At 43.9% G+C, this 72,089-nt stretch overlaps 2 protein-coding genes across 2 annotated transcripts in view; one reads left to right on the forward strand and one right to left on the reverse strand.

Annotated features, from left to right (window-relative positions):
* Positions 1 to 1,012: 1,012 nt before the first annotated feature.
* Positions 1,013 to 59,435, forward strand: LOC107140776 (WD repeat-containing protein on Y chromosome-like). Its single transcript, XM_048801002.1, has 20 exons — positions 1,013 to 1,126; positions 3,046 to 3,115; positions 13,148 to 13,391; positions 15,233 to 15,338; positions 24,167 to 24,318; positions 27,343 to 27,445; positions 32,952 to 33,058; positions 33,140 to 33,219; positions 33,980 to 34,034; positions 36,909 to 36,954; positions 38,226 to 38,285; positions 41,419 to 41,584; positions 46,489 to 46,584; positions 47,539 to 47,597; positions 47,840 to 47,981; positions 50,072 to 50,111; positions 50,667 to 50,755; positions 51,736 to 51,929; positions 53,845 to 53,942; positions 59,198 to 59,435. Exons 1-20 carry the CDS (start codon positions 1,022 to 1,024, stop codon positions 59,433 to 59,435), a joined length of 2,250 nt encoding a protein of 749 aa, XP_048656959.1. The 5' UTR covers positions 1,013 to 1,021.
* A 12,265-nt stretch (positions 59,436 to 71,700) lies between these two features.
* The window catches only part of Hsph1 (heat shock protein family H (Hsp110) member 1), a 22,960-nt gene continuing 22,571 nt past the window's right edge, over positions 71,701 to 72,089 (reverse strand). Inside the window, exon 19 of the mRNA XM_015483960.2 lies at positions 71,701 to 72,089. This exon is cut by the window's right edge and continues 498 nt beyond it. The gene's annotated coding sequence lies outside the window, so the exon portion shown is untranslated.

The following is a 72,089-nucleotide window of genomic DNA, read 5'->3' on the forward strand; positions in this document are numbered from 1 at the left end:
GTTACTATAGCTTTGTGGTATAATTTAAGGTCTGGTATTGTGATGCCTCCTGCTTCACTTTTCTTTCTTTCACTTTTGGCTATTTTGGGTTTCATATTTTTCCAAATGAATTTCATGATGGCTTTTTCTATTTTTATGAAGAATCTCATCAGAAACTTAATAGGAATTGCATTAAATTGGTGTAGTACTTTTGGTAGTACAGCCATTTTGACGATATTAATTCTGCCTATCCAAAAACATGGGAGATCGTCCCATCTTCTAAAGTCTTCTTCAGTTTCTTTCTTGAGTTTTCTGTATTTTTCATGGTAGAGGTCTTTCACCTCTTTTGTTAGATTGAATTCCATATTTTATTCTCTTTGAGGCTATTGTGAATGGAATACTTTTCCTAATTTCTCTTTCAGTTGATTCATCGCTGTTGTATAGGAATGCAACTGTTTTATGGATGTTAATTTTATATCCTGCTATTTGGCTGAATTAATTTATGAGTTCTAGAAATTTTCTGGTGGAGTTTTTTTTTTTTAATTCTTCTAAATATAGAATCATGTTATTGGAAAATAGGGATCGTTTGAGCTCTTCTTTTCATATTTATATAGCTCTTTAATTTCTTCTTTCTGTCTAATTGTTCAGGCTCTGCCAGGAGTTTCTGAGTCCTGGCTCCCTTCTGGGACTCGTGGGGCTTTAAAAGAAGCACCGATGCCTTCAGATGTACATGTCTCATGAAAAAAATAAATAAATAAAAGCAGCACACACCAACTTGATGATCACACACTCAACTTTTCGGGAATCCAGGAAAGGGAGAACTCAAATGGTCTGGCATATTCAGAGGGGTCCCCATGGATGAGACAGAGAGGCCCTGGAGAGGGGCAGATGGATATGAGAGAAGAGATGAGGGAGTGGGGGATGCCTGACCCCAGAGGTAACCCAAGAAAAGGCTCCTGGTTGGAAGAACAGGTCGTAGGAGGGTCGGCCATTCTCCTCTTTTTGATGGTTTAATGTTTTTCTCCTTAGAATTTGGAAGAAGATGCCCAAAGTGGATAACATGCCAAACATCACCATTCAGAATGTGATAACCTCTCCACATGTAAACTACATCCGCTGGAAAGTACATGGAGACTGGGTTACTCAGGTAAGATAGATAAATAAACTAGAGTTTGCTAGCCTGCCCTCTCCCTCTGCAGGTGCGTCACTCAAATCGCCAAACAGTGTACATTTTATCATAAGTCGTCACTGGTCCTGAGACAACTTCAGAAACCCAGCCGAAAACAAAAATAACAGTTACACGAAATATGTAGGTTAGTCCTAAGAATGACAAACACTTGGTTTCTAGTGGAATTAATCAGTTTGAACTTCCTGGTGGGATCAGTTTGGGGGACCTTGTCCCAGGTATCCTTTGGGTCAGAAGATAGTGCATGGGTTGTCCTTCCTCTTGTTGGAGTAAAAGCCAACTCAAGTGACCAGAGTGTCTTAGGACCATTGGTGGATTATGGACATGACATTGAGTCCCTGAGCCTTCCTCTGAGGAGCTGAACTGGGGTTTATCCAGTGTATAACAAAGCAAGGCATTGTCAATTATGTTAAGAGAGCCCAGAGACCAAATGGCAGAGTGGACACACCAGCCCAAGGGACAGGCGGGGAGCAGGAGTCCTCAGGGTCAGTATGACGAGTCCATTGGAGGAAGGAACACAAGCTTGTGTCAGCAGCTGTTTCCTCCTCTGAAAACACCAGGCTTCAACCAGGTAGAGAAGCTTCCAAATTAACAAGACTTATGTGAGAAAGAACAGTAAGAAATCCTACTGAGTGATAGTGAGGGGCACCACCAAACGTGTTTGAACGTGAAAAGGAAAATTAGAGGGGAAGGAAACTTGGACCACGAAAACCACATTTGTTTAAAAGACAAATACCAACAAGATTTCAAACACAAATTGGAGAAGACCAAATACCAATCCTGCTGCAGAACAGAAATGTGAGTTAAGAAAGCTAAAAGCAAAAAGAAAACAATAATTTGACCAAATAAGCAGATGAAATACCATGATGTTTCTCAAAAGTGATTGAAATAAAATTATTTGTATTTCCTTCTTCTTTATTGGTTACAATTTATATATCATAAGTTCATCCTACATGTACAACTCATTGAGAGTAACTTTACTGAGTTGTAACATAATCACCAGGATCCGGTTTTAGAATGTTTTGGTCACTGGGTGACATCCCTCCAGCCCATTCCCACGCTCAGCAGCAGGTCTCCACCAATCGACTTTCTGTCCCCGTTGGTTTGCCTTTGGAAGCCCAGCTCACAAAAATGGCATCATACTAAGCCTGGTCCTGATGCCTGGCTTCCTCCACGTAGCTTAACGGAGCCACACTTCTTGTTGACCTTGACCTCTTGTGGGGGTCTGGGTTGGGGACACAGAGTTCACACCATGCTTCCAATACTAGTGTGACTGTATCCACTCTGTATGTTCAGATTCTGAATTAGGACTTCTTCCGTGGAAGGTGGCCTGAGAGGAGAACTCAAATCCCTCCAAATCTCATTCCTTGTACCTAAGATTGACCTTTTGGGTCCTACCCCAAAACCCTGGTTACCCAATCCCCACACACCTATCTCAGGACCCCGTTCTTAGTTCTCAAAGACAGGGGAAGAGCCGATGCCTCCCAGGATCTATTCAGTATTGCTTCCAATTTAAAGATGATTTCTAGGGAAACATAAATTGTTTTCTCTGTAAAACCCCCTGTAGCTCTGCAGGCAGCATTCAGCTTTTCTCGGAAAAGTCTAAAATAGGCAATAGGAGCTGCAGCAGACAGGGTGCTCAGGAATTGCTTGTTCTGGTGTTAGCCTCGAGCAGTTTGGAGGGAAGGGACCACCGTACACACTGCACTACCCCAGGAACACACATGGGTGCTTGAATTTTTTTTTCCTATCCTCCGCACAGTGGTTCCTTCATGAAATATGTTTTGGAAGAATGCTTTAAACATTATTAGAAACTCTTACTGACCTGGTGCGTGATCTTTGTATTAATTAGTGTTTTCTCACTTTTTTTTTCCTTTTAGCTGAACTACTGTGATTCTCTGAAAGCTGTCATTTCCAGCTCCAACCACGAGCCCACAGCTCTGGTAATAGGTACTACGGACGCTCCTATCATGATTGCAGTTGTTCTCTCTCTGGGTGGTGCATCTCTGGAGGCCTCCCACCTTTTCTTTTCTGTATTGCTGTGGGCATCCGGCACTCTGCTAGTAACTCCTGATGCCATTCAAACATTAGGCCTCCCCCACAGCTGAGTGTGTTTTTAATTTCATGAGCCTCATGCCCTGGGGCTGCTGGAGAGGCAGTGAGGGACAGCATGCCTGGCACTGAATTTGCATACACCAAGAGCTCCGTCAATATGTGTTGAAATAAGCAAAATCCACTCTAAGCCATGCCAGGCTCTACTGTGTGAGCACCTCTAATGTGCTACATGGTATTGAATATATAATGATATCCGTATGAAACTGTTGAAATGGGGCATTTGTAGGATTAGGGACTTTTAAGGAATTCTAAAGATGGGAAGATCCAGCATGGGTAGTTTCTAGAAGCTGGACATAGACCAAGTGAAATCCAAGAAAGGCCAAGGGAATACCCATCTCCCAATACATCTCTCAATCTTAGGGGATGACCCCAGTATCTTAGTCATTTGCTGTTGTAACTGAACACCACAGACTAGAGTAACTTATAAAGAAAAGAGTTTTATCTGGGTTATGATTCTGGGGGCTGGGCAGTCCAAGGACATGGTATCAGCATCTGAAGATGGCTCTCACACAGCATGATCTCACGATGGAAATGTGAACAGACAAGTGAGCACATTTGGAAGTGTTCAATTTTGTAACAATCATTCCCATGAAAACTAACCCATACCTATGGGTGGAGCCCTCATGACCTAAACACCTCCCTTTAGGCCCCACCTCCCAATACTGCTGCCCAGTGAAGTAAGTTTCTAACACATGAACTTTGGGGAAACACATTCAAACCATAGTCCCTAATAAACAGCAAGTCTGGGCATGAACTTGACCAAGCTGATCTTGGGTTTATGGTGTAGGGGTGTCTGTGCTATTTATGGGGGAGTTATTTTGTGTGGACTAGACTGAAGACATACATCCAGCATTGGATGGACTTGGAGAGGTCTGGCTGACCCAAAATTTTTTTTGGGGGGCGGGCATACTGGGGATTTATTCAGGGGCACTCAACCACTGAGCCACATCCCAGCCCTATTTTGTATTTTAATCTAGAGACAGTGTCTCAATGAGTTGCTTAGTGCTTTGCTTTTGCTGAGGCTGGCTTTGAACTTGGGATCCTCCTGCCTCAGCCTCCTAAGTCACTGGGATTACAGGCATGTGCTACCACACCTGGCTGACTGACCCAAATATGAATCAGGAATCCACTCCCTTTATGATGGACGAGTCCCAGGGTATCAGCTCATGGTCTGCAGTAGATGCAGTCTTCTGCCTGCCCTGGAGCTTCCCAACTGGAACACTTCCCTAAGGTCAGGCTCTGCCTTAAGTGCCTTACATGTATGGCCCTGTTTAACCACCGTCACAACCTATGGTTTACACCTCGCTGCTTGCCCCATCTTAGAGATGAGTGGGCTAAAGCACAGAATAACCAGGCGATTGGTCAGAGGTCTTTTTAACTGCACTTAAAGAAGTTCAACTCAAACTGATGGAAGCAGAAAGCAGAATCCTGGGGGTGGCTCAGGTAACACAGGAAGAGCAGGAAAACAAAGCAGCTCCTCATTGGGAAATCCTGGGAACAGAGACTCAAATGCTTCTCCATCTCAGAAAGTCTCATCTGTACACCAGACCCCTTGGAGGGTAGTGAGCCCATGTCTCACATAGCTTTGCCACCAACAGAGACTGGGGACTGACTGACACTCTTGGTCCCCAGTCCAGCCAACCTGGGAAGTGTCTTATTAAAATAGATTGGCCCATTGTTGGGACAATCATGATCCAGCCAACCCAGGAAGAGCAGGGGCCATCAGAACCTGGCAGTACTCATTAAAATGATAGCATCAGAGTGAGGGAGGACCTGATTTCCAAGCAGGAACTGGAAGGGGAGGTTTACTAATGGCCAAAAAAGTAGAGAATGACTACTACCCTGTGTCACACAACTCAGAATGGAGCCAAGGCTGGAATCCAGGCTGTGCCCAAAGCCTTTCCTTCTAACCCTCAGACCCATAGCCAGGGAATTGCTTAGGAGTGTGTTGGAAATTCAGAGTCTTAGGCTTCTTCCCAGAACAACTGAATCAGAGTCTGCATTAAAAAGGACTGTGGTGAATTGTGTGCCCCTCAAAGCCCAAGAAACATTCTTTCCCCACAACGACTTACTAACATTTGTTAATAACCCACCCCTTGAAGATCTTCTTAACTCTTCATACTTACTTCATTAAACTTCATAATTATTCTGTGAAGGCCTCGAGGTTATATTGGAAAGCCCCTTCCAATTATTCAACATCACCATCATCATATTTAATGTTCAAGTTGATACAGATGATGATAACTTACATGTGTTTGGCACTTACTCATTTACACTAATTTTCATATTGGATATTTGCCAGTGGTTCTCAGTTTGGGGTACCCATTGGAATCACCTGGGAGACTTTGTAAAATCTGCTTACCTTGGGTTTTACCCTCGGAGATTCTGATTTAATTGGTGTGAGATGAAGCCTAGGCATTGCAGCTTTTAAAAATTTCTGCAGGTGATTCCAATATGCAGCTAAAAGTAAAAACCTCTTTTTCAAAGAGAGACTGCCCAGGCATCTGCATTTTTAGATGTGACTTTATTTTGCAGCAAAGATCACGAGCCAATCACAGGCATGACACTATTTGATCTTCACAGTGGTCAGGGAAGGTGTGAATTCTATGTAAACATATTTTATAGATGAGGACACATAAGCTTAGGTAAGCTTGCTCACCAGGTCACTTAGGTACAAGAGTCCCAAAGGGACTGGGCTCTGATTTTTCTGACTCCAAAGCCAATGTACCACTGCCATTCCCTACAGTTGGGTTTGTAAAGCCCTTCACATCCTGGGACCTGTTCTGGGACAGCTTCTCACCTTGGCTGTAACCTGAGGGGGGGGGGAAATAATGGAATCGTTTATTCCCAGGGCATCGAGAAGTTTATTGCCAATAGAATATGCCCAGGATCTCTGCATGGATTCCCTACGTACCTTAAGCAGCAGCAGCTTAAGAAAGGAATCCATGAATACCCAAATACCCTGAATCAGAGTCAGAGACAGCAGACTCTCCTGTCTGCTGCTCTGACAGGCCCACCTGATGGGGCAGAGGGATAATCAAGAAGTGTCAGAGTTGTAGGCGGCCATGTGCCACAGTACAAGATTCTAGTCGAGAACAGGCTGCATACACAATAGTGGTCTTTGAAGATTATAATAGAGCTCAAAAATTCCTGTTGCCTAGTGACATGATAGCTGCCATGATGTCATAGTGCAATACAGTACTCAGGCGGCAATACCAGTGTAAACAAAACCTACTTCACGGCCAGCTGTATAAAAAAGGCAGAACATGCAATTGTGCCCAGTACAGAATATTTGATAATGATAGTAAATGCTGTGTTACATTTCATGTATGTACACTATACTCTGTCTTGTTATTTTAGAAGTTACTCCTTGCACTTATAAGAAAAATTGACTGTGAACGGTATGCTGGGTTCTCTTGGGAACAGGCTTATGCATCTGTGTTTGCCTATCATTTCTTGATCATATAAGAAGTCCTGTGAGTGACCTACACACTCTATGGTGTTCACCCAGTAATGAAATGCCTGAGGAAGCATCTCTTAGAACTTATCCCTGCTGTTAAGTGACACATGCTAACTAATATCTCTCCCTCCTCCCATGCTCCACCCTCAGTCCCACCTCTGGACTTTAATTAAGAGCTGGTTGGAGCTCACCAGCGGTGCATCGGGGATGCATAAAACATTTAATACACTTTACAGCAACTCAGAAGTCAGCCACCCACGGAACAATGTAAGCTTCTCCTTTTTTTGATGTCTTCTAGCCTCACTGTGCCTGAACATTTCTGAGCCTTTGGGAAGACTGAAATTCTAGTTTCCCCCTTCTTTTATCCTTGAAAAATCTAATTCCACTTGCCATTGAACATCATGGAAAATCAATAAAGACTTGTGCCAAGGTCTCAGCCTAGTATGAAATACCAGCTTGCTTCTTTCTTGCTAGGAATCTTCCCCGAGGCCCTTTCATAGCCCAAGAGCTCACATTATCTTTCAAGGAAAGTTTCCTTTATAAATTTCTGATACACTGACATTTAAATCACCAAAGTATTAGGAAAAACGAGGTACAGTGCTTCAGTTTCTTGGGAACTTCCATTAGACTTTCTCGGAACTAGGAAATTTGGCTTTCTAGAACAATAATGAATATGAATTCTAAGAAACCGAAATAGCCTTTGGAGATTGAAATAGCTCAAAATTCAGTATTTGAGCAGATCAAAAGCAATGACTCTAGAACAAGGAACAGGGAGTTTTAACTGTGGCTCGGCTACTAACAAAACTGTGATGTGGAACCTCCATTTCCCCTCCAGTTCAATATGTGCTAAGGTTTGGATATTATTTGAATTTATGCCCCAAAAGTTCACATGGGAGAGGCTTGGCCCCAATGTCACAGTACTAAGAGATCACGGAACTTTTGAGGTGTGGCCTGGTGAAACTGGTTAGGCTATTGAGGGCACTAATCCTTGCAAGGAAATAATGTAGCTCTTGTGAAACCCTGGTTAGTTCCGAGAGAGTAGATTCTTATAAAAAGAGCAAGCTTGGCCCTTCCCTATTCTCTGGCTTCCTGTCTCTCCATGCAATCTCTCTCACATGGGCTCCCTCCATGATGTTACCTGCTATGTTGTAATGCAGCCCAACAGATCCTTCATCAGAGGTTGTGCAGACGGATACCCAATCTTGGGTTTTCAGCCTCCAATACTGTAAACTAAATAAACCTCTTTACTTGCTAAGTACCCAGCTTCAGGTGTTTTGTTATACCAATAGAAAACAGACTAATACAACAAGAAAGTTGGATACAAGTTCTATAGATCCTTCCAGCTCAGATTCAGAGGCCTCATTATGCTAAGAGTCCTGTCCATCCTTCCTCACATCACAGAAAAGGAAGCCACTAGAATTGCTTATAGCTCTAAACTACTATGATTTCACCAATTAAATCTCTCTTAATAGCTAGATATCCATATAATCAAAGGATCAGCCCCCACATCTATATCAATCTAATGATTTTTATTTGGTATTTATAATGTGCCAACCATAACAGTAAGATGAGAATGTGAAAGTTCAGAGAGCCTCTGGAGTGAAACTTCTGAGAAAAGTTACCTGTACTTGCTTTTCCAATTCTTACCCTCCCATTCTCACTAAGAACCCTCCAACCTGGCCTTGGTCCCCAAGACCAAGCACCTAAACCACTTGTATAAGGGGCCACAATGCCTGTCATGTTGCCGATTCCACTGACCAATATTCATCTCATTTTCTCTTTCTGCATTTGAAGCAACTGACCACTCTGGCTTCCTGAATGAACTTCTCTCACTTGGCTTCAAGATCCCAATCCTTTCTCTCTTGCTTGTTCCTCCACATCTGTCTGATTTAATGTTGGAGCCCCAAGAGTTTAGTTCTTGGTCATCTCCTCCACGTCTGCGTCATTCCCTTGGTGATCCCTTCCAATTCCACTGTATGCTGTCCACTCCCAAATTTTTATTTCTATCCCAGTTCTTTCTGGCATTTCCAACTGCCCTGGCTCACTAATGGACATCTTCACTAGGATAGATAATGGAGATCAAAATTAAGTCCAAACCTGAATCCAGATCTTTTCTGCACACCTGTTCCACCATCTTCCCGATCTCAGTTGATACTAAGTCCATCTTTCCAGTTGCTCAGGACAAAACCATGACTCCTCTCAAAACCCACCTCCAACCTACTGGCTCTGTGTTCATAGTACACCTCACATGGGGCCACTTCTCACCAGCCCCACTTCTACCACTCAGTAAGAATCACTGTCTTTTCTTCCCTGCATTACCGAGAGAGTCTCCTAGATGGTCTCCTGGATTCCATCTATTTTCTGCACATCAGCAAGAGAGACCTCATAAAATTAGGAGTCAGACCTCTGCAGATCCTGCTGTAGGCCCCTATCTCACTCAGTAAAAGCCAAAGTCTCCTGGTCCCCAGCCCTTTCTTTACCCCACACCTTATCACTGTGGCCTCATCCTCTTTCCCATCCCCTCCCCCTCTAGTCCCACCGACCTTCATGAATGCTCCCCTCTACCTGGAAGGTTCTCCACAAATGTCCACATATCTCACTCCTACACCTTTTCCAAGTCTTTTCTCAAGCACCCCTCCTTCTTGAAGCTTACCCTGCCTGATTTATTATATTCTGGAAAAGTCCACCCCTTGTTCCTGGCATACCCCATCTTCCTTGCCTTGTTCTGCCCTGATTTAAATCCGTACATCTAATCAGACTCTGTAATTCAGACAGCCTCTATAATTCACCCACTGTGTTTGGTTTTCATGGCCTGTCTTCCCCTAGAGGCAGGGATTCGTGAGTGCTGTGTTCACTGTTGTGCCACAAGGGCTTAGAATAGTGCGTGGCACCTACTAGGTGCTCGATAAATATTTATTGAATGAATGTATTTGTGAAGTTCAGAATTCAGACTCACACTGACCTCTCTCCCAAGAGTGCTCTGTAGTGTCCGTTCCAGGAGAACCAGAGGACGATACAGTAGGACGGTAGGAACAAGTGTGTTCGATGTTTTCCTCCTGTGCCTTTCTCCTGATAGCTCCCCACTCCCCTACCTCCAGCATGTCTCCTCGGTTCCCCATGACCACATGACTGCTGTGGTCAGGGTGTGTGTCCACTGTGGGCCCTAGCACCAATCCTCACCCCAAAGTGGCTTCCAGAGAATCATTACTTAGGAAACAAGGAGGGAATTTCCCCTATTCCTGAGACTCCCCTTGAATAGTTCTCATCTCCACTTTGGGCAAGAGCTCCTCACAACACCTTGGAGATCCACCATGACATACTTCTGGACTTCAAAACTTGACTCACAGTCAGCCACTTATTCCCAAGAAGACTTACCTTGGCCAAGGAGGAAAACCATCATACAAAGACCAACAATTGCCTCAAGAGCTCTGCAGTTAGGAAGTGCTTGATTTTGCCTTTCTTTAAGAGAGAAATCTCTGGTTTCATTTTTGCTATTAATGAATATGCAAAGAGGATGCATCTTGGTCAAGGCCACAGAAACCCCAGCTGGACCTTGAGTGTCTTGCCTCCTGCAAATAAGAAACTGGTTCAATTTTGTGACTCCAAATCCATGAGCTCTTGCCATACTGAGAAATTGGTAGAGAAAAGCATCAGGTAAAGGTGGGCAAGCCTGGCCACAGAATCCAGGTTGAATCAGGAAGAGTGAAATCCTGAGCTTCAGGGCACCCACACACACCCAGCTGCCAACTCTGGGGAATGCTCTGAGCCCACAGCTGTGGAGGTGGCCTCTGGACCACCTCTGATGGCAAAAGCCATAGTGGATAGTCTGAATTAAACTTCCACCACGACCTCAGTGCCTGAAGACTTACCTGCCAGTTAGTGTGCTGGGATCTGAACCCGCCTGGAATCCGCTCCAGGTTTCCATGGAGATTACTTAAACTTTTCATCATCCTTCTTTCAGTCCTTGGAGAAGAGCTATGCACTCTGGTTTCCATGACAACCACTTAAAAACGTGTATCTCTGTCTGGCTCTGTTGGAAAAGAACTGCTAGCGATCATGCAAATGAACCGGCTGCTCTCCCCTTTACTTGAAAAAAAAAAACTAAAATAAAAATAAAGTGACACACCTGCTTAGAAGTTTCAGATCTCTGTTCACAACACAAAGGATGAATGTGTCAAACTGCTGTTTGAGGCAGGTTTGCTGCATCTCTTTGACCTTAAAAGTGCTCACCCAGATTCTTCAGCTCATTCTATCATCTCCTATAAATATCTACACTCACCAAATACCATCTCTCCCCTCCACCTGGTGGCTGAAGAGTTGCCAGTTCAAGGCCATCTACCTTCCTACTGCATGTTCAAGGAGGGGGCGGGGGAAGGACAGAGCCAGAGTGACAAGCCAGCCTCTCTACACCACTATGGAAAGACACATGCAGAGCAGGGTTGTCACCTCAATTCACTGTCCACGGATTGTCCAGAAGTGGCCCAGAACTCAGATTACAGCTTCAAATAATGAGGAAATTATATATCTCGTCATTGGGAAAATGATCCCATGTTCTCTAGTGGTACTCCTTCAATGGAGGGCAGCCACTCTCAACATCAGGGCTTTGGGCCCCTCAAAAGGAGAGAGCTCAGGAGACGTCAAAAGATGATGAGTGCCCCTCCCGCTTCCTGGACGTGTCTCTGAACTCCACTGCAGGACGTGCCCCTAAAACAAGGGGTCCCCAGAGGCAGCAGTGGTGTTGTAGTCAGCTTTTTTTGCTGCTGTGACGTAAAAATCTGACAAGAACAATTAGAGGAGGATCAGTTTATTTGGGGGCTCACTGTTTCAGCTGTTTATGGCTGTCCATAAACAGCCAGCTGCATTCCTCAGGTGAGGCAGAACAACAGGGCGGAAGAGTGTGGCAGAAGGAAGCAGCTCACATGATGAACAGGAAGCAGAGAGAGACTCCATTGGCCAGATATGAAATATATTCCCCAGAGGCACTCACCCAGGGACCCAGCTCCTCCAGCCACACCCTACCCGCCTTCAGCTACCACTCAGTTAATCCCTATCAGCAAACTAATGCACTGATTGGGACTCTCATAACCCAATCATTTCTCCTCGAAACCTTCTTGCATTGTCTCACACTTGAGCTTGGGGAAAACCTCACGCCCAAATCATAACAAGTGGGCTAAAGGAGCCACCAACAAGCAGACTATTTAAAACATGTTTGGAAACTGATACTGACATTCTAAATCCTGGAAATTTCCAAGTAAAATGAAGATTTCCCACTTCTCTTGAAAGGTTATAAGGTCTTTTTGTTGTTAATTTGTGTGTATGTGTGTGTGTGTGTATGTGTGGTTTGTGTATGTGGTCCTGAGGCTCAAACCCAGAGCCCTGCACGTGCTACATTCACAGCCCCCCAAAATTATAAGGCCCATGTTAGAGTTCTACAGGACAAAGGTCTAGTGAATAGAGCACCACATGATCTTGCAGATAAAGCATGCACTTGCCTTAGTGGAACTTATTTGAATTGCAAATTCCTCTCTCTAATTCTGGGAAAATAGTTAGACTCATAACTTGGGGTAACAGGCAGAGATCTCAAACAAAACTATCCTTCAACTCATAGATGAGGTCATGAGCAACAAAAGAAAGTTCTTACTTGGAGGATAGGAAGTGGAAGCTGAAGACGATTCTTTGTCCTTCCTCCAAGGGCCCTTGGACATGGTTGAGGTTGGTGATCAGGGTAAGCCAGGCGGTAGGGATGGGAGAGGCTCTGGTGAATGTATTGAGGATTTCTTTCATTGATTTTCTGGTGAAACCCATGTCTGAAACCTATGAGAGGACCACTAATCGCTTCTAAATGATGTGACCATTATGATTCTATTGTTCAGTAGATTCATAAACCGATGAATATTTGGCTGAAAATATCTGTCAATTGTAGGACAAAATTTTCTGGTTGATTATGGAACTGATAAGTCAACTGGATGAGTCCCAATGTCCGAGTCAGTGCTGAATTTGATGCTTGCTCCATTCCCTCCATGACAAGTCTCTTAACTTCTCCATATACGTTTTCTCACCCCTAAGACGGAGGTAAATGTGTTTGAATCAGTGAGTCTGTGTTCAGATCAAATAAGATCCTTGTTGGTGCTGGGTTTCCTCCAAATAGGATGGCCCTCATGCTACCTCTGTTCCCAGGTGACTCTTCTTGTCTCTCTTTAGGAAAGGAGGGGGGAAATCTTACTTTTCTCACACACACCGCTTTTCTTCTTCAGACTATCTGTAGTTAACACCTGGAGGTGGAGGAAGAAGAAAATACCCGTTGTTGTTGAAAATGAATCAGGGACCTTTAGTGATCAGCAACCCTGTCGGGAAATTGACTGATCTTATTAAGAAACTGTGTTTTGCTTTTCTGTGAATATTTCCAGGGTGCACAGTGGGAACAACAAATGTCAAGCAAAAGATGAAAGAGATAAGGAACGTTAGGAAAGATGTCAAGACAAGAAAAGGCCACGCATCCCTTGCTCTGCCCCCGAGGCGAGCAGAATATGATCAAACAGTTTTTCGTATCCATAAAGGAGTGAAGGCATTCTTCTTCTGCAGGAGAAAGAACTTATTGCTGACAGGTGGCCTGGATCAAATAATTCGAGTCTGGAATCCTCATCTGCCTGGGTAAGTTGTCTTTCTCCCATCAAGAGGGCCATCAGTGTAGGAAGATAATTGGAAGCAGGACTGGGGATTCCCTATTAGAATGACTTAAGAACCTCTGACCAAAATTAATACCCCTTACACACCGTCTGGGAAACTTCTTTCTGTAGCCTGTAAAGGGATTATTTTGGGGGGCTGGGGGAGTTCATTTCAAGTCATTTAAAAATGTAAATACCTTACAAGGACAGAGAGACTGTGTGGAGCTACCGTTCACCTGCATCTCAGCGGGTCCCTTTAATCACATTGCTGCCTGCCCTACCATGAACCCAGCGATTGAGCATGTGGGCTCAGCTGGTGCCTCACTTCCTGACCTCTTGGTCACAGAGAGCTATTAGGGATTTTGATGTGTAATGGATGTTTTTAGTGCACCTTACTCAGCCCCCAAGTGTACACTCAGTTCTCCACAGAGGTTGTTTAGCCCTGTCAGATTTAATGGCTCTACAGAATTAATGGTAGCACCCCTCAGGCACAGCGGAATTGACATGAAAGGCAAGTATAATTGACATAAGAAATGAGAATTGTTCTGGGAAGCCTGGAATTTAGGTAGTGAACAGTGTGACCATTGAAGGTACCTTCCCCTCTCCCCCTCAGTGATGATCACTACACCCTAGAATCAGATACATACCTTTCATGGTAGACCCTATGGAGCACTTTCTTGATAACAACAAAAAAGACCATTTTATTAAACACCTACTCTGTACTGGGTACCATACAGCACATACAGCCTCTCTGATCCTCACATCAAGCCCATTTACAAATGAAGAAACTGGAGCCCAGAGAAATTAAATGACTTCTTGCAAGTAATGGCAGAGTAAAGGGTCAAAGGCAGGTTTGTCATTCCCACTGAGAGGAGTTGAAGATGGAGACTGGGAGATGGGGAGCTGGTTCTCCTGTGCTGGGCAGTGGAGATTCAGGGATGAGCACAAGTCACGTGGGACATGCCAGGATTCCTGGCCTAGCCAATCTCCCAGGCATCTTCAGGGATCCGCAGGTGACCCTGTGCCCTTCAGTCATGCAGAGACACCCAAGTTGGTGCCAAGCAGCGATTGAGCATGTGGGCTCAGCTGGTGCCTCACTTCCTGGCCAAGCAATGCTGACCAAGAGCTACAGCTGCCATTTCCTCCTCTACAGTGGTGATCACTAAAGGACCCACCTCCTAGAACAATAATGAAAATCAAAAAAAAAAAATTAGATGATCCACATAAAACCCTCAGCACAATGTCAGAGACATAACAAGAAAGAAAAATCATTGTCCATCTACTTCTGTTACCTTAGGTTCCCATTTGTCTGGCAATTGAGAACAGTTTGCTTCCTGACTTGGTTATGTTATGCTCTCCCTCCTGAACCCCAGTCCTTCCTCTCTTCTCCCCACCTCCTCACCCTCTCATGGGACCCAGCCCTGAGATCCTCCAAGGACACTGTGATCCCTCCTATTACAAAGCCCTTCCACCCAGGTTTTAATGCTGTTCTCTCCAGCCTACAGAAAGCCACCACCTACCACGGAATCCGTTCCATCCCCACCTTGGACAGTTCCTCGCGTGTTCCTTTTATAGTGTTATTGTTAACAGAGGGAGAAATGAGGCCCAGGGCTTCATCTCACCGCGAGTCCTGTCACTATCACTGGGTATTATTTGCTTCAGTCCTTTTATCTCACAAGATATGTACTTGTGCAATTTCAGAGGGAAACATAACCCTCTTCCAGGCTGAATAGAACTGCCAGATCTGGGCCAAGTTTAGTTTTGCATTTTTATTTAGAAATAGCAGACAGAACTGCTTTGTGTTCATCTGTTCTGTTTTCATTCTAGAAAACCAACAGGTCTGCTGAGAAGCCACACGGCTCCGGTGATCTATATCCACTTACCTTCGGAGGATAACAAAATATTCTCCATGTCCACGGACAACACAGTCAAGGTCTTTCCTTTCTGTGTTTTGTTGCATGTGTCCTCTAAGCCAGGTTCAGCAGAGAGGTGATTTTTTTTTTTTCATGGTTACCTTGCCCTCCTTGACAGCATGAGGGGCCTCTGCCTGGGTAAACGCTCACATGGTGCTTATGTGTGTGAGTCTGCCCTGGCAAGGGAGGTTATGCCAGCAATTGAAGGCTCAGGGAGGCCTGGTGTTCAGTGTTGGGGTGAGTAGACCTTCCAGAATTTAGGCCCCTGCTTGCACACTTCAAATATTCTGTGTCCCGAGTATTCCCTGAGTGTTTAGAGGACAGACAAGGGGAGCTGGGAATGGAACAGGAACCTTAGGGATACAGCAGCCCTTTGCCACCAGTGGTTGTCTCTTATTTTTTAATACACACAGGACAAGTGGACCCATTCCAAAAAGTCACCTCTAGGCCTTAGAATGGTAACATTGCTGCTTCATTTTGCTTGCCTGCACATCTCTCTTTATTCCAAAGGTCCTGTTGACCTCTAAAGTTTGGTTATTGTATAGCTTTTGCAAAGTACTCTTTTTTTATATATACAAAAGAAGTCTCACAGATTTTCTCTGCCCATCATTTCCCTTGCTCATTAAGTGAATAGGACAAGTTCTCATGATCTTTCTACCTTCTCTACCGGGCTGTCCTGGGGCCAGAGGGAGGGAATTTGGAGTGAATCTGTAGAATGTGGAAGGAAACCAATGTCACTGCTTTGTGTGGATATATAAGCCAGCTTGCTGACCACTCGTAGCATAAGTGATTGATGGGTACCATGGATTGAATTGTGGCTCCTTCAAAAATTCATTTATTTAAATCCCAATCCTCAGTGCCTAGAATGTGACTACATTTAGGTTCAGGACCTTTAAAAAATTAATTGAGGTCATTACAGTGGGCCCTAATTCAAGATGACTGGTGTCCTTATAAAAAAGGGGGATTAGGGAAAACATAGACCAAGAGGTGACCATATCTTCACAGCAATAGACTTATAAGACAAACATCTTGCCATCTTGCAAGCCAAAGACAGAAGCATCACAAGAACTCAATCCTGCAGACACACCTTGATCTTGGACTTCCAATCCCTATAACTGTGAGAAAATACATTTTTGTTGGTTATGTCTCCCGGCAGAAATGTTATAGTGGCTGTAGTAAGCTAATACAATAGATTTGCCTTCTCTGTGATCACAAGAAACAGGCCTCATTCATTCAATCATTCATTTAACAAAGCTACTGAGTGACTACCATGTATCAAGCAGTCTTCCAGCAAAGAGACAGCCCAAGTGTCCTATTTCATGGAGGTTACAATCTGGGGTGGAAGAAAGGCATGCAGAAAATAATCAAAATAAAATGAAATACTGATATGTCAGGTGGTAACAAGTGCTATGGGGAAGGCAGGTAATAGGGAAACAAAGAGCAGGAAAATTCGGTTTCTGTTCCCTATGGGTTTATTAGGGATGAACACACCAATGAGACATTTAAGGAAAGGTCTGAAAGAAATGAAGGGACAAGCCACACATTTATTTGAAAAAAAAAAAAAGGAGGTGGGAGCCACCTAGGACATGAGATTGAAGCAAAAATGGAGTAGCACGGGGAAAGGGGTTTGAAGGGCCACACAGTCCTGGGTAAGGGCTTTGGCTCATAAGGTAAACTATGAATAATTTCAATGTCAACACATTAGGTAACCTAGATGAAATATACACATTTCTAGAAAGAGCTGAGCTATAGTAACTGGTTTAAGAAGAAAAAAATCAGAATATACCTATAACATGTAAAGAGTTAGAGTTATCAGTAATAAAAATTTACTCAAAGAACAGTTAGGCTCAGATGGAAACACTGGTGAGTTCTGCCAAACACTTTGAAGAATTAGCATACCAATCCTTCACAAACTTCCAAGAAAGAGAAAGGAGAAGACTTCCCAACTCACTCGAGGAGTCCAGTCCATCATCTGATGCCAGACTCAGATAAGTACATTCCAAGAAAATTCTAAGCCAGTATCTTTGGTGAATATGAATGCAAAAGTCCTCATCAAAATGCCAGCAAACTGAATCCAGCAACATATCAAAATACTTCTATCATAGGACCAAGTAGGATTTATCCCAGGAAGGCCAGGGTTGTTCAATACATGAAAATCAATGTAATAAACCATATCAGCACATCAAAGGGCAAGATATGATATCTCAATGAATGCAGAATTCAAAATGCAAAATTTATGCTCCCAAATCTACAAAATACTTTGGAAAGAAATTACAAAGAAGACATAAATAAATGAAAAGGCATTCTGCTTTTAAAGATGGGAAGATTTAATCTAGTTAAGATGGCAATGCTTTGCAAATCAATGAACATATTCAATGTAATATTTTTTAATCAAAACCTCGGGTGCCTTTTTTTTCCCAGAAATTGGTTCAATACTAAGATTCATATGGGAATGCAAGAAACTCAGAATAGCCAAAACAAACTTGAAGAAGAAGAAAATTGAAGAACTCACATTTCCCAACTTTAAAACTTATTACAAAATGATAGTGAATAACACAGTGTGGAGATGTTATGAAGTAGATGTATAGCAATAGGGAGTTAAGAAATAATTGGGAATCAAGAAATAAACCCTCATCTTTATGGTCATTTGACTTACAACAAAAATGTGAAGACCATTCAATGGGAAAAGAATAATCTCTTCAGTAAATTTGCTGGGTCAGTTGGTTATCCACATTAAAAAAAAAAAAAAAAGAACAAGATAAAGTTGGATTCCTGCCTCTTACCATATGTAAAAATGAGCTTAAATGGATCATAGACCTGACTATAAGTGCAAAACCATAAAACTCCGAGTGAAACATATGAGTAAATCTTCATGATGTTGGATCGGGAATGATTTCTTGGATATGACACCAAAAGCACAAGAAACAAAAGAAAAAACATTAGACTTCATCAAAATTAGAAACATCAGTGCTTCAAAAGGCATACCATTCATAAAAAGAATAGACAACCTACATAAATGGGGAAAATATTGTGAGTCACATATCTGATGAGGAACTTGCATCTAGGATATAAAGAACTCTTAATGCTCAGCCATATAAAAAATAACCCAATTAAAAATGGGCAAAGGATTTGAATGAACATTTCTTCAAAAGTAGCCATAAGTAGATGACGAGATGCTCAACCTCATTAGCCATAGGATTCATTAGCCATGAGGATGGCTAAAATCAAAATATAGACAATAACAAATGTGGACAAGAATGAGAAGAAATTTCAAACCTTACACGTTGCTAGTAGAAATTTTGAATTATTTTGAAAAACATTTTGGCAGTTCCCACATGTTAATTATTGAGTGACCATGTAACCAGCAATTCTAGTCCCAGGGTTATACCCCTGAGAATTGAAAACATGTTCACACCAATATTTATATTTGAATCCTCATAGCAGCATTGTTTATAATAGCCAAGAAGAAGAAATAAAATGCATGTCCATCACCTAGTGAATGAGTAAACAAAATGTGGAACATCTATACATTGGCCAAGTTTAACAACAACAACAAAAAAATACTGATATGTGTTACAACGTGGGTGGACCTTGAAGATGTTGTGTTAAGCCAAAGCAAGCCTTCTATTATATTATTCCATTTATATGAAATGTCTAGAAGAGGTCAAGACATAGTGACAGAAAGAAGTTCAGTAGTTGGCAGAGGCTGGAATGAGGTATGAATAAGGGTGATTGGTAATGGGTAAGGTTTTAGAGGAGGGTGGCAAAAATGCTTAAAAATTAGGTAGTGGTGATGCTCGCACAACTCTGTGAATACACTGAAGACCACTGAACAGCACACCTTAACAACGTGTTGTTATATGTCAATTCTATCTCAATAAGGCTGTTTTTTAAAGAGTAGGGCAAGAGTCAAGATCAACACCAAGGCTTGGGGTCTGAGCCAAAAATTGAGACAGGGATTATGGTGGGCGAGAGAGACAGGAGACTGGGAGCTCAATTGTGGATGTGTTGGATAGAGTCGTCCTGAGTCTAGGGGAGATGTCAGGGCCAGAGATATAAATTTGGGAGTCATTAGCATTTAGATGGAATTTGAAGCCATGAATCGGAACTGAGATCACAAAGGGAATGAGAGTCAACAGAGGAGGAAAAAACTCTCTAAAGACCAAGTGCCGGGGCCCTGTGATGTGCTAGGATTTTCCACTGGGGGGGGGGGGGTCCAATATGGCTCCTGTATAGGGAGTTTGGAATCCATCTCATGATGATGATGAGATATTCTAAATAAAACCAGCTGTCAAGATCATAGTCAGCGACATTCAGGGCCCAAACTCAATTCAGTCTTCTGAGCAAACTTGATTAAAATGGTAAGATTTATGAACTTTGGCTTTTGATTTATTTTGAAAAATCAAATTAATCCAAAGGCATCATCCAGAGTCACAAAGTGGGGAGGCTTCATATTTTTAATGAGATTTTTAAATTTTTTCCCCCAAACTTACGGCCCTCAGATAATCATAATTCTGTATGTGGGGACACGTCTTCTATCCTATTTTCTTTTCCTAGTGCTTCTCCATTTTCTTCCAATCTAAACTCATGATTACAAGATTAGCATCTTGCCTGTGATGATTCAAGCATATTGAATCACTTCCCAATGTGTATTTAAAATATATTGAAATCCTATCTTGGAAATATGGTGTGTAAGTTATTTCAGAATATATTATTCCTATCAAATAAAAACTAATCAAGTAAGAGCCAAACAGCTTGATTTCTAGCATGCCTGATCAGATAGTCCTCATTCTTTGAATTGATTTTTCAACCCAAATATTTTACTCCTTTAAATCATGGGGACACACAAGACATTTGAGGAGTCTCCTGATTTCTGGCACTCTCTAAACGAGAGTAAAGTGACAGATTCAGATTTTCTTTTTCACTTGTTGTTTTCTGTAGTTCTAACATTGAAAATCACAAAGAGGGCTGTTTTGAGTCAACTGGAATTAGGATGAAAAGTTATTTCTCAAAAAGAAGTTAGCATGGTGTACTACTTAGCATAAGCAGGATGGAATAAACCAGTGCCTTATTTTCTACAGGTTAAAACAACAGAAGTTTGTTTCCGAAGCAATCTGTGGTCAGTGGTCCTGGTGAATGGGTGCTTTTTCTCCCACTCAAGGGACAAGCTCCCTCCAGCTGGTGGCCCCACCCTGACTTAGGTTCTCGGGACTCTTCATCCCCATGCCAGGGGTGTAAGAACAGAGAAGGCACACCTTCTTCTTCTAGATCCCAGCCAGAAATGACACACATCACCTCTCCCAGTCCATGACCACCCTTGGATGAATGGGAGACTGGGAAATGCCTTAATTTGGAAATCATCTTCCAGCAATAACTCCACCTGTGGATAAAGAACTATGGATTTAGGGGATGGAGGGTAGAAAGCTTTGGAGACATGCAACTTTTGAGTTTAAAGTACAAACCCAGCACAAACCATGTTACTGTGGGTGAATTATTGGATCCTTTTGAACTCAGCAACTGAATTTTGAACATTGGCTTAATCTTCTCCAAAATAGGAGAAAGATCCACCTCATAGGGTAGTCATGCTCACGAAAGGCAATGCAGAAATCGTACTCGCCAAAGCGTAGCTTTACCAGGTAAGACTCTTTTGAGCCTGAGAGACACATCTAATGCAAATAGGTTAAGCTTTCAAGGGAGAATTGGATGGTTGTTGAACTCAGATTATTGGACAGACAGCCTCTTGGGCAGCAGGGTGCAGAGATGATACTCTCTGCCTGTGCTTCTCTCTTCTGCTCTTGGTACACCTTGACCTCATTGGCTCCTACTGCAGAAATCTTTTCTCCCTCCAAATGGTAAGGAACAGAGATGCCCATAATCTAAAATTTACATTCAGACTCCAGTTTTACTAACAGGCCCATCCTGGAAAATCAGACGGAATGACACAAATTGGCCAGAGGTGAGTGCCATGTCTCTTGCCTGCAGTCAGAGAGGCCAATCTCTGGACAGGAAGATGCTGGACAGACACCAGGCAAGTCAGTGATAGCCAATTTGTGGTAGCTATTTTTATCCTCTGGGGATTTGATGCCAATTTGGTGAGTCAACCTCAACTTCAGTTTGAAGAGTTTATCTCTACTTTTCCCTTCTTGGACTTTAGCAGGCAACCTTGTGCATCCTCCCACCTGAGATAACTGTTCCTGAGCACCAGAATTATCTATGTGCTCCTGCCCCTCATCAAAATCTCTTCTTCCGTAAATTTATGTGTTAGTGTATTTTCTGTTGCTATAATAAAATACTTGATATTAGATAATTTGTAAAGCATAGAGGTTTTCCTAGCTCATGCTTGTCAGGTTAGGAAGCCCAAGAGCATGGCACTTGCATCTGATAAAGGCCTTCTTGCTGCACAACATGGTGGAGAGTATCATATGGTAAGACAGAGCAAGCATGCTAACGTGGGTCTCTCTCTCTCATTAGGAAGTCACTAATGCTTTATAAGAACCCCATGATCATGCCTAATCCTAATTACCTCCCAAGTCGTACCTCCAAGTACCATTAACATACTAATTTAGGGATTAAGTTTGGAACACACATTTTGGGAGAAACATTCAAACCCCAGCTACTGATGTCATGAGGTGAGAAGAAATCAACGGATAAGTGGGTTCCCATGGAGACGTTAAGTGACTGATAACAGCTGCACGTCTTACCTTTCTATCAAGGAAAATGAGCATCTTCAGCCAACCAACCAATATTACAGAAAGGAGAGAGGATGCCCCTTGAACGAGCTGGCCCTCGGGGATACCTTTTCTGTGGGATTGTTTGATTTGGGTCACCATTGTGGCTCCCATGCTGACCCCCTAGGGGGCACAGCTTCCCCCTTTTATGCCATGCCTAGAAGTACAGATGAAAAGACAGGCTGGAACTTAGGTAATCCGTTTGCTAACTGCTGGGAGAACCAATGGGAAGAAAGCACAGACTGTAAATACAGCAGTGTAGACTAGTTGAGGAGGTAAAGGCTTAAATTGCATCATAGCTAACTGGCTTCCTGGAACTCCATGGAGAGAAGAAGCCCCGTCCAACCACATCCCACCCTCTCTCAACCTTGGGTTTCTCTGTGCTGCTCTGAAGGCCGGTGGGCCTGCGGGTGATTTCTGGTTTAGCTATTTATTAACTCTTTAAATTCGGGAGAGTTCTTTAACTTCACTAGGACTCAACAGATAATCTTTGCCTCCCAGAGTTGGTTTATGAGAGCATGGATTTACTAGAGCTGTGCTGTAGTTTGGACCCTAAGTGTCCAGCAATAGTTCATGTATTAAATTCTTGTTCCCAGAGTGCCATAGGAGGAGGTGGAACCTTTAAGAGGGGTGCCTCGTGGGAGGTCTTTCATCATGGGAGGGGTGTGCCCGTGGAGGGGATTGTGGGACCCGCCCTCCTCCTTCCTCCCTTTTGTTCCACCACACACTCCTGTGATGATGTGCTGCCTCGCACAGTTCTAAAAACAGCAAGGCCAAGCTATGATGGACGAGAACCTTCCAAACTGTGAGCCAGGATACACATTTTCTCTTTATAAGTTGATTTTCTCAGGTGTCTGTTAGAAACCTAACATGGGTTGACTAACAAGGTACCCCAGATTGGGTAGATTAAACACGAGAAATGTCTGGTCTCACAATGAAGGAGGCTGGAAGTCTGAGATCAAGGTGTCTATAGGGTTGGTTCCTCCTGGGGGCTGTGGAGAGTTCCAGGACTCTTGTCCGGCTTCTGGCAGCTTGCTGGTGATCTCTGGCGTTCTTTGGCTTAGAGATGCATCTCCCCAATCTCTGCCTTCATCTTTACTCGACTTTCTCCATCTCTACACTTCCCTCTTCTTACAAAGACACCAGTCATATTGGTTTTAGGGGCCCAGCAGGACCTCATCTCAACTGATTTTATTTGCAATGACCCCATTTCCCAATAAGACTCTAGTCAAATATAAATTTGGGAGGGACACAATTCAGCCTATAACAGAGTAAATAAGAAAATGCACGTAAAGCAGCCGACATAACATCAGATGTGTGTTAGCTGACGAATCACCATTGCCTTAATGACAATTATGATCTTCCCAGTTTTATGCCTGGCCCCTCTGCTCCTCCCCAGCCCCCACAGCTCTCACAGACCTTGCCAGGTCACAGTACACTAAGATAATACAAGAGCCACAGCATGATTTACACACCCACCTTAATAAATGACAGACGATAACGTTATCATTCTAATCATGTTACACCATTACTTTGTTTAAACCTTGACGGTAAACATTGTGTTTTTAAATTTTTTTTTAATTTCTTGCAACAGCTGTATAAGGGAAGTGCTATCATTATTTTTCCCATTTTGCAGATGAAGAAACGGAGGGAAAAAATGATAGGAACTTGCCCAAGGCCCCATGGCCATTTGGTAGGCTCTGAAACCCCGTGTCCTCAACCCTGAAGTTTGTTCCCTGTGTCTTCCAAATATCTGTCCAGTGACTGGTTTTGAGGATCTGTATTAAGAAATGGGGATGAAGATAGTTGTGTAACACAAATTGGATTCATGATTTCAGCTCCACTCTGACAGTTGGGTCCATGGGAAGAGATGTGACTGGTCATCCCTTGTAGGGGGAATAAATCACAGTCCCCCTCCTCGGGTCACTTCAGCATGGATCAGGAACACGGGCCTCACTCTGCCTCCTTGAGAAGCAACAAAAAAACTTCTCCTTTGGTGGGAGGGTCTGGGGCGGTGTTTTGAGTTGGTGGGACCAAACCAGACACCCCAGCAGACAGCAGCTGGGCACACAGCATAAAAGGCGACTCAAGCTCTATTGCTTGTCCCCTTTCCTCCTCAGATCTGGGATCTGGAGACCCACAGCTGCTTGTTTACAGCCTCCTCCAAAGCCAGCGGCATTCAGGGGGAGCTGGCAGCCTGCCTCTATCTCCCGGGTCCCCGAGCTCTGTGCGTGGCCGCAGACACCGTGGCACTCTTACACCTCAGAATGAGGTATGAAGCTGTTCTCTCAGCAGCAGGCACTCAGCTCTCCAGAGGGTTCTGCAGAGCCAGCTGTTGTCAGCCCCCTCTTAGCACTCTGTTGGGTCTCCACGGGGCCTCCCCACTGCAGGCCAGACCTGGGTCTGTAGCTCACAGTGAGTATTTGGTGAGCCCTCTTGAATATTTCCCTTTAATTACTCCAGCACCACCTTCTCATATTATCCAGAAGTCTGTGATCTACCTCCTAGGCCCGTCCCACCCACCTTTGTATTAAATTGTTCAAAAATTGATTATATAGGGGCTGCTTATCCAGACCAAAGACAGCGTCAGCCAAGCAGAGAGAGTTCTGGGGGTGCTGGTCAGCTCACCAATACTGTGGACTGTGGCCTCAGCTGTGCCCCATATCCCAGGCCCGTAAAGTGGGACAGCCATGCAGGGCAGCACATGCCCACATGAGACGGATCTGTATGGAGAAGCCCCTGAGTGGGCTTCCCCTGGCCAAGGCCTTGGTGTCCAGGAGTGTTAATGCTCAGGACGCAAGTCTTTTTGATTCTTTTGCAAACAAGTGCACTTGGTTTCTTTGGCACAGCTTTGCCAGGACACATTGCCTTGTCAAGGAAGACAGGTGCCTACCTGCCTGCCCTTCCACGCTCATGAAGTCCACTTAGCATTGAAACTGAGTCAGCTCCAGGTGTCTTTTTCTGCCCTTCCTGGGCTGAGATGTTCACTGGTGAGTTTGGAGTTATGCCTCTAACTCCAACCCTGAAGATGAGCAAGCAGGAAACTAGAAATGGGAAGGCTTTTCCCCCACGGCACAGGGGAGCCAGGAACAGAGCAGGGACTAGACTTCCAGTCTTTGGGTACCTGGTCTTTTCCCTGCACCTGCCATGCCCACTGACACAATGAAGATCTCTGAGACATCAAAGGGGAGAGGGGGCTTATGTTTAAACAACAACAACAGCAATCAGACAATTGGAGTCCTACTTCCTGGCTCCCTTCCCCAGGGCCTGCATAGAAGGCTGCCTTAGAGGGCCCTAAAAGGCCTTGCAGGCCCCGGATAAGTGGCTTCCCTCCTCTTGGGCTCTGCAGGGGAGGAACTCTACCCTGCAGCAGGCAGGGACAGCAGGGTGCAGCACCTACACTGTGCTTTGAGAGCTGAGAGGCCTTCTGCATCCCAAAAGTGCAGACATCATGACAGCCAGCTCCTGGAGCTAGTGTGGCCCACTCTTACTCCCCCGTTATTCCTCTCTGGCCGCACCAACAAAATATTCCTCATGGGCACTTTCTCCCTCAGTGTTCAGCAATCCTGAGTCTAAAGTCAGTCATATGTGTAATGCAAGATGAGGATGCAGGAAAGCTTTTCGAGTAAATATCATAGTTTGCATATTTCAAGTCCCATCTCTCTCATCAGGGTAACTGAATTTCCTGAGCCCCAAATCATGATGTGTGGCCTCACAAATATTTTTTTTCCTTGACTTGTGAACATAGAGTCTCAAAGACATTCCCTAGACTCAGCGATAGAATCACATGTTCAGAATTCACATTATGGAAAAGTGATCCCTTTGCACAATATCAGAACACCATGCAGAAGGCCAAAATGTGTGTCTCTGGTCTGTGGCCTTCCAAATCTGCTCACTGAGGTGGTGAAGTAGCCTTGCATGGACCAGGAGCGCCCAGGCAGGGCAACTGCCAAGTGATTGTTACCACTGGGCACGGAAGCAATCTCAGGCTCTTCACTCAAGATGCCAAAACAACCAGCCCCAAACGGAAGCTTCAGTCAATCAAACTGCTGTTTGTTCTACATGATAGCACTGTGTAGAACAAACAGCCGGCTTGATTGATTTCTTTTGGAGCGAGTCACTGAAATTCCAATTCACGGCAAACACAGCCTCCATCTTCAGCGCCAGCACTTAGGAGCCAGACAATGCCCCCCCCCACTACCCCCTAGCCCCGTTCCCTGCTGTCACTCAGGAGCTGTGTGACCTGGATTGAGTTACTTAGCTCTCATCAGTGAAGTGGGGAGCGTAGCTCTCTCTTCCCAAGGCTGGAAAGGGAAATGAGGTTATCTGCCAGGCCCAGAACTTTCTGTTTGCCCTGGGCTCCCTATGGACCTCCCTCTTCCACCTTCACTTCCCAAGCCCAGGGACCCTTCATGGAGAGGTTCTCAACATCCTTGTGCCAAATCCTAGTTTTCCTTGAAGAGGTTTTGGGGCATGATGTCTAGGGCTTCAGATCCATGGCAGGCTCAGCAGCAGTGCCTTGGGGCTACACAGCAGAGGGACAATAAAGAGAGATGGCAGAACAATGGCATGCAGCGCAGACATTCTGTATAAGTGCTCTCTGTGTGCCAAGCCCCTCCAGACTCTTCTATGTTCTTACCCCATTTATTTCTCACAAAATTTCCACGAGGGATTCCATTTTGCAAAAGAAGAAATTCGTCCAAAGGGGCCAGGGTACTTAAGCCTGGGGGCTCTCTGTTCTTTGTTCTGACCTCCTCAAGGTGGCTCCCAGGACAAGGCTCTGAGTGTTCAGATGTGTCCTTTGTACCTGGTACCCTTGGAGTTGTGCCACAGGGCTTCCCAGGATCTGCCTGGCCTCTTCCTCCTTGTGAGTAAGAAGTGCTGTTTTCTGGGCACAAGGGTTTACAAGTGGGATAACCCCTATGTGTTTTTTGGGGGAAAGGTCTGAGTTATTAGTGAAAAAGACCCATTCTGTAATGCCACAAAATCACATTTCTCCTGCCTTCAAAAGGAGACATGCCTCAGTTTTCCTGTTTAGCAGCTACTGTGGCTTACTGCTCCCAATTTTATATGTGCCATTTTGTGCTAATGACATTATGTTTTCTCATTGAATCCTCAAAACAACCCTTTAAAGTAGGTACCATTATCCCTATTTTACAGATAAGATTGGCATTCTAAGCAGTTAAGTGATTTTGACCTCAAAGTGACTTTGTAGCTATTCCTTAATGTGCCCTCCTGGGTACCTGTGTCATGAAGTGGCCTTAGGTTTTCACTGTCTCTCTTTTACCTGAGCAAGATCTGCCCCAGAGCCCCACCTGGCACTTTCCCACCAAGAACCCGTTGTGTGTTGCGGATACAACTCAGCCTTCAGGCATGTGGTCAGCTGTTCAGAAGCATCTGTAAGTACCACTCCTGCTCTTCTAGGAATAATGTATTTGTGGGTGTGGGCCCGGCCTCTGTGTCTTCTCCTTAGAACTGAACAGTATGTTCTGGGGATTTTCCATCTCTGTAATAAACAAGGAGAGGCTAACTCTATTCTGTGAATGATCTGGTACCCTCAAGACATTCTCCTAGGAGAGTCAGATGGAGGAGCCTGCAGTTTCACCAGTGGCTTGTAGCATGAGCTATTCAGAAGGACCATTCTGGTAATATGGTTTCATTGAGATTCTCTTCCATAGTGTAAGACAAGGACTACCCAACCCCGTACTATCCCCCAATCCGTGTTGGTAGGGACAGACTTCTATGTCCACTTCCCCTCCTCCTAAAGGGTCCCTAAGGACCATACCATCTATATCCTTGATGAGTGGCACAGTATGAGCCCACTGGAGATGGGGACAATCAGTACTCATCGAATAAGGAAAAGACACACATCCTGTGATTCATCTTCTTATGTCCTTGTGCTAATGGGAGGGTACAGGCACACTCCAATTCCATGCATGATGTTTTGATGTTCTGAATCTCCAAATATATCCATGTGTCATTGAATGACGGGATGTGTTCTTAGAAAAGGGGGGATGGCTATCTTATCACAGTGCAAACATATAGTTGCCCAAACCTAGATGATAGAGCTCCTATATGCCCAGGCCTTGTGTGGTTTACATTTATACGTGTGTATGTGTGTGTGATCGCCTATTTTTTTTTCTGCAAAGATGTGTCCCCTATTTGGTCACAATGAACAAACATCATAAGATTAAATCAATCACAGGAGAAAATTATGCTGTTGAGAGAGGTGGTGAACATGAGATAATGAGGCAGCCTCAGTGTCACCTGGCACGCTGTTGTACAACAAAAGTTTTTTCATAAGAGTATACACCAAAATAACAACCAAATGTGGCACAGAAATACAGAAGCCAGTAACATAGTTATTTATCATCATCAGAAGCATCACATTCTGCACATAATTGCATTTTCTATGCTTTTATATGTCTGGTGGCACAGGGGGCTGTTATACCTGTGTCACCACAAACATGTGAGTCACGTGTTACCCTAGGACATTACAACAGCTATGATGTCACTGTGGGAGATAGGAATTTTTCGGCTCCATTACAATCTTATGGGACCTCTACTGGGCACGCAGTGGGGCAGGGGGTTGATGGAAACGTCGTTATGTATGCATGACTGTATTAGTTCAGTTGCTTTTTGAATCAATGACCTGGGTAGCTGTACAGGTGAGTGGCCAAGGCATGTGGCCTCGCCTTCTTTCCTGCTTCCTTCCAGAGCCAGGCCCACCAGTCTTCAGGGATTACGGCCTCAGGTGCATGCCCACGCCACCCCGCCAGTCCACTCCACACTCTGCAATTTCCTCCCCAGAGAGACTCTGTGGACCTCACCCAGGTTTTTGCCTGGTGATGAGTGATCACTATGATTTTAAGTATCAAAAAACTAAATTACCTGATCTGTGGGTCAGAAAGTGTTTACAATGACTCAGTCTCAATACATGTGAAAGAAGAGGAGTTCCTGCGTATTTGGGGTGCACACCCACCAGGGAGTATTCATCTTGCATATTTATCAGAACTTCCTGAGACTCCCTGAAGCACCCCATTTTACCTCCTCAGTAGCCTGCTCATCATGTCCAAGCTTTTCTATGTCTACCCCAGAATTTTCCTGCTTTTCCTACACACACCGCAGCCTTCACCCCCTTCCTGACCACCCATGTTCAGTAACCCCCACGATGGTGCAGGATTGTTTCAGAGAAGAGAGCCTCCTCCTCTTCGGCAAGACAGCGAGGGAGCTTGAGCTCAGGGATCAGAGCCCCTGTGTCTCCCCCTTCTTCTTCAAGGCAAATACCAGCTCCTCTGAGAAAAGTTCTCACTCTCCCCCGCCTCACCGTATAGCTTAGGCTTCTAATTCTATGGGAACGCAGGCTGCCTCTTTCAATAACTTTGCTTTTAATAAGCATCCCTCCCCCTGGCAGTAGGTGGTAAGTAGATGTTGAATTGAGATATAAATATGCTTACAGCTATTGTAGTAGACACATGCTGGTAATAAACTCTCCAACGCTGAGTGAATTAAATTACTGATCTCAGTATGTGCGCACCTTGCGGATATGTTGCTGAGTGAAATCCTTGTAATGTCATTATGCCACTGTCACAATCCATAGCATCTAAACCACATTACACACTTGACATTTATGGAGTAGGGAATATAACCCAAGATCTTCACAGAGCCAGGATTTATGAACATGGTGATACCACATTTTGTCCACTCGTTCATATAAGCAGAAGCACTAAAGACCACCAAATTTTGGTGCCTCTGAAAATGTTTGAAAACAGCACAACGAAAATTCATAAATGTTTAATTCAATGCTATGTCATATTACATTCTAACTACGACTTAACTTATGTATATATAGTTATATATATGATATGGAAGCTTAGTTTATAAGAGTTACAGATAAATTGTCATCAACAGACCTTGAAACTATAACTATTTTAAAATTTAATATGAAAATTTTATTTAGCCATGCATGGTGGTGCTCATCTGTAATCCTAGCAGCCCAAGAGGCTGAGGCAGGAGGATCAAAGCCAGCCTCAGCAACTTAGCAAAACCCTAAGCAACTCACTGAGACCCTGTCTCAAATATATATATATATACCTAGTCACCTAGTAGTGGCATTGTTAGATCATTTGGCAGTTCTGGTTTTAATTTTTTAAGGAACATACATATTGTTGTTCATAATGGGTATACTGATTTTCATTCCCACCAACAGTATGCAAAGGTTCCCTTTCAGAGATAGGATCTTTNATATATATATATATATATATATAAAGGGATGTGGGTGTGGCTCAGTGTTTAAGCACCCCTGGGTTCAGTTCTAGTACCAAAAAATTTTTCATTTAATTTTAATTAAGTTTTTAAATAAAAGATTAAAATTTTATATAACTTGGGATATGGTTACATTTTACTATGTGTGATTTGATGGTGTTTCCAAAAGGAAGAATAACTTGGGTTGATGAGATTCTCAAAGGACCTGCTATGTATGAAATTCTTCTTACAAAGAGCAAGTAGGCATACCTGAAAACATGTGACTTTTCTTTAGACTTTTCTTGATTCTATAAATAAAACTCTGAAGTCATTTGGAGGGATATTTCCATTTTTCATGCCAGTCTTTTCACTTTCAGATAGCTTCCTTTGAGGGACTTTGACAATTTGCTCTCAAAGATAGGTCTGTTTAATCACATAATGGGGGCCCAAGAGGTGGATGAAGAAGGAGGGTTCCCCTTGGGTGTGGGTCCTGGGCTCTCTGGTTCATTCTTCCAAGCCAGGCCTCACCACCTGCTGATAGGTACTTCGTTCAAATCTGGTCCCCAACCATATTACCGAGGAATGCAGGCTGTGGAACTCTGGTTTATATGCAAATGGTTGACAGCTGTAAAGTGAATCCCAGCTGCGCCAAGGGTCTATTGCAATGTTATAGGGAAGAGATGAATGTACCTGAGTGGCAGGCACCTCTAGGGACCTCGACCTTGCAGGGGGAAAGAAGCCAAGCGTGCGCCACTGGAAATCTGTTCTCAGGCATTTAAAATCCTGAGACAATGGGAGAACAACACCTTCTGGCTTCTGGCTTGGAGACCTAGAACTTTCTCTCAATGAAGGGCACTTCCTCTTCTACAAAGTGGCAGGATAGAAGGAATATTCCCTAGTCCTGAGAAAAGATGCACCCCCTTGGGATTTCTGTCCCCACAATCACATGGTCTCGTAGAGATTTTGCAAGTCAGAGGACTCTGGGTGTGTCTCCCAGGAGAAGCCTTCCTGAGGGGGCGCTCACATCAACCGGTCACAAAAGATGCCACTGGGGCTCTCTTGAGGAGGATGGGACTGAAGGAAAGTAATTGAAAGCCTGAAACTCATCGGACCAAGTAACACAGTAAGTCCCAGGGCTTAGAAGATGTAGCCACCCCCCAAATGTCACTTTCTTGTTCACCTTTGCCCTCACGGTGAATAAATTTTGCACCTTAAAATTCAATGCACGCCTATATTCTCTGAGCCTAGATGGTTAGAGTTGTAACCTTGCTTTTGAAATCTTCCAAACTTCTCACTGAGATATGGGCTGAACTGCATAACCTCAAGTTCATGTTCAAGTTCTAATCCCAGTCCCTCAGAATGTGGCTGTATTTGGAGGAAGGACCTTTATTTCATATTTACCTTTTTATTTTGAACTGGGACATAAAACATAAAACTTTTATAGTAATATGTGATATTTTAAAGACCTATCTCTTTAAACATGTATCTTTTTTTTTTTTCTGGTGAAAACACTCAAACTCCTTTCTTCTAGCTTTTTGAAATGTACATCAGATTATTCTTATCTGTAGTCACCCTACTGTGCAATAGCACTCCAGAACTTCTTGCTTCTAACTGTAACTCAGCACCCATTCTACTGTAACTCAGTACCCCATCCCTCCATTCCCTCTCTTTTCTCCAACCTTGGTACCCACCATTCTACTCTCAACTCCTAGATCTATATTTTTAGATTCCACATACAAATCATATGGTACTTGTGTTTCAGTGCCTGTCTTACTTCACTTAGTATAATGATCTCCAGTTCCATCCATGTTGTCACAAATGATTGAATTTCATTCCTTTTTATGGCTGAATAGTATTCCATTTTATAGATGTACAACATTTTCTTTATTTATCCATCAATAAATGAACACTTGTGCTGATTCCTTGTCTTGGCAATCATGAATAGTGCTGCAGTAAAATGGGAGTACAGAGGTCTCTTCAACATACTGATGTCCATTCATTTATGCATATACATATATATATACATACATATATACAAATGTGTGTATATAAAATATATATATATATACCTAGTCACCTAGTAGTGGCATTGTTAGATCATTTGGCAGTTCTGGTTTTAATTTTTTAAGGAACATACATATTGTTTGTCATAATGGGTATACTGATTTTCATTCCCACCAACAGTATGCAAAGGTTCCCTTTCAGAGATAGGATCTTTAATGAAGTGACAAAGTTAAAAGAAAGCCAACAGGGTGGATCAGTCTGACTAGTATCCTTTTAAGAGGAGACTGGAACCTAGAAAGAGACCAGATATGTGCATGCACAGAGGAAAGACTGCATAAGGACACAGCAAGGAGGTGCTTCTTTGAGCCAAGGAGAGAGGCCTCCAGAGAAACCAACCTTACTGGTACCTGGACCTTGAACACTCAGCCTCCAGACTGAGACAGTAAATGTCTATTGTAGAAGCCGCCTAGTCTGAGGTGCTTTGTCATGGCAGCCACAGCAAAGGAATACACTGGGGTGAGCCAACTTGGGCTGGAAATACAGATACCTTCAGAGTCAATTTGTATCTTTTATATCTACAATGTTAAACTTCTGAATTCCCTTCCATTTTGATAGCCATTATCTCTCAGTTATTTTTCCCCCCATTTTTAAATCCAGATAGTGAAAGTCTGGGACTTTGAAACAGGAAGACAGTTGTCTGAATTTTGGGGGGCTCACAGCAATGCTGGGATTACTTGTCTGACCTTTGACTCCAGCGGAAGAAGGTAAGTGCCTTGTCCAGTGTTGTTGACCAATGGGCAGGTGACCCCTACCATGTCCTCCTAAGGGACCACTCTGTTTTCTAGGCTAGTGACCGGGGGCAGAGATGGCTGTCTGAAAATATGGAGCTACAATAATGGACACTGTCTACACACCCTGAAACACGGTAAGTGATGCTGGGGTATTCCAAGTGGTCCCCCTAAAATATGGATGCAAGATTAGTTGTAAATGTAAAAGAAATCAAATGAGATCAATCTAGAATTTGTATACCAACCCCACACCCTTTTTCTCAGGCATATTACAATACTCCATGACTCGGAACTCATGCTTCATAGGGATGCAACCCCATAAGTCAAAATCTAAACTAACAAATTATAGGCAAGTATCTTGTTGGATTTCCTCCTTCCCAAGGCTGCTCACTCCATCCATTCATTCACTCTGTCTGTTCTTGGCAAAATTTCCCTGCTTCTGGCTTTGAAATTTCCTGCAATGTCGATAAAACGCAAACATTCTTCAACTATCACTGGAGAATAAATGAAGTCCAAGTAAAAGAGACAAAAAGTGATCAAAGCCATGATACCGAAGCCGCGAGTCTGTGTTTTCTAGCCCTGCGGTGACTTCTGTGCATTCACTTACTTGTTCGTTCCTCCACTAGGAAGTGCCACGTTCTCCTAGGGACCTATCAGGAGAGGCTGGCCCCTTCCCATAGCTGAGCAATGGGCAGAATCAGAATCATAGGACAAGGAGGGCAGCAATAAAGCAACAGTGCTTAAACGACTTCAAAGACATTTAACTGTGATCTGGAAGCTAGAAAGTCAATGCTAAAATCTCCCCCAGCATCAGTAAGAGTAGGTCAACATAAATCAGCTGATTCGAGAATTGATAAGAAAACTCTTCACTATAAAATAGTATTATTTTCTTTCTAGATGAAAAACAAAGTGAAGTCTGCGATTGTACCTACATGGAGGTGAACCAAAATAAGTGAGTTAAACTCAGCTGTAGTAGGAGAGGTGTTCTATTTAGTGGAGTATCATTTTCTGGCTTAAAATTTCGTCCTAGGGCTGGGATTGTGGCTCAGTGGTAGAGCACTTGCCTGGCATGTGCGACGCACTGGGTTCGATTCCCAGCATCACATATAAATAAATCAATAAAATAAAGGTCCATTGACATCTTTAAAAAAAAAAAAAAAATTTTCGTCCTAGGGGAAGACATCAAAACAGTGCAGGGAATTTTCCAGAAGAAAACATGTCAAAACATTTCTGAGGACTCTGGTTGTCTGTCTGGTGCCAATTTAGGCAATAAGGCTTTTTCTGGAACATTGGAGCAATTCTCTGCACATTTTGACAACTGTTTAGAAATACAGGGAGAAAGCACGACACCTCCCTACCTAATGCTTTATGAAGGAATAAATCAGAGACTGGAGCAATTAAATTCAACCCCCACAAATCAAAGAACAAAAATTCAATAAAAATTCCCTCCTGAACACTACAAGGTGAAGCAGTTTGCGGACAGTTTCCATTCATACCCTTGTCTCCAGGGATCCACTGTGCCCTGGGGATCAGGTCATCCTCGGGAAGGCAGCTGTGCATGAAGGAGCATTTGTTGATCTCAGAAATGATGGGATGTCCTGTTTCTATTTCCTGATCTTTCAAGCACCAATTCAAAGACAGACCCTAATTTATCAAATCACATTCCTCTTGTTCTCAAAAGAAACAGAAGCGCTTATATTCTTCTTTTAATGATTCTTTTTTATTGGTTCTTTTCAGTTACACATGACAGTGGAATTCATTTTGATATAATTATACGAGCATGGAATATGTCTTATTCTAATTAGGACCTCATTCTTGTGGCTGTACGTGATGGTGGGATTCACCGTGTGCATATTCATATATGTATATAGGAAAGTTATGTCAGATTTATTCCTCTATCTTTCCTATTCCCCTCCCTTCCCTTCATTTCCCTTAGTCTAATCTACTAAACTTATATTCTCCCCCATCCCACTCATTGTAGGTTAGCATCCACATATCAGCAAGAATATTCAACCTTTGGTTTTGGGGGATTGGCTTACTTCACTTAGCATGATAGTCTCCAGAGCCATCCATTTACTGGCAAATGTTATAAAGTCATTATTCTTAGTAGCTGAGTAATACTCCATTTGTGTATATATCACATTTTCTTTATACATTCATGTATTGACGGGCACCTAGATTGGCTTCATAGCTTAGCTATTGTAAACTGAGCTGCTATGAACATTGATGTGGCTGTGTCACTGGAGTATGCTGACTTTAAATCCTTTGGATATATACTGAAGAATGGGATAGCTGGGCCAAATAAATGGTGGTTCCATGCCTAGTTTTATGAGGAATCTCCATATTTCTTTACAGAATGGCTGCACCAAGTTGCAGTCCCATCAACAATGTATGAGTGAACCCTTTTCCCCACATCCTCATCAATATTCACTGTTACTTGTATTCTTGATAATTGCCACTCCGACAGGAGTGAGATGAAATCTCAGTGTAGTTTTAATTTGAATTTGTCTAATTGCTAGAGAGGTTGAACATTTTTTCATATATTTGTGAACCGATTGTGTTTCTTCTTGTGTGAAGTGTTTGTTCAGTTCCTTTGTCCACTTACTGATTGTGTTATTTGGGGTTTTTGCTGTTGTGTTTTTTGAGTTCTTTGTATACCTTGGAGATTAATGTCCTATCTGAGGTGCAGGTGGCAAAGATTTTCTCCATTCTGTAGGCTCTCTCTTCACATTCTTGATTGTTTCCTTTGCTATGAAGAAGCTTTTTAGTTTGATGCTATCCCATTTATTGATTTTTTATTTTGCTTCTTGTGCTTTAGGAGTTTTGTTAAGGAAGTCGGTTTCTAAGCTGACATGTTGGAGAATTGGGCCTACATTTTCTTCTAGCAGGTGCACAGTTTCTGGTCTAATGCCTAGGTCTTTGATGCACTTTGAGTTGATTTTTGTGCAAGGGTTAAATTTCATTCTCTTACGTATGGATTTCCAGTTTTCCCAGAAGCATTTGTTGAAGAGGCTATCTTTTCTCCAGTGAATGTTCATTGAGCCTTTTTCTAGTATGAGATAAACGTATTTATGTGTGTTTGTCTCTGTGTCCTCTATTCTGTTCCACTGGTCTTCAGGCCTCTTCTGGTGCCAATGCCATGCTGTTCTTGTTACTGTAGCTCTGTAGTACGATTCAAGGTCTGATATCTTGATGCTTCCTGCTTCACTTTTCTTGCTGAGGATTGCTTTGGCTATTCTGAGTCTCTTATTTTCCCAAATGAATTTTATGACTGCCGTTTCTATTTCTGTGAAGAATGTCACTGGAATTTTGGTGGGAATTGTGTTGAATCTGTACCGTGCTTTCGGTAGGATGGACATTTTGACAATATTAATTCTGCCTACCCAAGAACATGGGAGGTATTTCCATCTTCTCAGGTCTTCCTCAATTCCTTTTTTAGTGTTCCATAGTTTTTATTATATAAGTCCTTCACCTCTCTATTTTAGATTGATTCCGAATTTCTTTGGGGCTATTGTAAATGGGATAGTTTTCCTAATTTCTCTTTCGGCTGACTCATCATTGATTTACGGGTGTTAATTTTATATCGTGCTACTTGGCTGAATTCATTTATGAGTTCTAGAAGTTTTCTGGTGGAGCCTTCTAAATATAGAGTCTTTTTGGATCTTCTAAATATAGAATCATGTCACCGGCAAACAGACCTAGTTTGAGCTAGAAGACCTTATATTCTTGCTGTCTTCATTTATCACATGGATTAAATTAAAGCACAACATTCATTTCACATCAAACATATAACAGATGGAAATGTGAAATTCTGTTATCATCCTAGGTGTATCATAGCTGTTGGATGGGACAGAAGAATAAACGTCTATTTTGTAAGTGAAACATACAAAATGATGATATTTCAAAGTCTTCCTTCAGATCGATCGATCTCCCTCCCTCTCTCCCTCCCTCTCTTCCTCCCTCCCTCTTTCTCTCCCTCTCCTTTTTCTTTTAAATATAGATTTTGCAGTGCCTTTGCTGTCTTTCACAAGTTGAGTTGTGGCATGGACAGAGGGTTTTCTCTCTTTATTCCTTTTGCTGTATTCTTGCATCTAAAAATATTTTTGCCTTCTTTGTTTCCCCGTTTTTCTCATGTTGCTCCTTCCATGGGCAAAAGCTTAGCTAGAAAACTCGGTTGGGGCTGCAGAGGGTATCTTGGGAGCACAGAGGGTGTCCTGGGAATCCAAAGTAGGCTCTGCCCTGAACACTGCAGTTCTGCACCTTGACCCTCACACCTTGTCCAGCGTCCTCACACCTCATCCAGCGTCCTCACACCTCATCCAGCGTCCTCATACCTCATGTGGTCCCTCCTCCCAGTCTGCGGGGTCTCAGCTGCATGCCTGCTCTCCTGAATGAAGGTTAACCAGTCTGTCAATTGCTCAGCTTTATTTTCTTCCTCTTCCTCCTTTCCTGTCCTTATGTCCCATTTTTCACTAAATGGAAAGAGGAAATGAAATGCCATCCATAAGCTGCTCTCAGAGAGACCATTCTTTTTTTTTTTTTTTCTTTTTTAATGGCTGAGAGGTGGGGGAGGGGCTTACAGACAGGGGGAGTTGAAAGCGCTGACTACAGCGAAGTTTCCAATCTACCTGTGGCATTATATTTGCCCTGCTTGCTACGCTGGGTAGTCATAGATTTCTGAATGTCTTTAAACACTCTGAATTCTTTATTCATTTGAAAGTGCACTATATTTCACAGTCTAAGCCTTGCCTACTCAGAATGATTTGAGAGATGACTACCTGTGAAGTCTTGGCATTGAATTTGTCCTTTGGTATTACAGGTTCCTGGGCTGATGGCTTTGGTTTTAGCGTGTGCAACAGCTCTGGGTTTTATTATGAAGGCGAAGCTAGGCAGCCCATCTGAGGCGAGCTTGTCAGTTGACATATGATTTGCTGAAATGCAATCACCCAGACGTCAGAAGTGGATTGCTTTTTATTCCCACTGGCACTGGGGAAATTTGCTTTGACATTTCAAAAATCTGCATCACCGGTGGGGTGAGGGGTAGGGTTATGAAATGTGCCAACACCTTCTCTCTGAAATTGTGAGTGCGTTGGCAGCTCATTTTATTGCTTGTACAATGTGTCCTCTTCGGCTTTGGATACAGGATGCACCATGTGACTTTCATCACTTCTGGAAGCCACAGCCACACTGGCAGGATGACCTGGTAAGCCTTGATCCATTGTCTGACTCTCAGTCCTCACAGTGGCACGTGACTTGGGTCTTCTTCATTCTGGGAGCTCTCTTGCTGCATCTCCTGGGACTTCCTTGGTTGGTCACAGCAACCCAGAAGCTTCTGTGATGGCAGGACTCATGGTTGGCATCCAGGTAGAGCCAGGAACACTGAGGTCCAGACAGCCACTTCCTCTCCAGGAAGGGTGAAGGCCCCATGCTTATGCTTGGGTGTGAGACCAGAGGGGCAAAGTCTGTGCAGCTCTCCATGAGCCCAACTGGGAGTCCTGAAATGCAGGAAGAGCAGCTCAGGATGGGGTGGGCACCATTTTCCTCAAAGATGCACCCAATCATTTCCTGCCTGTGCTTGGTGGGCCAAACTCTCTGAATCCACTCTACTGTCCTTGGATAGCCAGAGAGCCTAGGAGGTGCCATTCCTGCTCCCCTGTGACTTGTTGTGCATCTTACTGGGATTCAAAATGCCTCCAGTTTTCTACATCTTCTCAGGACCAAATGGCCTCCATCAAAATTGTCATTATGCTAGGCCAATAAGACAAGCGTCAAGAAAGCAAGGCCACCTCATCCACATATCTGCCAGTGCCCCACTACCTTAAGTCCCCTGTAAATATTCTTTAGAATATTTACAAGTACAAGGCACTAGAATACAAACTCCAAGGAGAGAGAGACCTCATCTGTCTTCTCACTATGGTCTTCCCAGAACCTAGCCCAGTGCCTGGCCTGTACTAGTTGCCCTGTAAATATGTGTTCACTCAACCAGCATCTGTTAAGTGCCTCCTGTGGGCCAGGTGTGTGCTGTTCACTGAAGACGCAGTAATGAGCAAACCCAGGCACAGTTACTGCCTTCCTGGAGCTTTGGGATTAGTGAAAATTAAGTTACGATAAAGAGCCTTGCCCAAAATGCCCCAGGGAAGCCTAACCACTGCAAGAGCAAAAGTCACCTGTGAGTAGTGAAGTACAGATTCATTCCCCCACCCTATGCACTAGCATAGGGTTGCCCCTGGTGGACAGGCACAGAAGACACAAATGTGAATCAAAATATGATTTCTGGCCTCAACCATCTCACAGACTGGCAAGGAGATAAGCAACTCCTTGGAAATAAGAATGCGCAATGTAACTGAGGACGTAACAGTGTATAAATGTTGAGGGAACACAGATGTGAGAACCACTGACTTTACTCTCACATCAGATGGGGGTATGAAAGATTACTAGGATTTTTCCAGCAGGCAAGGTAGAGAAAGGCTATCTCAATGAGGGAGAAAGGGAATCATGAGCAAAGCCTGGAAGCACAGCAGTGTGTTGCTTAGAAGGACCGTGGAGAGTCTGCAGGGCGGGTGCATCTGGTACAGGAGGAAAATGAGGCTGAAGAACTAAATTAGAGCTTGAAAGTTATGCCAAAGTATTCTCTTGGCCTGCTTGGGCTGCCTCAACGAAATGCCAGACTGTGCAGCTGAAACAACAGAAATTTATTCCTCACAGTTCTGGAGGCTGAGGTCCACTATGAGGGTGCCAGCAGGGTTGGGATCCCTAAGAGGTCTCCTCCTGCCTCGCAGACAGCTGCCTTCTCTGTGTGCTCACATGGCAGAGAGGGTGAGCTGCCTGTCTCTTCCTGACACTAAACTCATCATGGGGACCCCGGCCTCATGACCTCCCAAAGGCCCTGTCTCCAAACACTATCACTTTGGGGATTAAGGCTTCAACTTATGAATTTGGGAGGAATACAGACGTTCAGTCCATACAGCTATATAAAATTTATTCCACAGGCAAGGGGCCATAGAAAGAGGAGCCCAGACCTAAGTGGTTTCAAACGGGGAGGAGTGGGGTGGGAGCAGGTATCTGTCAGCAGAGGATCATGGGAAGGCAATGACCACTGGTCTTCTCTTTTCCAATATTTTGCAATGCCATCTTCTCATAAGGGGCAGAAAGGGCATTTTAGGTGATCACAGACATGTCCTCAAGGGACACTCTGTAGCAAGTACATTAGGGCAAGGGTAAAATAATATCTTCATAGGATCAAGAGGAGCCAATTCCCTTCATGTAGTAATTGCCCCATAAGGAAAGGGGTGAAATGCTTGTGGCCAGGGACTCTAGACTCTGTAGCACTGGCCTTCAAACATCTATTTTGGGTTCTTATCTTCCTTAAGGTTGCATATCCAAGGCTCCTCCTTTTGAAGGGAGCAGATGATTCAATTCCTAACAGAATATGCAAACCACAGTGGGGGGTACATGGGAGCCCCAGAGAGACTGAGCCACAGTTAATCCAACCCTAGAATGTTGTTCTAGTCAGCTCTTTCACTGCTGTGACTAAAGGACCCGATCAGCACAACTGTAGAGGAAGAAAAGTTTATTTAGGGGCTCATGGTTTCAGAGGTCTCAATCCACAGACAGCAGACTCCATTCTTTGGGGCTTAAGGTGAAGCTGAAAGTCATGGAGGAAGAGTGTGGTGGAGGAAAGCAGCTCACTTGATGATCAGGAAGCAGAGAGAGATCTCCACTTGCCAGATACAAATATATATCCCAAAGCCATGCTCCCAATGTCCCACCTCCTCCACTTACCACTCAGTTAATCCCACTGGGGGATTAATTCACTGACTGGGTTAAGTCTCTCAGTCATCATTTCTTCTCTGAACTTTCTTGCATTGTCTCACATGTGAGCTTTTGGAGATGCCTCATATGCAAGCCATGACAAACTTGCATATGACAAACGTAGACCTCTGGCTGATGGTAAACCAACCACCTAGGCCAGAGCTTGGGTTCTGTTTTCCCATTTCCTTCAACATTTCAGCCCCAGTGAGGGCACCTTGTCAATAATCTGCCTTCCAGCAGTGTGGTGAGGGACGAAAGCTCCCAGAAGTAGCACTGTCCTGGGAAAGGTAAGGTCCAAGGAAAGGATAAAAGTCACCTAAGGAGAGGCAGCGCCTCCCTGGCTGATCTTGAGAAAGATTCCTGTCCAGAGAGATGGAGGTTCCAGCTGAGCCCTGGGTGTGGGCAGCCCCAGAAAGAAGAACCCCGTGTCCCATTTCAGGACAGATGAAGGAAAGTTAGCTGTGGATGATTTGGCACTTGATATCTTACTCCTGTCCCTCTCTCTCTCTCTCTCTCTTTCTCAGAACAATGGGCACAAGGAGGACATCCTCTGTGTGGCTCAATGCCCACCTTTTCTTCTGGCCACCTCCAGTTACGATGGAGAGAGTATCATTTGGAATGTGGTCTCGGGCCATGTGTACTGCAAGCTGAACACTCCCAGCCCCTCAGATGGGCCAAACCATAGGGAAGGTAGGTGAAGGGCCAGGCTCTGCCGCCACACTGCATGGGCTCCTGCCCTGTTCGACCTGGCAGATTGACAGAGTCCCAATCCTGGACCACCTCCCACTTAGAAGGGATTGGCCTCATTTCCAGTTTGCCTGGTATGATGAGGATTCCCAAAGCTGAAGCTCAAGGGTTGGATTAGCTGAGCTCACATTCCTGGGCACCTGTCCATCGAAGCCCATCTCCCAGCCAGCCCCAACCTCCAGGGTCCTTTCTTCATCCACTGTCAACCTGGGAAATGCCGAGTCCCTTAGGCGTTGTTGGTACAGCTCATAATTTTCTTCCTCTGTTTTCTGTGACCACTCACCATGTGCTCCTTCCACCTGGCTGGCCAGCCTGCTCCCCCAGCCCAAGACTTCACCCCTGGATGCCTCTTCCAACAGCAAGTCTTCAGGCTTCTATGCTGTCCCCATCTTCCATCCTTTCTGGTGACCCATGATCCACAACACCCCTACTTGGATCTGTCCTTACTGCTTGCATAGGGTGATACAAAATTTCCCCGCCCTCCCACTCCACTCTTCCTAATTGTTCTGTCCTGGTTCCCTGTCTTCAAATTCTCTCTCTCTCTCTCTCTCTCTCTCTCTCTCTCTCTGTAGTGTGATCATGGTTTTTTCCATTCATTTATTTATTCATTCAAAAAATATTGATAAGCACCTGCCAAGGACTAGGCACCGTGCTAGGTGTTGGGGCTTGGGGCTGGTAATCACATCTCTGTCCCTCCAAGTCCTGAACCATTTAAGAAACACACACGGGAAACAATCGCAGGGTTCAGATATCTTCCAGTTTCACTGCTGGATGTGCAGGACTGGAAAGTGGCTGGAGTCCACAGCCAAGTGAGCCTTCTTCCTACTACTCCATCCCACCTCCAGAGTCTAGGCCCACCCTCCCAAAGAAGCAGCCTGAAGACACTCATCTACCATGGAGCCCCAGTAGAAGAGATATAGGGAGTTGGAAATTTTTGCATGAAATAAGAAAGTTTCTACATTTCCTAAGGCCCAAAAAACCAAATCCTTAAAAACCATGAAGCCCAGATCACGATCCCTTTGCTTTGGGCATTTGTTAAAACAGTAGCCAGAAAAGAAAACAAAAGTTCTAATGAGTCCTTCAAACAGAAAATCCCTGAGCTGCTCTCATGGGTCTAATGCTGTGGTAGATAAAGGGTCGGTAGATTTGAGGCCTGTGCTACCCTCAAGGCCTACATTCAGAAAAAGATGTGTGTGACAACCAGGTAGAACAGTAGTACTGCCATTCAGGGAGTCTCAGTCCTGCTTGAGAGTCACCTGGAGGGCAAGGGTCAGAAATTGAAGCCACTGGAAACCAAGAGATCAAAAAGAGATTCATACCTGTAGATTTATCTTCAAGTACACATTCCCCCGGCCAAAAAAAGTTATCCTGTGAAACTCTTTCTCAGCATGTCTAAGTTTTCAAGACCTTTATGGGGAGAGTGGTGTTATTTCTTTCCAAAGGTTTATTTCCATTGCCATTAAAATGAAAATAAAGTCATCGGCCAAGAATGAGATGTTGACTTTTCAGCCAGCAGTTGGGAGATAAATCCCCATTTGCAGCAGCATTTTTTGCTCAAAGTTATGTGACTGTTTGGTGGTTTCAAGACATCGTCTTCTTCATCATTTTTTTTTGCCCCCAAATGCAAAGCCAGCCATTGCCACCAATAACTCATATTGTGAAAATTACAAAAATGAGATGAGACTAGATGGAGTCCCATACCTTCCCAGGAAAGAGCAGCCCTGGCTCGTCTTGAAAGTCGAACCAAAACAAAGTGGTCCTTCTCACAAGGGCCTGGTGAAGAGGTTGCCTTCTGATATGGAAAACCATCTGGAGGGTTCTTCTGAAGCCATCCTCAGGAAAGTGGAGAGAAGGGAGAAAGGCAAAGCTGAGAACATATTTTTTCTGCTTTTAGCTTCATTCTTTCTCATAATGGGAATTGTTAATTTTTCTATTACATCAAACAGAAAAAAAAAATCGATTGTGAAAGAGAAAGATCAAGAGATACCAACCAGGCGAAAATGAAGGAAATCTGTGTGTTCACTTGGAGACAAAGGCTTTTTTTTTCAATCTAGGAAAACAACGTAAAGCTATTTGTTAGCTACCTCTAAACGTCAGTAATGTTCCTACATGCTTTTAAAATTTTCTCGCATTTAGTGCTCACCTTGACCCTGTTGTACCCATTTTCATAAATGAGGAAACTGAGGCTACAGAGTTAAGTGACAATAGTTGTAACAGCTGCCATTGTTGAGTGACACTTCCAGGCACTGTAGGGTCATAACCCTTCCCAGCCTTCACTGCAGGGGTATGGAGGACTATTCACATAGGAGCCTCCTTTGTTTCACTCTAAAACCCTGAGGAGTAGGTCACTGCCTCATCACAGATAAAGACAGCTGAGGTGTAGGGAATGGAATTCTCCCCCAGACCCTGGCTGGGTAGCTCTCTGAGGTCTCTCACCCACTCCCCTGTGCCCGGCAGTAGGATGAGTGTGGGCGGGAAGAGAGGCTGTCTGCTGCACCTGCCCTCTTCTACTTCTTTCCACCTGATTCCCCAAGTTCAAAACTCCTAGGAGCTCAGTAACTGAGGGTGACACCGTGCTTAGCCCAAATCACCAGCAATCTCTTCTTTCAAGCATCAGAGAAGGACTGGAACCCCAGAGCCTGGCAGGAGCCACACCACCAGGAATGTAGGAAATCCTCCCTCCTCCCTCTGAGAGGACTCAGCTCCCTGAGGACCACCACGAAGTGCATTGTCAAGGGCACCGTCTTTGGAGGCAAAAAATCTGGGTTTGAATCTTCTCCCTTATATTAGTAGCTATATAATTTGGGGCACATTGTGGTTCTTTCTAAATGGTGGACTCTCCTGTAAGATCAGAGTTATAACCCCTGCCTGGGATCCTGATCACAGAAGTTGAGAAAGTGCCTAGCTGGAATTATAATCGACATCCCCTGGAGGGCAGGGCTGAGTCAGCTGTGTCCACCTTGGTTCCCTGAGTGTACGTCCCAGGGCCAAGTTTGCAGTCAGGCTGAAACAAGTATTGTTGAATGATTAACAACCTGAGTCACCAGGTGGGGCATGGAGGCACGGCTTCCTGTATTTAACTGCAATACCCACGGATCCTGCCATTTATATAATTACTGTCTTAGTCTGTTCAGGCCGCCACAACAGAGTACCATAAACTGAATGGCTTTTAAATAACCAAAATTTATTTCTGATAGTTCTAGAACTTGGAAATCTGAGATCAAGATGGTTGGGTTCTGGGTTCTGGGGAGGGCTGTCTTCCAAGGTACAAATTGCTGACTTCTTGTGTCCCCACATGAGGAAAGAGAATGAGGGAGCTCTCTGAGGTCTCTTTTATAAAGCACTAAACAATGTATGAGGGCTCCACCTTCATGAGCTCACTCCCTGCTAAAGGCCTCATCTCCTAATACCATTATGTTGAGGATCAGGATTTCAACCCATGAATATTGCAGGGACACAAACAGTGCATAACAATGGGTATGGCCATCCATTTCCCCTCCAGTAGAGCAGTTTGTCTCTGGAGCCCCCTCAAAGAGGAGAGCTCTTTTCCCAGGCTCCTTAAGTTCAAGTAGCAATCTTCTTTGCAGTTCTTGGAGATTTGGATCTAAGTAGGATGGTAGGATTTCTATTCAGTTCTATATTATCTGAGTTCTATAAGAAGTAAAAGGAGTCAGGTATGGTGGCCCATGACTGTAATCCCAGCGACTTGGCAGTCTGAGAAAGGAGGATCACAAAAGTTCAAGGGCAGGCTCAGCAACTAGCAAGGCCCTCCAACTTAGTGAGACCCTGTCTCAAAGTAGAAAAGTGAAAATGGGCTGGGCATGTAACTCAGTGGTAAAGCACCCCTGGGTTAAGTCCCCAGTACCAAAAAAGAAGAAGAAGAAGGAGGAGGAGGAGGAGGAGGAGGAGGAGGAGAAGTAGTAATAGTAGTAGTAGTAAAAGGATAGATGTGGGTTCTGTGTGGATGGTGCCTGAAACTTAGCAGGTGAGCAGAAGCCTGGGCAGGTGGGGCTGGGTTCAGTTCCTAAGGACTGAGTTGCGTTGTGGAGATGGAGGTCCGACACCTGCCTTCCTGGAGGGCCTTCTCCACCTTGGGCGTGGTCCAGAGTAAATGCAGACCTTCCAGACATTCCTCCTCTGACCCTCTCCCCTGCTGCATGTGCCCGTGGCTGTATGTTCATTTCTTAGGGCTCGTTCTTGTTGGTTTTCTTCTGATCTCTGCTTCCCCTTCTTTTCACCCCACCCAGCACGATGCCTTAACCCTACGACATGCTTAGATAGAGATGAAAAATAAATGAAGGAATAAACATCGACTTGTGGTCCTGAGCCAATCTTCTAACTTGTCTAAATTTCCATCTCCTCTTCTGACGATGGGAATGATATTCCATCACAGTGTCTGTGAAAGTCCATGGTTAATGTAGGTGCCATAAAGGTTCATCAGAATTATTCCAAGCCAGGGGCTCTGAAGAGGGGCATCTTTGGGGAGGTGTCTGCAGAGTCCCAGGCCAAGCCCCCCAACACCCATCTGCATGGGTTTCTCTGATGTCTCAGGTCTCCCCCCACCACTACCGCGAGGCCAAGTTCCCAAAGTCCAAGGTTCCTGGGGCAATGTTGGGGATCCCTGGGCCACCAGAGCTTTTAGCCTGCCCATCTGACTTTGACCATCATCTAGGTTGGTCGGGTGCTTAGCCAGTAAGGCCACTTTGCTCCATTTGGTTTCCAAATGCTGCGCGGGCAGCCACCTAAGAGAGGGCTGAGAGTGTGAGAGTAACAGTGAACCCCAAGTGAGCCATGAGCTATGTAGGGAGCCCAAAAATCAACTAAACGGGCTCTCCTTCACCCCCCAGGCCCAGACCCAAGTGTCTCTCGCCTCGCCTTCCTGAAGACTCGGGCAGCCAGGTTGGACTCAGTGGCTGCTTCCCTCATTTCCAATGGGCCAGGAGGTGAGGTCAGAGCCCCATGGTGGGCAGTGCCCCAGTGTCCAAGACATGTCCATTCCAGGCTTAAGTTGGGTGAGGAAGGGTCCCTAAGCTTCACTACTCACCTCGTGCTGCCTCTGCTATTTCTCCATTAGCTTTTTTCCTCTTGTTAGGGCTCAAGCTGACACCCCAAGCTCTGGCCCCATTCCTGCTCTCCAGGGAGGCAGTCATGTGGGGAGTAGGAACTCCAGCTCCACTTCCTTTAAATCAAGCCCCCCCGCAGCAGGTTTATAGTTATCAAGTTCCCTTGGATGCCCCCCCCCCACCGTTCCCTCTCTGCCCTCCTCTCTGAGAGGCATCCATCTCCTCTGCTTTACATGAGCAGGAACACAGAGCACTCTTCTTCCCTGGGAGGAGAAGGAGTCCACATTCTGTGACTTAGGGAACTCACAAGAGGATTGATACACTTGAGGTCCCCACTTCACAAAAGCTAGCACCTATATACCCACATGTAAACCACAGGCAAGACTGTAACTGATAGACCACGCAAAACCCCCATCCCATCCCTCTGACTAGGCAAGTTTCATAGTGTTACATAAATGTGTGCATGCATGCACACACTCACACACCCTGGTGGAAAGACATTAATCACACCATGTCGTAGTGGTATGACATACTTTTCTCTACAGCTGAAGCTATATCCCTCCTCTGTCAAGAATCCTGCCCTGATTAGTAAAGAAGGGAGAGGATTTTGAGTCATAGAAATCCACAAAGAGGAAGGACCTTGTTCCCCAGGATATGCTGAGAATCCCAATTGATCAAAAGCAACCAAATAAAAAAGATGTCCCACTCCCCCTGTTGTGAGGTTGCAGTGGCTGCAATGGCTTCTCAGCACAGGCTCAGAGACACCCCAGGGTGGGCTCAGGAACCAGGGTTAAAGAGCAAACCATCCCTCCTTATCGATTTCCTCCCTCCCAGGTTCTGTCACCTTCTGGAGGCCGTTTGGTGGAGCTGGCCTCATCGCAAACTTCACTCCTGTAAGTTGAGAAGCCAGTTGGATAACTGGCCCCCTCGGGCTTGGGGTTTTTTTTGTTTGTTTGTTTTGTTTTTTAGTGCTAGACCACCCAACAGAGTAGCTCTGCCATTCTCCAAGCTCTTAGCTTTGTTCGTCTTCGTGGCATTTCTAATTTGCTCAGGGATTAACACAGGCACAGCAACTAGTCCTTACCGTCAATCAAGTACAGCATTTCACGTGCCATTGTGTGTATGTGTGTCTCAGTCCAGAGAGAAAGCCCAGGTCAGCAGCATTGCAGTGACAACGGAAGATGCCCTCGCCTACCTGGCTGACCAGCAAGGCTTTGTGCACATCTGTGACATCAAGGAGTACGGCCTGCAGGGACCGGAACTGCAGCCGCCCAAGAGTAGGCTATGCATTTCTTCCTCTTAAACACTACGATGAACACAGATTTGGTTACCGTGCAATATTCTGGCCGGTAAAATTAAATTGTACCAGTGTGGGGAGAGAGTTCTCTTAACACTCTTTGAAAGTAGATATATAGAAAAAATATTTTAGTGAAAAGTTGGCAAGGGTGCAGGAAAAGAGGCGCATGTACAGTCTTGAATAGAGGGTAAATTGCTGTGTGCTAACTGAAGGGCAAGTTGATATTTAGGATGTGTCTAAAGCTGTAAGTGGCAATTCTACTTCTAGAAATTTGGCTGAAAGAAATAATAAATGTGCACAGAGATTTAATTATAAGATTATGCATCAGCACAATGTTTATGAGAGAGAGAGAGAGAAGAGAGACAACCTATATGCACAATATAAAAGAAAATGATTGAATACCTGAGGGTATAGTACATTGGAATAGAGAGTCATTAAATAATGATACTGTAAATGAAATGCATTCATGGGAAAATATTCATGATAAAGGTTAAATGGAAAAAAATCAGATCATGAAGGAATATTACATTACAATTATATCTTTGTTAAAGCAAAGAGGATTAAAAGACTAGAAAGACATACACCAAAGTTTTAACAAACATTATTTCTTTGTAGATGAAGTTAGGGGTATTTTTCTTCTGTTTGGAAAGCCGTCTTTTGAAAATGTTATGCATCCATACTGCTTTAGTAACAAAAAATATGTTTAAAAATGTATAACCCTTTCACACAATTATAAAAGTACTCATGTTTATAAAAAAAAGATTAAACAGTAGGAAGTAATGAAAAATGAAGGTGTTTTTCTGATCTCCCCTACCTTCCTAACCTCCATTAAAACTGTTAATAGGGGGCTGGGATTGTGGCTCAGTGACAGAGCGCTTGCCTCACACATGTGAGGCACTGGGTTCAATCCTCAGCACCACATAAAAAGTAAATAAATCAATAAAGGTATTGTCTACAAATTAAAAAAAACTGTTAATGAAATTGAATTTATTTCCAGATATACACACATGCATACCCGTATATAAGGGCACACACACATTTACAATACGTTAATTTTAGAACTTATTTTTAAAAGTTGTATCTCTTAAACAACTTTCCAAATAAATATATTTAGCTCTACCTCATTTTTAAGTAGTTTTATAATTCCATCAAATATTTCTCAAAAGCCTATTTAGAGATAAATGATCACATATTTATTTCTGTTCCCCACTAAGAGAAATGAGAATTTATAGATAAAAATAATCTGCCTTGTTATTGTTTTAATTCCAAATATTAGAGGTATGTGAGTCAACTTTCCATTACTGTAACAAATAGTTTGGCTAATCAAATTACAAAGACAAAAAGATTGTTTGGTTCACAGTTTTTGAGCTTTCCGTTCTGGACCAATTGGCCCTATTGCTTTGGGCCTATGGTGGCACATTATAGCAGGACCACATGGCAGACCATGTGTTTCACCTCCTGGCCAGGAAGAGGAAAGAAAAAAGAAAGAAATGAGAGTGGTCCCTTTGGGGGTATGCCCCCAAGGACTTAAAACCTCCTCTAAGCCCCATTTCTTAAAGGTTCTTTAAGCCCTTAACACATTTTGAGATTTGGGGGGACATTCCAAATCCCAGTGTAACTTTCACTAGCCTATTATAAAAATCATTTTTAGGGTTGAGAGTGTAGCTCAGTGGTAGAGTGCTTGTCTGGCATGTGTAAAGCCCTCGGCCAGATTTTCCCACTGCAATAAATGAAGAAATATGTTTTTAAAAATCACTTTTTTACTACTTGCATATTCCTGTACACTTACCAAACCCTAAGCACTGAAGAAAATCACAGCATAAGTATCTTGCATGGGTCCCATTTCACATGCCTTCGGACCTGGTATGGGGTCTGACACACAGTAGTTGCTCCGTCACTGATTTTGGAACCCACGCAGCAAGGCGGATGACTGACCACACCCATGCCTCTCTGCCTGCCCCACGTAAGTCGGGATCCAGCCCTGACCTGCAGAGACAATCCTGCAGCTCCATGGTAGGTATGATGCCAGTTCCCCATCGCACTCAGATTGTGCTCTTTCTTTGCATCTAGATGTGACCTTCTGGAGGGCTCATGTCAGCATGGTGACATGGTGAGTACCACCATCACTTTTAGAGTTCAAGAATTTGTAAAAGAGTGAAGATGATTTCCCCAGGGTTGATTAGATCAATCTTCTCAAAAGCCCTCTGAGGGAGTCAAAAGAGAAAAGCTATTCTGCTACTGATGAAAACAAGGACAGACGTGGCCACACACAACTAAAGGAAGAGACTGGAAATCATTTTTCTCATAAACAAATGATGGTTTTCCTTGACTTGGCCTGCTGTTGTGCAAATTTATAAGCTTAGTAGGTTTAAGATTTTTTTGGTTGGAGAAATTCTTGCTAAATGGATCCTTTCAACCTCTTGATCTTCCACTCGGACTGATCCTCCACAGGGTGGTTTCCAGGATGTCTCATTTGATATCTTGGGGCTTCAGTTGGGGAATTTGGAGAGAGTGTGGTAAGGAAGAAGGCAGGGAAAGAATGGTTCCCAGAAGAATCGAGAAGAAGCCGGCTTCCATGCTCCAACTTTAATGGAGTACACACATATTGATCCGACGGCCCTTCAATGCGGTAGCTTGAATCTCTTCTCCTCTCTTACCTCTTTAGTTTGGAGCTGATAGAGGAAGAAAATATTCTGCTATCATCCTCCCTCGACCACACTGTGCGCCTGTGGAGCATGGACGGGGCATACATAGGTAGGGAATGTCCACCTGGCTTCCATCTCAGCCCCAGTTTAGAACCAATGTAGCCGCCATGGAGTCATTAATTCTCTGAGGTAAGGTGTATGAGTCAGCTCAGGCTGCCATAACAAAATATCATAGCTGGGGAAGCTTAAGGAACAGAGGTTTATTTTCTCTTTGTTCTGGAGGCTGGAAGTCCAAGACGAGGGTCCCTGTGTGGTTGGATTCTGGTGATGGCTCTCTACCTGGCTTTCAGAAGGTCTCCTTCTTGTATGCACACATACTGGAGAGAGAGCGCTCTGGTGTCTTACTGTAAGGACACTAACCTTGTCCAATCAGGGATCCTCTCTTATGAACTTATTTAACCTTCATTATCCCCCTAATGGGTCATTGGCAGTTAGAGCTTCAACGTAAGAATTTTGGGGAAACAATTCAGTCCATAGTATAATCTAAGCTTATTTTCCCCACAATTAGTAAAATCAAAGACATTTGAAATTAGAGAACTCAGTGAAATTGAAGGCAGTGAGTTTTGGTAAGGAACTGTCTCATAAGGATCATGTCTTGGCAGGGAAAATTCAAAACTGGGGGAAATTGTGTTGCCTGGCACATGTGGGCCACTGTAACTAGAATACCCTGACTTACTGCTCAGAGGGCCTGTGGACCTATTCTAGTAGTCCATCTTGTCCTGTAGCTTATGTTTCTTGAAGCAGGTCTGGAACTATTTTGAACTTATCCTGCAAGTCCTTAGTATCTTTGAGTAGCCTCTGCACCCAGGTAATACATTGTGTAGATGCCGTCCCAGGCTTCAGCCTCCAAGACCAATTGCCCTGAAATATTTTCTTTGAAACTAGAGAGGCATAAAATAGCTTGATGAAGGTGACCTCTTCAGGATTAAGAAGACCTATCCATTTTCGTAGTAAGCTTTGCTCTGATTGGAAGACAGGTTACCTGCCATCATATGCATATTATATTTCAATTTATCTCTATTGTTTCAGGGACCTTTGGGCAGAGTAGCCCCTGGGATATTTCTACTCCTGCTTCTTGGAGTCATCCACGAGTGCCCTGTGAAATTTTGACAGATCCCCGGAGTACGCCTTCTCACTCCGTGCTGGAAGGAGATGCTCCTCCTGGGTGCACGGTGGGAAGGGAGGAGCAGGACCAAGTGATGGAGGAGAAGACTTGTACTGAGGTTGGTGCTGGCACATCGAGCTCAGCTGGATTTCCTTTGTAGCTTGCAGGTGGATCAGCATGAAACAAAAACTGCAGCCTGAGATAGCCAAGGCATGACCCAGGAATGCAGGAATAAGTGTGTTCCCCGCACCCCAAGCTCATGTTAATGACCAGGACCAGGAGGATGTGTCTTTTTATCTATGGGAAGGCAGGACCTGGTCTCCCAGCATTTCTCACATTTTGACCCACAAAAGGCAGCTGTCCCTGGCCTGGGAACACCAGGAGACTTCACACCATGCTCAACCCAGCTGTCACATCTGAGAACAGACCCTATTCACAGGATCATGGTTCTGAGGTGCACTAAAAAACACAGGGTCCTAATGACCAAAAGGAAGAAATGATTAGCTTAATGCCCAAGTCTATGAAAGTCAAAGTCAGAGCAATAGATTCGGAGAGGGCCCTGGTCGATGCAGTCTTGATTTACAGCTCCATGAAATATATGGATTTCCAAGAAATGCTCGCCCTTTAATAAATTGAAAAGAAGGTCATTTCATGAGCTATTGCTCACCAGCTATGTTACAACTCAAAGCAGGACACCTGCTCTGCCAGCAAAATCATGTGGCGTGGGTTTTTCCTTGGCAGCCTCACAGAATACTGATCACACAGTCTAACCGAGGCACTAGCTCTGACTTAGAGTTCCAAACACGTTCAAAATAGGGAAGAAAGGAAGCAGGCAAGCACCAATCAGGAAAAGCTCTGTCTCATCTGAGCCTCCTGCATCTCCTGGATCCTGTTCCCAAGGTTATCAACAGCACCCCGGTGGCTCTCACGTGCAACTATAGGCTCATTTGGAAATAACAGTCATTTTGGTGTGCTTCTGATTTGGAGAAAACAAATGCCTTCATTAATTGTGATAGACCTGCAATTTGCGAAACAAAAGCTCAGTGGGAGGTGGAAAGAAAGGAAGGAGGAGCACAAATAGGGTACAATGTGCTGATGGGGAAAACGGGCTTGTTGGATCTTTTGCTGGGGGCAGACCTAGAGGAAAATCAGGCTGCAAGTTCAAATACAGGTGGGAGGACACTCAGGAAGGCAAGGTGGGAGGAAGAGGAGAGGGGCAGGCAAAGCAAGAAGGAGGAGTGAAATGCATTTGTTCAACAGATGTAAAACACTGTAATTCACAGGACACTTGCTCTCCAAGGGTGGAAAAGGGCGAGCAAAAGCTTCAGGAGTGAACTTGATCTTGTGTAAAGAAACCAGAGGGTGATTCTTTGCTTATTCTTCTGCCCTACTTAAATGCAGTCACCTCAGGAAGCTAATTTTTTTTTTCCCCAAGAACAATACAGAGAAAACAAGAACTCAGCCTTCACACACTGTATCTGGGCCATTCAATAGGAACCCGAATTGTAAAATTACAGAATAAAATGTTTCAGCTCCTGTTTATAAGTTGGGGATCCTGAGTTCCACTCTCGAGTTCACCTTAATTAACCATAAGACATCCTCCAGCAATCACTTCTGCTGAGCTCTAAAACGAAGGGGTGGGATTAGACGATCTCTTAAGTTTCATTCCAGCCCTGCAAAATTGTGTGTTTCTCTGAATGCCTGTCTCGCAAAAACAGGATGTGTTGATTGGACCCTGGATGTCAGTAGTGATTCTTCCAGGATGCCAGCAGATCAAACACCCCCACAGCTGAAAGCTAAAATAAGCTGACTGAATGCAGAAAAGCATTCACCTGGAAAATATCACATCAAGTTGGTAGTTGGAAAAATCAAGCAAAAGCTCGGGGGAAAATGCTCTTGTTATCTTACCGATTCAGTCAGCTTGAATTTTGTTCTAACACAGAAAACCCATGTAATCTACGGGTGGTCTTTACACCCTGCTACCAGTGCAGTCCTAGGGTTCCCATTCTCATATCCACTCCTTCTTCTTCCAGCCGGAAAGGACCTCTAACCTTCGTACTCCAGAAGGTTCCATCCTTGAAGTTGAGATGAAAGAAGACATACACCGGTGGTATGCACTTGACCATGGCAGGTTAGTCTGAAAGAAATGGCCCCTACTCCCTACCCCCATCAAAGAAGCAGCCTTCCTGAAATAACACAATGTGGGCATCCTAGGCCAACCCTGTCATCTGCATATGTCACTTGTCTCCAAAGTTCCCTAGTCTGTGAGTATAACTGAGATCACAGCTCAAGTCTCACCAGTTGAATGACCTACCTGCATGACTCAGGACACTCCAAGGAGCCCCCCTACCTCATTTTGTCTGGTCGTTGCACAAGGTCAAGGGCCTTACTCAGTTCTTTACTGGCTAATGTTGCCGCCCTCTGCACTGCTTGAGGCAAGACAGCCTTGCTGTCTTCCCCCAGGAGCCCTGTGCATTCTCTGACTTCTGGAGGGCCTGGGGTAGGGGTCTGGGCCCTGGTACTCCCAAAGCTGTAAAACTTTGAGTGCTTCAAAGACTCAGTGTGTGCCCCAGGTCACCAGAGAAGCAGGGCCAACGAAGGCCTCTCCCTCCAGCTCTGTGGGGTGTTCTGTTCCCTAGGTCTCACACTGGCTGTCTTGGGGCTCAGTCCCAAGAGGCCCAAAGCATTACCTTCAGTGTCACCTGCTGCTCCTGTCATCACAGGTTGTGGGTCTAGACCATGGGGTGCGGGAATGACTACAGCACTTCCACCTCTCCAGATCCTGGCTGCAGAGGCTCCATGGTCACCAAGAGCCCAGGAACCTTCCCTGCATGGCTGCCCCACTATCTTAGCTCTTAGGTCCATTTTCAAGGTCACCTAATGGTACAAATAGCTCCAGGAGCTTCCTGCCTTCCACCTGCACACTAGGAAGTGCAAACAGGGATATATGGAGTGGGGGTCTTGGCAAAGGGTGCACCTTTCAGCTGAATAAGAATCTTCTATGGAACTTTCCTGTAAACTTCCACTCACTCCTGTTCACATCTTGTTGGCCAGCACTCCAGTGGCCACACCTCATTGCAAAAGAAGCCGTGAATTCCATGACTCAGCAAGGAAGGGCACAAAAGGATTTGGGGTAGGCAACTAGCAAATTCTGCCTCAGCAGATCAACAAGGAAAAGGCTTTGGCTGTTGTCAGAATCAGAGGGCTTCTCACATAGAAAGACCACAAATCATGCTATGCCATGCCAGAAAATACCTGAGAGCCATGAATCTAAAAGTTTGGTTGGAGAAAATAATTTGCCTATGAGACTGCCGCAGTCTGGCTGGGCACAAATCACCAAGCCGCCACAAAGCACTTGTATGTTCAAACAGGAAACTTTATTGCCTGAACTCCAACAGCACTCCACGCACACTCCCCGGGAACTCTCCTGAATGCCACCCATGTGGCCCCTCTCCGGCACACACACCAACCGGAACTCCCTCCACCAGAACTTTACCAACCAACGCAAACTCCCCAGGAGAACTCCAAAGTAGCTGGTGCCGGAGTTGGACAGCAGGGGTCTATATACAATTGAATCAATCCAGCATCATCTTAATGGCTCGCCTCTCAACCATTACTTCTGGCAAAATGCCAGGGGCTATTCCTACTCGGCTGTGACTCTCAACATGAGACAATGACATGGGCTTGGGTTATAGTCACAGATTTGTCTTTGAAAACAATGTGGCCTTGGGCAAGTCATTGAAACTTCCTGGTGGATGTGGAATCCAACAAGATGATGAACAGGATGGTGTACTGGGGATGGAGATTGAATAGAGGGGGCTCCTTCTCTGCCTGCCAACATCTGAGGACAGACATCATGCGCATCTTCCTCCGTGTGGCTAACAGTGTCAGCGACAGCAGAATGGGCACCTCTTTAACCACCTTCACAGGACCTGTTTTGATTTTTAAGTGCTTCTTTCCTCAGCAGGCTTGTACTGCTTCAGGGTGTGGGATGGGGTCAAGCTTCAAAACAAAGTAACTGATGAGGCAGGAGATAATCAAAATAAGATGCTGTGTGACTGTCTCTTGGGTCCAATAATGGCAGCATAAAATGGTATACAAAAAGTTGGCTTTAAACTCAGAACTGGTTTTGGTTCCCCATTGGTTGACAACTGAGTGGAATGCAAAGTGAGAACGTCAACCAATGGAGAAGAAATGGGTATAAGGGGGTCAGCTTAGAGGGTCCCAGGTAGGAGCCACAGAAACCAACTCAGTCAACACCAGTGGTGTTGTTGGATTAATTTAAAAATAGGTACCTTGCCAGGTGTGGTAGGACACACCTATAATCCCAGTGGCTTGGGAGGCTGAGGCAGGAGGATCTTGGATCTTGAGTTCAAAGCCAGCCTCAGTAACTTAGCTTAGGTCCTAAGCAACTTAGTGAGACCCTGTCTCTAAATAAAATATTAAAAAGGGCTGGGAATGTGGCTCAGTGGTTAAATGACCCTGGTTTCAAGCCCCATACCAAAAAAAAAAAAAAAAGATATCTTGTAAGGCATGGAAACATTAAAAAATGACACATTCTTCAAGCATTTTATTTCAATTTTAAGATGTTCATTCAAATTTCAACATTAAGCTATTCATTCATTCATCCATCCTCTGATGATGCCTTCCATAATAATTATGTATGATTTTCAATTTCTGATGTGTATGTATGTGTGTGTATGTGTGTGTTTGTGTGTGTGCACGCGCATGCTGAGGATTGAATCCAGAGGTACTTTATCACTGAGCTACATCCCTATTACTTTTGTATATTTTATTTTAAAATGTAGTTTCACTAAGTTGCTAAAGGCCTTGCTAAGTTGATGAGGCTGGCCTCAAAACTTGTGATCCTCCAACTTTGGTTTTCCAAGCCACTGGGATTACAGGCATGCGCCACCACATCTGTTTAATTTCTGATTTTTTTTAAAGTAGAGTAAGAGCTTACGGATATTTGCAAAGCAATAAGAGTGCAGTATACATCCAGATTTTTATAATTTTTCCCAAGCTTTAACAGTTATTTCATCTCTCCTCAACTCAATATTACCCTCAAACAAAGTGTCCATTTTAGCCTTCATAAAGATTTTTAAATTATTTTTACTTTAATTTCATCAATTTTTCTTTGGCTTCCATACAGTCATACAGTTCTGATCAAAAAAACAAACAAACAAACAAACAAACAAGCATACAATAGGCATAAGCAGGTTTGAAAACAAATAGTGGATTCTGGTTGAGCAAGTACTTGACTCCTCAACTCTTGGGGCAGAAGCTCAAGTATACTCCAGTTGTTTGCCAAATATGAATGCTCAGAGGGCTGTGGGCGTTTGCAGGGTATTGACAGATAATCCATTAAACCATTTAGTCAGTTAGGAGAGCACCTTCTGCAGCAATTCCATTGAGCAATAGGGATTCCCTAGAAATCAAATAAATCTTTCCCTGGGCTGCTTGGCTCTAGGCCCCAGGACATGGAGAGAAACCACTGGAAAGGGGAAGGCCATGACCCTGTTGTCTACCTACGGATGTTCATATTACAAGATACCTCCCTTGCATTGTCTTAATGGGGCCCCACCTTCTTAAGTAACACATCCTTATTTGATGTTAAAAACAAAAATGTTGAGGATTTTCCACCTGGGAGGATCTTGGACATTAGATAAAGAATTCTACAATTACTTTGTTGAGTTCTCACATCTCTGGAGATGTTCCGTTTATTATCTCCATCTTACAGATAAGGAAACTGAGTCTTAGGGAGGACATATGATTTGCCCAAAGTCAGACCACAAGCAGGTGACAAGGCAAGCACAGGTCCCCCTGCTCTTCTGCTACCCCACCCTGCTTTGGAGAACAGCTTTTGTATGAGCATTAAAACAAAGGGCATGTCTTACTCATGTCCCCCACACACGGAAGCTATGGGCAAGTGGCAGATTATTTTCCCTGCAAAACTCAAATCTGACTTGATGATATTTGTGTTAACTCCGCGGAGTTAACACAGCAATGTTGTCTGGGGCCAGCTTAAACAGAAAGGTCTGGAGGTAGCTGGGAGTAGGTGTTTCCCAGGTTGTGTGTGGTGAAGTGAGACATGGACAGGCAGACTTGAAATCATCTCCAGAGAAATGGTGTCAGAAAGGTCCATGGGTGACCCAAGGGACTGTGCATGGAGAAAAGGGGCATAGAATACCTCCAGCCAGAGACTGTAGAACAGACCAGCAAAAAAAACAGAACAAGTAGACACCAGGGCCACGGAGACAGAGCATGCTACAGGAAAGCATGGTTAAGTACACCCCATCCCCCTGATGTATCTAGAGCATTCAGATTTTAGGTCTCAAGTTTTGATTAGATAATTGTCCATGAATACCACCAGGGTCAGTTTATTTAACATTCCATCTTCAATATTTCTTGAGGACCACTCTGTGCCAGGAACTGTACTGTGATACAAAACTGGGCAAACAATCATGAGGGCAGAGGAATCTGTGTCCTAAAGGAGCTCACACCCCACTGAGGGACCAAGGGGTATCCAGGACCCAGCACTTCAGTGCTTGGCTCCCTTCCCCTTGACAGGAGGGGCACAAAGCATTGTGGGAACTTGGCCAGGGAGGTTGGGAGGGAGGCTCCCCACAGGGAGGAAATTCATACACCTAAAAGATGAGCAGGACATGGAAGAGCTGCTGCCATATAGATTAACCCTGAGAATATTAGGCTAAGTACAGTGAACCAGCCACTAAAAAACAAATGCTGCACCATTCCACATACACAAAGTTTCTAAAATAGTCCATCCTAGAGATGAAAGTAGAATGGTCTTTGCTAGGGGAGAGGGGAATGAGAGGTGGTTGTTTAATGGATACAGAGTTTCAGTTTTGCAAGATGAAAAGAAGTTCATGATGGCTGCACCAAGGTAGGAAGATGTTTTTAATGCTCCTGAATTACGCACTTAAAGTGATTGAGATGGCCAATTATACAATGCATATTTTACCACAATTAAAAATAAACAGTTGGGGCAGCACATGAAAGAGCAAGGACCCTGGGCAAGGTGGGGATGGGGGAAAGTCCTGGGAACTTTGAGGAGTTCCTTGTAGATGAAACAAGTCAGGGGGGCAGGGGTTGGCGGGCAGGGGGAAGTGACAGCAGCAAGAACAGAACTATGAAGGGAGAGACTTGCAGGGGAGAAGCAGATGGCTTTCTAAGGTGTTTAGAAATAGCCAGGAGGAAGGGAAGACTCAGTGCAGCAGACCAAGTAGAAGGATCAACATAGTCTGTGTTTTTGCTAACGGAAAACTGCTGTGATGCTCAATTTGAGGTTTCCATTGAAGCTGATGGTGGCAGGGAGACCCCGGGTTACCGGAGAATCTGCACACCAACTTGGTTCTTTTCCACCAGGCTGCTGCCAGCACAGAACAAGCCTTACCAGCAAGTGCCAGAGCCTGCATGGCCCAGCATTTACCAGACCCTCCGGTGCCACGAGATTGCCTGCCTGTCAGCTCCTGGGGAGAAGCCAGATTTGTCTATTATTGGCTCGGAAATGTCTGAGGTCAATTTTCTAATGCAGGAAAGAGACGGAAGTGGAGCTGCCCAGAAGGAGCATGGGTCCGTGGCAATTTCCTTGTCTGAGCTCTAAGGGTCTCAGCTGCTATTTTCTCTTCTTGGCAAAAATTCTTCTTTCCTGTGTAATCATAAGGTCTGAATGAGATTAAGCTTTGCCCGAGAGGAGCAAAGAAGAGTGAAACAAGGAATGATTTCAGCCAACATGGGCTTCTTCCCAAAGCAATTAGACCTTGAATTTAAGAGAACAAATCGGATTTGAGGTTTTTCTTCCTTGGAGGCCCTTATTTCACAGAGTGGGAGAATGGCTGCAGTGAGTGGCTCCAGAAGCAGGTCCACCACAACCCAAAATATCTCGGACACCATCTGCTTACAGGTGGCCAAGGACAGGAAGAGAGTAAAATAAAAATAGAGTTTTGCGAGTTTGCTCTGTGCCGGGTAGGCCCTGTTGAAGAGTTTAGAGGTACTATCTCATCCATTCCTAAGAACAGCCCTCTGAATAGATACTGCTGTCCTCTATCTTACCAACAGGAAACTGAGGCTCTGAGAAGTCAAGTGACTTGCTGGGGGTTAGCAATTAAATGACACTGGAGAATCCAGAGTTCACCAACGATGCTGACGCTCAGCCTGAGAATAAAAACGGAGAGCCAAAATCGTCTCCTTTCTAAAGAGCAACCTGGAGCAGCTGTTTAAGCTTGGAATAATCCCAGAGATCTCAACAGCAGTAGAGAAAGAATAAGAACGGAGTTTAGGATAATAGGCACTTCCTGAACTCATCTCTTTACCAAAGTTGTTTTAATCCTCACAGCAAGCCGAAGGAGGTGCATCCTATTGGACAGATGAGAAGACTGATCCTCAGGGAGATTAAGGATTTTGCCCAAAGTTACACAAACAAAAAATTCAACACATGAGTAAGGCCCTGGGTTCAATCCATGGCACCACCAAAAAAAAAAAAAAACCCTCAAAATTGAAACCGTAGTTTGACCTCAACTCTGGGCTAGAAATCTCTACCTCTAACTCAAAATCATCATATTGTCAAGTGGAGGTTTTGAGGTCCAGAGACCCAGACTGCAAAGATAGGAAGTTTCTTGGTTCCTGTCCCAGTCTAGAACTTTCCAGTACCTTCTCCTTATTCTCTGGTTGGACCCACCTTTGACCTGGGCACGGAGGCCCTGCCCTGGCCATGCTCTTCCCCAAAGGGCAAGGAGTCCACACAACCCAGAAGAAGTGTCCACCCAACTGCCCACCCTTCTAGACCGCAGTCCTGGTCCTGGAACCTGGAAATCTATGTCCATATGGCCCAAAGTTCACCTCCAGGGTCTGTGCAGGCCCTCCCAGACCCATCCATTCAAGGAAGGACCACAGATCCCCAGGCCCAGAGACTAAGAAGCAAGGGTTTGCTGAGGAGCAGCAGACATTGGAGAGTCTGGCTGGGGTGGGGGTGTCCCTGCAGTGCACATGAAGTCCCCCGTGGCCCAGAAAGCAGTTAGGCATGGAGAAGAACAATCTGGGGGCTGGGAGCCAGGCTGGCTCTCCCTGCATTTGCGATGGAGCTATGAGGACTCTGAGAATTGAACATGCTGCTGGCCTTCGGGGGCCTTCTGGTGTCTCTGGTGCAGGAGGAGAGAACATTCTGCATCTGATAAATATTTATTGAACAGTTTGTTAACTTGATATTTAACTTTTAAATACTGGGCCTCCATTCATACCAGTCCTCTTTGGGGGCCTTTAAAATCTTAAAAATGAACCCACCTCTACTTCCCTTTCACTGCTGAGATTCTGCTAATCTCTCACTCCACGGCCCCTATAAACATCCCCTTGTGAAGAACGCAGGATTCTCACTGGGCACACGTTAGGAGCCCCCACACCCACCCGCAGTGTGACTGACTCTCAACAGACCTCTGTATTTCCAGCAGTCCATGGTGAGATACTGCCCTCGTTCCCGGCAAAATTGCTCATTTTTTTCCCCAGGGATTTGTCAGACCCAACTGGCTTAGAATGCAGCTCCTGGCTTCTTAGCGGGGTATTCGTGGAGCAGCCTCCACATAGGGGGGACTCACTGCAACCTGTGAAGGAACATCAACAAAACAGCCTAAGCAAAATGAGAAATTTGTTGGCTTCCAAAACCATCCGGAAAACTCCCCCCAGGGACTCAAACCCCGCGGGGACCGTCTTTCTATCTCTTGCCTTGTGTTACTCTTTCTCTCTGCAGACCAGTTCTCTCCACAGTGCAGAAAACATGGTCACAAATGTCTCCAGATGTCTTTGGCAGCTTTTGCTCCACGGAGAGACTGAGTTTGAGTTCTCCTGGGTTCCAAGTTCCAAATCCCTGGCCAGAGGACTTGCTGGCACATCTTGGGTCAGTACTTAACTTGACCCAGCCAACTGAGGGCTCCTTAAAAACGGCTGCCCTCAAAGAGCCATGGGGATGTGGGGACCCCAACTTTGTTGGGAGAAGAGGAGGATGGGCGCGTAGATAATCGTGTACGTTTCTCCTGAGGCTGGACCATTGATCTCCATCGCCACAAGACAGACCGTCTCTCCCTCTCCACTTCCAACCCTTTTTTCTTCCTTTCTTTTCTTTGTTCCTTCCTGCTTTGTTTTGAATATGGTTTGAGCAGGTCCCTGTGTTTATGTTTTGAAATTTGACTTCAATTGTGAAGTACTGAGAGGGTGGAAACGGAATCTGACTACGGGGATTGGAAATGGAGCTTTGGGAAGCTGCTTAGGAGTGGATAAGATCTTTAGAGTAGAGTCCCATAATGGGTTCCGGTAGCTTTATGAGAAGCGGGAACAAGGGGCTGGGGTTGTGGCTCAGTGGTAGAGCGCTCGCCTAGCACATGTGAGGCCCCGGGCTCGATCCTCGGCGCCACATAAAAATAAATAAAATAAATGTATTGTGTCCAACTACAACTAAAAAATAAATGCCAAAAAAAAAAAAAGACGATGAAGAAGAGGGAACAGGATCAGAAAGCACTCTTAGGTTTGTGTACAGGCATGTTCTCCCTCTTGCCATGTGATGTCCTGTGTCGCCTTAGGACTCTGCCAGCAGAAAGCTGTCACCAGATGTGGTTTCTCACCTTTGGACAAGCATCATGAGCTAAAATAAATCTTTTGTTCCTTCTCACTTACCCAGGCTGTGATATTGTGTCATTAGAAAACAGACTAATACCCTTCCTTCTCCCTCCTTCCTTCCCATGTGCCTTCCTGCTTTGGATTTGAATCCTGGCTTTTCTCCTTGCTGAATCCACACTCCAGAGGCCTAGGGAGGACCTGGCCCCAGGACTGCCACCAACTTGCTGATGAGCCTGAGCACATTCCTTTCCCCTGAGCCTTAATTCCCTCCGCAGTTGGTTCTATAGCACGTCTCCCTCTCTCACCAGTCTTCAAGCCTGCTCAACAGTCAACCTAACTTTTCCTTCCCTCTTTCTCCTAAACCTCTAACCAGTGGGTTTCTCTCTGTCCTATGAGGTGTGTGTCCATTTCCAATCCTTGATCGTGGACCATGGCTCTTAGAGTTCTATCCTCGGGTCATGGCTGCCCACCAGGACAATTTTCAGTTGAGAGACCCGTGTGGAGGCTGTTTTGCAGGGGCCACTGTTCCCTCCACTCAAGGGTCTTTGGAGGAAATAAAACCATTATGGGAAGCCAGTGATGTTCAAACCAAAACCCACATCTGTAAATCATGCCAAGCGGAATTCTAGGTAGCTCCAGATCCAGGTCCAGCCTTGAGGGAAGAAATTGCAGCCAAATAGTGAAATGTCTGACTTTTCCTTCTTCCTGCCCTCTTCCCACTCTCTCCTGCTGCCATCCAGCTGCCAGCGTCCTGCTTTCTCACCTACCCTCATGTCCATCAAAACAGGGGCGGGAGCAAAGTCCAACTATTATCCTCAGTTCCCTGAGTCAAAGTGGAGGTTTGTGGGTAATGAGTTTGGGAAATGAAGGATTAAAGAAATTTCAATAAGTTTATTTACCTCAGTACTTCTCTGAGCTCTTTATATCTTCTGATCTCTTTGTATGTGGGAAACCACTAGGTAAAGAACAGTTTCCCAAATTTACTTGGCCAGAGAACCCCTTCTCCAAGGTACATCTTGTAGGATGAGTGTTCCAGGGACTATGCTTGGGAATACTATTTGAACTGCAGCCCATCTGCATTTGGAGCAGTATCCAAGTGCAGATGGGTTGCAGTTCACATAGTATTTCCTGCTCAGGCTGCGAGCCTATGATAACTCCAGCTCACTCCCTGGGAAGGCACCTACCACAAGTTACCCTAGAACTCACTGATCCAGTGAGGTGTGTGGCAGCACAGCCTGTGTGCACGGTGGTGAGGTGTCCCAATGTTCCAGAAGCCCAGTTGTCCTGAGTTATCCACAGACTGGTTTCTCAATGCTTCCCTTAATTGCATGCAATCGTCCTCTCTGCAATTCCTCTCTTTGGAGCCAAATACTTTCATGTGCGTTTTCTTACATTTTACAATGGAGTGACCTGGTGAGTGGAGGGAAGGCAATACCTCCCCTCTGAGGACCAGAGAATAAAGGTAGTAAAGAATGTCAGATAAGTAGGTGCCCTCGGGGAGCAGGACCAGACCCCAGCAGCTGTGTGCACATGCAGGACACACATGTCATAAACACAGGAGAAACAGCACAACTGTAGACTCCAGCTGTGCTATTCTAGATTTTATTCTTGAGGCTCTTAAGCAGAGGGAAATATTTGCTCCTAAATATATGCCATCTAATTCTGGAAGGACAATACGACTCTAATCAGTAGATCACCTCTGTAGCTGTTTTAAAGGTTAGTTGACAAATACTGTCTACATAATTTATATTAACCTTCTGGTTGATGGGCCATATTTAGTGCTGCTTTTTGATATAAATGGATAGGCATTCTTTCTGGCCAGAACTTGTTTATTACTAAAGAACCATCTTCTAATTTCTTTGACAAAGCTATCCTTAAGGTAAAATGCTTATGTTTAGTAACTTAAAACTTGCAGTATTTAAAAAGTGTCAGGCTAATCAGGCCAAATGAAACATACAATCTTTGGTTGTTCCCCAGAATTCAAAAAAATTGTTGTAAAGTACATTTCATGGGACAATTGAACCTGTTAATAGTATTGGGTCAATGAGAGACTTCTTGGGTGTAATGATGGCCTGTGTTTTGGGAGGAGAAGGTCCCTGTTCTGGGAAGGCACATGATGGGTTGGAGCCTGGTGACTGGTCACATGTTCACCACGCTATTTTTTTTTTCAACTTCTATGAATAAAAAGGTGGTACTATTAAAATAAGAATGCTGTTGTGGCATTTGTTGTTGTTTAAAGGGTATAGGAATATTACTAAAAGTTTCAGAGTGTGCAAATTGTCAGAATCAAAATGGAGTTGCTTCTGTCAAGACATAACACATAACACATAACCCAAATCTAAGCAAATAAACCCAGGAGGTCATGAGGAGGGATCTCATGCAAACCTGACACCAAGAACTATCACAAAAGACTCTACGGAACCACATCCTTGCACAAAGGCTACTGCAACCTTATACAAAAAATACTTCTGGGATGTTTGTCCAGTAACTCTCTTCAACCATGGACTGGCACCACCCCTGTTATTGATGCCTGGACTCCCTGGTTATAAATCCCTGCGGCTTCAGATTCATATTTCAAAACTAACTTATGCAAGCCTCTTCGTTTTGCCTCCCGAAGTTTCCTCTCCTTAGAATACACCATCATTTCCATGGCATGCATGATGCTCATTGCTCTGCTCTCAACTTATTCTCAGATAAATACTATTATTCTTTGGGGACTCTGTTTCTTAGGCTGACTCTAGTAAACCAAATGATTCACAAGTCCCATTGGTAGTTAGCACATCTTTGGGATTGGGAAAAATATTGCCATTTGCTCTGGACTATGAAGTCACGATCCTCCAGAGATGTTGTTGGCACAGTTTGTCTTTCAGAATGTTCCCAGACCCAGAAGTGGGCAGCAAAGATGTAGCCCGGGGTACCCAACAATGATAAATAGACCTCGGGTTTCCAGTAAACCCACAGCGGCTGGTTGGTTCACTGAGCAGGAAGAAAGGCATGCTCTGACTGCCTGGTGGTGTCAATTTAAAAAGTCACGTTTTCACAGAACACATAAAAGGGGGGAGGCGGTAAAAACAAAACAAACCAAACAAAACACAGCGTGCTTGTTTGCAGTGCTGTCAGGGAGGAGTGAAGATTAAACACGGATGTTGGGAAAGAAAACTAGTGACAGACAAGGAGCTGGAGCAGTGAGCAGCTCTCCAGGGACGGCCATCCTAAACCTGGGTTGGGTGTCCACTCTGGGCTATGATCACAAGCACTTCACGCACATACGTCTTCAATCTTCAATAACTAACTTGAGGAGGCAGATGGGGAGTGGCTAATGCCGAGGCCACGTGGATTGGGAAAAGTGGAGCCAAATGTAAACCCATGTGTGTTTGATTTTAAAACCAGGCAAGCTTGATCTACTGCCCAGTACTCCCTCCTACTTAGTTGGGCCAATACTGGGCACATAGGGAGTTGCTTCTCCCTTCTCTGTACTTGTCTGTATCTTATGAAGTATAAAGGCAAAAGTGACTATCATGGGCACATTGGTAGGTGCACTAGTTTGGACGTGGTTTGTCCCCCCCAGCGTTTGTGTGTTGGAGACTTGGTCCCCAGAGTGGAAATTAAGAGGTGGTGGACCTCTAAGAGGCAGAGCCTATGGGATGTCACTGGAGGTGCTGTTCTGAGAAGGGATTCCTGTAGTTCTTGTGGGACCCTGGTTAGGTTCTCAAGAGAGGGTTGTTACAAAGAACGAGATAGGTGCCGTGTTGGTTTCCCTCTGGCTTCTGGTCTCAACAGTCATCTCTGCCTCTCGCACATGCTCCTGCCATGACACCATCTACCATGATGTAATACAGCCAGTGGGGTCCTTGCCAGCTCTGGTGCCACGCTGCTTGGACTTTCTGTCTCCAAAACTGTGAGCTAATTAAAGACCTTTTATTTTTTAGAAATGCTTCTTTATTATTGTATTATAGCTATACATAAGAGTGGGGTCCATTTTTATATAATCATATTTGCATGGAATATAATCTGTTCCATTTCAGTCCCCAGCGCTGCCTCTTTCCCTCTCCTCCCCCCTACCTGTTCTGTTCTTCTACTCTTCTCGTCTTCTGTTTATTACTTATTTATTTTTAACGGGAGCTTTGTAGACATGGAGTTGAAAGGCACTGTGATATATTCACATACGTACATGGCATAATTGGATTTCACTCTGAGGTTCCTCCCTTTCCCCATCCTTCCTCCTTCCCCCTCAATTCCCTTCCTCCACTACACTGTGATCTCTCTTCTATTTTCATGGGATACCCCCGCCCACTTTTCTTTCTTAATTTTGCTCTAGCTTCCAAATATGGGAAAAAGCATTCAACCTTTGACTTTCTGAGTCTGGGTTACTTCACTTAGCATGATGTTCTCTAGCTATTCCATCCATTTATCTACAAATGTCATAATTTCAATCTTTATGGCTGAGTTAAACTCCATCATGTATTTATACCACATTATTTTAATCCATTCATCTGATGCCAGGCACCTGGGCTGGCTTCATAACTTGGCTATTGTGAATTGCACTGCTGTAAACATTGATGGGACTGCACAACTATAATATGCTGATTTTAGTTCTTTGGATAAATACCAAGGACTGGCATAGCTGGGTCACATGTTGGTTCCATTCCTAGTCCTTCATTCAAAGAATCTCCACTCTGCTTTTTGACGTGGTTATTCTAAGTTGCAGTCCCACCAACAATGTAGGAAGATATACCTTTTCCCTGACATTCTCACCAGCATTTACTATTATTTGTATTCTTGATTATTGCCATTCTTACTATAGTGAAATGAAATCTCAAGTGCATTTCACTGATTGCTAGGGATATTGAACATTTGTTTCATGTATTTATTGGCCATTGTATTTCTTCTTTTGAGAAATGTATTTTTAGAGCTTTTACCAATTTATTGGGTTATTTATTTTTTTGGTATTAAACTTTTTGAGTTCTTTATATATTCTAAATCCTATGAGGAGTAGCTGGCAATGATTTTCTTCCATTCTGTAGGGTCTCTCTTCATGCTTCTTTCTTTTGCTTTGCAGAAGCTTTAAAATTTGATGCCACCCCACTTAACTGATTCTTAAATCTCTTTTCTTTATAATGCACCCAGCATCAGGTATTTTGTTATAGAAACAGAATTTTTGTTCTTGTAGGAAATCTCTAGGATAGTATGTCTGTGCAGATACTGGGGAATATGTTAGTCATATTATTAAAATGAAATACCTAAGATTAACTAATAAAGAGAAAAGGGTTATTTTTGCTCAGTTTTAGAGGTTCCTGTCCAAGATTGGGTGAACCCATTGCTTTGGGTCTCTGGTGGGAATGCCAGATGGTAATGGTGGGAAGCATATGGCAGAGCAAACTGCTACCTTATGAGCCAGGAAGCAAAGGGAAAAAGGAAGAAGGGGTTGGCCCCCAATCTCCTTCAAGGGCATGTCACATGACTTATGGACCTACTGCCAAGACCCATCATCTAAAGGCTCCGCCATCTCCCAATGCACCCACCTAGGGACCAAACCTTTATTATATAGACCTTTGGGGAACAAGTATCCTAAACAGAGTGGGTGAGAGGTGATGTTGGTGCAGGGAAGATTTCCCCAAGCAGAGCAGCAGTCCAACAGCCTTCACTCCACTGGCTGCAGAGTGGCTCACTCAAGGCTTCAGTGAAGAATTACAGAAGCCAATAAACCAAAATACACAGATCTATGGAAAGGGGAAGCGGCCATTTGACCTAAATCCATAAAGCAGCCAGCCATTTGACATAAATCTCTCTAGTGAGGAGCCAGAAGATATATAATGAAATTGGGTAACTTAAAACATCTATAGCCAACATGAAAAGGCTAAGTATGGAAAAAGTGTAAATAAATGAGTACAGCATTCATTTATATATAGAATTGAGCTTCAGAAAAGAAAACCTCAAGTTCTTAGATCAAAATCACCACATGGGACACCCACCTATGGTCAATAGTTCTGTGGTTCTTGATCTTGCATGTCAGCCCCACCTAGGGAGCTTTCAAAATCCTGATTCCCAAGTCCCGTGCCAGATCAATTACAATCTCGGAAAGTGGATGTCGGAATTTTTAAATTGGCTCCTGAGAAATTCTCACATGCAGTCAGCCAGTACAAACAGCTCCTAGTCCAGTGCTATACTCGTTTTGATATTTTGTTTTATCTATTTTCTTTAAAGAAAAATACTGGTCTCAACCAGGTTTACAAAACAACGAAAACACTGTACTAAGAATCTATATTTAGTGAAGAAAAGCTTTGGTGTTTCATATAAGCATGAGTTTAGAAAACTGGATACAGCTGGCTGAAGAAATAGCAAATCTTTACGTGGTCCAATTTTATGGGTAACTTTAGAGAACAGACTTTGAACCTCCCATGAAGTTCTCAATGATGTATTTTAGTCAACTTTTATCATTCCCCCACCAGAAAGTACTAGACCAGGGGTTTTGGAGCCAGTCAGACCTAAGGTCTTAACTTTATTTTAACTTGTCCGATCATGTCCCACCTGTAAGACAAAAATAATACCCTCTGGAGATTATTGTAAGGGCACCATGAAACCATAGCATTTGAGGGGCAGAATAGTTTGGACTCTTGTAAGGAAATTAAGCAACCTAAGAACTGTTAAATAATAGTCTAAGAAAACAGAATCATCAAATGACTGGAGAAGCTAACGTATCATATAAACTTATGTACAAATCATATGCTAATAAGAGACCCAAACATTAATTTTTAAAAAATTTTATTTATTTGTTCTCATCAGTTATACATGACAGCAGAATGCTCTTCGATTCATTGCCAAACCTTAATTTTGACAGGTTGACTTTTGGGAAGTTCCCAAGGTAAGCACAACTAGACAACTACATCACATGTACCAGGGCCAAGAAAGACTTCTCATCCTGCCCACAAGAAGAGCTTAACCATGTCCGAATTATACAGTATTCTGAGACAGTGAACCCCTCTCTCCAAATATTAAAATTCAGTCTACCCAGAAAAGTATAATGTGGTCTCTGCTTTGATTTCATGAAAGTAAGCAATACTCATTCTCAGCAACCAAATACCATCGGCAAGACAGAAGTCTAGACATAAACTGACAAAGGCTTATAATGTAGAAAAAATATTTTGAATGTGGCTCACAAAAAAGTAAATTATTGAGCTAAAGTTTAGTTTTAGGCCTTAACTAACTTCTGATAGGCAATTTTGTAAAGAGGCATTAGTCAAATAATTACACATGACACTTTCTGATGAACCAGGACAACGAAAATCAAGTAAGCACTGGGGATTTTACCCCCTAAAACTAGTTAATCATTACTTGGGCACAACCAAGTAGTCCATAGTCAGGATGGACAAGACTACAAGTTCAATTTTGTTCACTGTGGTTATTAAAATGACTGGCCATTTTTAGAACTATTTTTAGAAATTTTGAAAATACAAAATTGAATCCTTTACTAAACAGAGCATTTATATAAACTGGCATACATCTGGGGGATTCTAGGTGATAACTACACATATCACAATTGAGCCAGTGATATTGTTATCACCCACATGAGGATATATTTTTCCCCACATCCCAAAATGCAGTTCTGAGTTCTCCAAACTATAGCCAGTTGTCATTTTTTTGAAACACTAATTCATCTTCACAGAGAAGCAATGCTGCAGTTTCTGACATTTAACAAGGACTAATTTAGGCCAGATTCTTCCTTCATTATCATCAGATCCTATTTTGGAGTGTCATGTATAATAAATTTCGGACATCTTCTCATCTACTCAGTTTTTTTTTTTTTAAACATGGTATCATTTTTTTTTAAAATATATTTTTATGTGGTGCTGGGGATCAAACCCAGTGCCTCCCACGTGCTAGGTGCTCTACCACTGAGCCACAACCCCTGCCCGTCATGCATCCAGTTTTATAAAAACCTTTTTTGTTACAATTCTGGATCCTACATGACTGCTGACGGTCTTGCACCCAAGGCTTGGTTCCAGCCTGTCCATGCTATTGGAAAGTGGTACAACTTTTAATATGGTGGGGCCTTATGGAAGGTTAGGTCACTGGGGTGGCCTTTGAAGAATGTACATTGGGACCCGAGCTGCTCCCATGACTCTGCCTTGCCACAGGTTCAAAGGCAATAGGGCCATGTGACCATAGGATACTTTGAGCCAGAAAAATCCTTCCTTTTAAGCTGATTTTCTCAACTATTTTGCCACAGTGTCTAAATGGTTAACAGTAAGCTTCCCAGCTGTAGTCAGAACTAATAATCTATTTTTACACTGGGTAAAGTATTAATCTGAGTATATATTAATGTGCATTAAAAAAATGAAGCAAGAACTTACATCAGACACATATATGACCAGTTGCTTGGCCTAGAGGCATATGGGTTTTTAAATTCTGAGTAGATGATTTGGGGTTATTTCAGTGTCATCCTATAATTCCTAAACCTCATTGCTTGTTTTGAAGGTTATTCTGTTTTATGTGAATTACATGATGAAGTAGTTATGAGAGACTGGCTATAGTTACAAGATGAGGGAGAGTTGACTTTAGTAAGTAGCACACACTGCACACCATGGCATGGTCATCTAACCTAGAAGTAGGTGTCTGCTTCCCACCCCATGCAACACTTCAACTTTGTCCTTAGAAAATGACCAGATAGACAAGATTCACTGCAGCGTTATTTAGAATAGCAAAGTTGAGAAACACCTAAATCCAACAATAGTGGGATTGGTTAAAATAATTTTAGGTTATGTGTTAATAATGGAATTCATCCAGCTGTGAAATTATAATGCTGAACTATACTTACTGAAAACTCCTCCGATATTTAGTCTTTTAAAAAACACCACCTTGCTGATCTTGTTGTGCATGCCTGTCATCTTTGTGGCTTGGGAAGCTAAGGTAGGGGGATCACAGGTTTGAAGCCAGCCTCAGCAACTTAGTGAGACATGGTCTCAAAAAAAAAAAGGGGGGGGGGGGTTTGGGGATGAGGCTTAGTTGTTAAGCACCTCTGGGTTTGTTCCCTGGTACCAAAACAAAAACCACCATTATGACCATCATGTGTAATAAATATTCACACACACAAAAAAGTCAGTTTTTTAAGAAATTTTAAATGTGATAAACAGATGCTACTTTTCTTGCAGGAGAAAGTGATTTTCATTTAAAGGAGAAATATTTATAGTAAGTAACTTAATTTCTGATATAATAATTCATACTTTTCTTCTCTTATCCCATTTTTAAGTCAGTGACAAAACTAATAGTTTAGAAATGACACCATAGGATGAACTTTATTTTAAAGCTCATAAAGTTTTCACAATCAGTTACAACAGGATCAACATTTCTTCCATTTCACGCCTTCACATGACAATGTACTGTGTAATGAGAGAACTTTAAGTTTTTGTTTTGCATGCTGCTAAACACATTTTACTAGCTTTGTTATTCACTGGATTTTTTTAATAATGAAAGCAAAATCATTCTATTGGACAGAATTAATTTTCGAAAGCCCTTATAAAATCAGACTTAGTCTTGTTTATAAACATCCACACCCACACACATGCTGAAATGGAGAGCAAAATGCAAGAAAACTACCTTGGCAGAACAAATGCTTAGATTTTAATCCCAGCCCTCTTGAATAAGCAGTACAGTTTTG

Source organism: Marmota marmota, unplaced genomic scaffold (assembly GCF_001458135.2).
Source record: "Marmota marmota marmota unplaced genomic scaffold, marMar, whole genome shotgun sequence".
NCBI lineage: Eukaryota > Metazoa > Chordata > Mammalia > Rodentia > Sciuridae > Marmota > Marmota marmota.

What these genes read in the sequence shown, in the direction of transcription:
- LOC107140776 (XM_048801002.1), top strand. Translation starts at nt 1,022, where the DNA reads ATGCCCAAAGTGGATAACATGCCAAACATCACCATTCAGAATGTGATA. An exon ending in TCTACACACCCTGAAACACG is followed by an intron (nt 33,220 to 33,979) that starts GTAAGTGATGCT and finishes TTTTCTTTCTAG; the next exon opens with ATGAAAAACAAAGTGAAGTC. An exon ending in CACACTGGCAGGATGACCTG is followed by an intron (nt 38,286 to 41,418) that starts GTAAGCCTTGAT and finishes TCTCTTTCTCAG; the next exon opens with AACAATGGGCACAAGGAGGA.